Below are 72,089 nucleotides of genomic sequence, written 5' to 3' on the forward strand. Positions count from 1 at the left end.
AGGTCGAGGGAAGGTGTTAGGCACCCTCAACCCTTTCCTATGGCTTTGAATCTAATGGTCAAGTTTTATGGCTAACATAAAGAAAGGTAATGGCAAGATTTGAACCTGAATAGAATTTAGGGGAATGGGACTCGCCTTGGTTATCCAAGTGCCTACGTATCTCCTTAGGGAGAATCAGAGTCTACGTAGTTCGGGCACAGGGTTGTACGCCTTTGAATTTGATATGATATGGTTTGGAGGCTTTTTGAATGGCCTATCATAGTTTTGAAATGTTGTGGTTTGCAAGGCATTTTGAATAGCCTGATTGAAAAGGATGAAAATCCGTAGTATCGTGGTTTAGTGTGTTTTGAATTGTTTTAGATTTGGGCGTACAACCCTGGTTTTAATATGTTACCGTTAGTTGCGATGATCAATAGGTTTGATCATTATAGTTAACGGATTGAATAGTGTATTGCTGGTTGCTCTGACCGATAGGTTCGATCGTCACGGACAGCAAATAAATTTATTTTAATATTGTAATTAAAATTATTTATCTTTTTATTATTTTATTGCTTTATTTGGATATTTGATCAATACGACATAGAGAGTCGACCAATTCGAAGGCGGGATGAAATAGATATTCACCCGTCATTTATCCGTTAAAAGGGGGGGTTAGAATTGACGTTTTTTATTATTGGATTTGATTAATTAAATTAATCGATTGTTAATCATTGCGACCAATAGGTTTAGTCGGAACGAATAACAAATTAAATCCTAAAACTTTGGCCAAGTGGCCAGTGGGATTGGGCAATTCCTAATATGTTGATCCTCTCTAGGGTTTTTTATGATTTTTAATAATTAAAATTATCAAATAAATTAAATCGACCTAATCGAAATTATCAGGAGAAAATCCTAAACCCTAGCTAAAAGCTAACCCTAATTTATACTAACCCTAAAATAAATTAATTAAACTAACTACAAGTAATTATTGTTTAATCTAAATAATAAAATAAATAAAACAATTTTTATAAATAATAATGAAATAAACAATAAAACCTGGGTTCTAATTGTATATGGTGGGCCCTTGAAGTTCCATGGTGTGCACCTCCATGTTACTGCGTTGGATCTTGTATTGACTTGATCTGATGGCAGGAATTGCGAAGATTCACCATAGGCACGTATACGCGCGTAACATTGGATCTGCAAGGGGAAATTAAGACAAAATAATGAAGGGAGTGGGGATCGAACCCACGCACGCCCCCTACCTCGAATACTTCTCTTACCATTCCAACCAAATGGTTATTTTGTTTGTGATACGCGTTGAAAACAAAATATAAAAAAAACTGAAGTCTATAAGAAAGCGAGCGCGGGAACTTTAAACTGCCCAATAATGCAAGGACACATCATCATCTTCTTCCTAGAAAACCTGCAATATTTCTTTTACACCGGGTTTTATAGATTAGGTATAAAACGTATACTTATTACACCTATCTCTTACTAAGCCCTTCATACACGCATGAAAATCAAAACTAGAACCATGGTTGGTTCCGTCTTAACGACACGAAATCGCTGGTACCTGTTTTAAGGTATGATTTTGGCTCAATTGAGAAGCCCTAAAACGTGAGTTATGAGCCCTAATATGGCGAACCACACTATACACACGCAGCGAACGAATTAGCTGCCCAGAAAGATCCAGAATATCATAACAAACAAGGATATATGCTCAATGCATGATTATAATTCGTGTATTGTGTGAATCGACTCAAAAAATTAAACGACAAACCGGGGGTTCTGAATGATGATTTTAAGCGCTCTGATCGTGAGTGATGATTGGAATCGTTTCAGAACACTCCTAGGGACATGTTAGAATCCTACAAACTTCTTTAATCGCCCTCCCACCTTGAATTAACTTTTCAATTTTTTCTTTAAATTTCAGAGTTCAGTTATGGCCTTTGGAGGCCGAAAAAACCCCCCTCTTTTTGGTCTGCCTTTCTTCCTTATGTATAGGGATCCCAATTAGGTTAACATATTTGGATTGAATCAAGTATTTCCATCCATAAGATTTGATTGAAAATCACCTTTAAAACCTTCTAAAATTAATCTCAATTCAATCTCTTCTTACCAATTCCCTTTTCCACGAATTTACCTTACATATATGGCATTTATGTGCTTAGAGTGGATTGGAGAATAAGCAAAAAACAAATCTTTTATTTTTTCTTCCAAATATTTGATTAAATTAATCTTTTTAATGAATAAAAATTCACTAAAAATATAATAAAAATCAAATAATCATGGGCTTGAGTTTGGAGCTTCTTAATACTCTTATGAGCAAGTTTGGATTGTAAAAGAATAGGCCCATTTGGAAAAAATCCAAGTTCAGCCCTTATTTGCTTCACATTTTCCCTCCAAAATCGACCAACTTTGACGAAGCATATCTCCCTCAATTTTTAAGATATGAGAGAGTTCTAGGACTTTCTAGAAACCTCAAGATGTCCTCTATAAGCCACTATGGAACATATTTTTCATTTGGAGATTTTATCTTGATGATATTCCCTTTGACAAAAAAACTGCTTTCGATTGACCTTTAAAAAGGACCTATAATCTTTTTGACCATATCTCCCAAATGAAGCATTTCTGGCCTTGGCTTGTGAGAGACAAAGTTGTATAGAATCAAATTTCCTTCAAAGTAGGCTTTGGGGTGGGGAATTTCTGATACTCCATATGAAAGTTATGACCAGTCAAAGTTGCGTTGACTTTCTCCTATAAAAAAACCCTAATTTGAACCTTTAAATGTGTTCATCTCTGGGTTTTTATTAATGGATCATGATCAACCTTTGATCAATTGATGGATATAGCCTTGAATACTTGATGTCAACCAAAAGTCTTGAAGTTTGACTGTATTTTGACTATAGTTGACTTTTAGGTCAACATAGTCGACTATTGATCGTCTGAGCCATTGTGTGAATAATCCTTGAAATTGAAGCTTGAAATTTGACGTGGAGATGCTTTGAAACATATGAAACACCTTGAGATCCATTTGAGGCCTCAGAGATTCAAAATCCTTTGATAAACTGCAAACCCTAATTTTGAGACCCTCGATTAGGAGACTGTTGCTTGAATAAACCCTTGAACCTTGAGCCATTGAAGATGAACAGAGAAAGGAAAATTTTGGGATATGACAGCGGGGTTATGGAATTTAGAAGCATAAGCGCTCTTATGGGCCGCTAAGCGGACCCTGTTTCACAAAACTTGTCCAAACTTTGAAATGATGTATCTTTTGATTCGTGACTCCTTCTCGTATGCTGTTTGAACCTTCGTGATGCTCCAATTGATGTCTATCCATGGTATATGCTTTGAATACCCTTGGAAATCTTTATGAATCCTTTCCTTGAATTGAATTGCTTTATGTTGTGAATGTTGTTGTGAAGTGAAATATTGTTGTATGATGTGTGCAACATAGCGACGTGATTGTGAAGTGATGCATTCTCATGAATGACGATGATTTGTTGTTGTTGAAGTTCGACATTATATTAATAATGTTTGATGGTGATTTAGACGATGTTGTGATGTGTCGTATATGTTGTGTTTGTGTGGATGTTACATTCATTGAGTCACATCCATTTGCATAAAGCGACGGTGGCCTTAATGACAAAAACGACGGTGGCCTTTGTCATACCCCAAATTTGTCCTACCCTTATTTATCTGGCTTATAAATTCATATACATACATCATTTAGGTCATGGCCCAATTCATGCATTCATATCATGGGTACTGTTCCAAAAAGGAGCTCCTGGCACAAAGAACTTCTGATTAAATATACAGATCTGAGGTCTGGTCCTGTGACATTATCCTTATGAGGGTTTTCCTGGATCAGGGTTTTCTCACCCTCAACTCATAGCATTGGTTAGAAAGTAGAAGCCTGTTGTTCATCTGATTATCCTGAGTTAGGGTTTCTTGACCAAAGTCAACACAGTTGACTTTCTTGTCAACACACTGATCAATAGTTGATTTTATGAAAGGAGATGGTATGATGACCGTGTGGAGGCGTTCAGTTGATTTCCATTGGTTAGAAGCTGATTAATTGGGAATTTCATTAAGATCGGAGAAAAATCAGAACAGTTGACTTTTGGGTCAAAATCAGGTCAATCACTCAAATACTGACTTTTTGTGGAAAATCGGTCAAGAAAAGTCAAAAAATGGATAAAATCGGGAGCTTGACAAAAATTGCCAAAAATAGAAAAATATCAAAAAAGGAAAGTTTTATACTTAGAAAAATTTTTGGTTCTTAAAAAGTCTAATGAACAGCTCACTTCATCACCAATTTACACGTGGCAAATGGCATTTTTTGGAGAAATTTCCAACATTAATGTTGTTCCTCTCATGGAGAATAACAACTTTGTAGTTGGACACTTTTTCATTTGAAGCCTGGATCAAGAGTTATTAAGGTTTGAAGTGGAAGATTTCCATCTGAATCGAGTCATGAAGCTGGACACATTTCTGGTCATACGTGACACATTTCATCGAGCATGTGGCGTGCTAACTTTGAAGCCAATTATATGGAAATTCAGGGACCTCACAAATGTAAACTTGGCATCAGGCTCTTCCTCTCCATGCCCTCTCCCCATTGATACCAAGATTACGGAAACTAGACGTGTATGGAGAGAGTTATAAAGCTTAAAAGTGGTGACCATGCAAAAACGTCTCGTAGCATAAAGCTGAGTCAGAATCCCAAGTCACACGCATGCATTTGATCAAACACATGGTGTGCTGACTTTGAAGCCAATCTTATAGCTCTACAAATTTCCATTGAGATCAATCTTGATGCCAAACTATTCCTTGCCATGCCTCCTATCCAACAAGATAATGGACATTAATTTTGGTGGCACGGCCAATGAGATACAAGGCTCTAAAGTGCTACCTTTGCAAAGTTCCATTTGGGCAAGGACATGGGCCAGATCCGGTTACACGCACGCGAGCCCTTGGCAGTCACAGTCCACCTCGTTTCAGTCATGTTTTCCCATACTTCCAAGCATTATCCTAAGAACTTCCAAACATGAAACTTCCTCCACCTCATCCCTTCTCCTCATAGAACTTGAAAGTGAAGCAATTGATGAGTCATGGTGAGAGCTATGTGTACACAAAGTAAGCATCATGGGTGATTTATAGCATGAGGCAACGACAAAATCTTGCAGCCAGGCATACACCAGTCAGCACCACAGTTCCATGTTTAGCCATGCATAAGGAAAGGCACGTGAAATGCAAGGTAAAATCTTACTACAAGACACCAAAACGTGCACACTAAGTTTGGAAAATAATCCACTACATGTTCACCACACCATACATTCCCATACTCCCACCTATATAATCCACAAAACTCTTCATAACACACACTCATTTTTCTTTTCTCAGTTTACACACTTCATTTTTCTTTCTCATTCTCAAAAAGCTCTCTCTCCTCACTCTCTTTTTTCCCTCGATTCTCTCTCTCTCTCTCTCTCTCTCTCTCTCTCTCTCTCTCTCTCTTCCATGAACTCACCTTCAAAGCTTGTTACAATTTGTAACAAACTTTAACAAACTCATAACAACCACTAACCAACTTCACCTTCATCTTCTTCCTCAACCCTTCACCATCACCATCACAAACCTTCATCCGTAACAACTCTGAACCACCACTCTCCTCCACCTCTAACCTCTACCTTCAAACACCATCTTCATCTCCTTCATCATCTATCAACAACAGCGTCCTCACCATAACTAACCACCACCACCTTCAAACCTTCCCTCACAATCATCATCACCTTCTCCAAAATCAACTTCAAACCGATCAAAGAAACTTGTAGGTTCATCACCTTTGTTCAGTTGGTGATTCAGTGGTATTCACAAGAGGATTCGGTTCATAACCACAAGGAAACCGTTGCAAACGTAACGAGACTCGAGAAATCAGTTACAACAAGTCTGAAGATAAATCACAGAAAGTTAGTTCCGGCGTTTATTTCGCATTGAAGGTCGCAAGTAATTCATTGTTTCCTCTGCGCCATGATTGTTAAAGCCATAGTAGAGTTCTTTTGAAGCTCGCGGTTCGCCAACGTGTAAGTTCTCTTGATTCTTTCTCAGCATCGTAGCTAATAACTGTTCTTGAACTTGGAACGTATGATTGAGTATTGTTGTGCTGTTTATGACTGTTCTTGTGGAATCCCGGTGACACTAGGTATTTGTATAATGCTTCAGTTAGATCTTTAAGATGCTTTAATGGAGAAACTAAGATCATAATCATGCTCAGCACGAAATTTCGAGTGGGACGGTGGCCCTTGGTTTCGTTTCTGGGCGTGATGAGTTTTGCGCCACCGTGGGGCTCATCGGAGAAGACGACCGGAGTTCGTCTCCGGCGTCTGTGTGAGAGTCAAGGGTTTATCCCGTTTTGGCTTGCGTGGCGCTCAATTATTGGACCTCTTTCCATAGGTTTTGGGGGCTTTTGTCCTTATTCATATCATTAGTAGGTGACGTGTTAAGGCCCGATTGGATGAAACATTCTTTTGTCCGTATCTCACTTAAAAGATTCCCAACCAGTTGATGAATGTGTTAATATTTCCATGTCCCGTTTTATTAAATGAATACTATAGTCTAACATAATATTCCACATGATAATAAAAGTGAAATAAAATGAAATAAAAAATGGAAGTGAATAAGTGAGAGTGTTGGGCCTCACACGCTCTGGGCCTAGAACTTTTTTTGAATCACACCCCTTCATTGCTGGTGTACACGTTTGTAATGTGGATTGGGCCTGAGCGCCCCTGCCATCCGTACCCCCTTGATTGCAGGCCCAGTTTGCTACACAACATAACTTTAGTTCATTTCCCAACTGCTTTTACACCCCCCTGCAGTGTAGATTAGATCTCCATTTTAATCTTTGTTTTCCTTTTATTTTTAGCTCATAATTCCGATTTTAGATAAAATAAAATGCATAAAATCAAGGGTTAATGAACTTTTTGGTCCCTCTAAATATTGCAGATCTCGTTTTTAGTCCCTTTAAAATTTTTCTTTAAGAAATCGTCCCTACAAAATTTTTCATCTAAACTATTGGTCCCTAACGTCAAATTTGCTAGAGATTAGCTACGACTTTAGCCACCGATTAGCTACAAAATTTGACGTTAGGGACCAATAGTTCAGAAGAAAAATTTTGAAGGGACGATTTCTTGAAGGAAAATTTTGGAGGGACTAAAAACGAAATTTGAAATATTTAAAGGGACGAAAAAGTTCATTAACCCTAAAATCAATGTGTAGCTAGTTTAGATATTGTGAATAATTGTCATGATTTTTGTTAATTTTTCTTAATTGTTTTAGTCCTTTTAATTGAACTATTTCTTTGCACTTCCTTGTAAATAATTCTTTAATAAACTTAGGAATTAATTTTAGTCCCGATTTTTTTCATAGACTTAATTGATGTATGTGTGTTTGTGAATATCATTTACTTGTTGTAGTTCTCAACGTTATTTGCCATATTGATTTTCTTTTACCTATTCCATGTATAGTTTTTTCCTTTAATGAAGTGTATAGTTCTTTTATTATTTTGATTCCCTTGTATAGACAACTTAGATTAGAATTTAGAAATAGTTCCCTTCTTTCATTCTTTTTTCTTTTCAACTTTTAAAATACTTAATAAATACCGACAAGGATCATACCGCTATTATTTTTCATAGTAGGAAAGAAATGATTGGGGCGTAGGCCCCGATGTATGTTCTTTTCTACTTAGCGGAAAAGAAATGATTGAGGTGTGAGGCCTCGGTGTATTTCTTAACCGCTATTTAGAGAAACGATTGTGGCGTAGGCCTCGACATACATTCTCTAAATATTCATAAAAAACTTCTTTTTGTATTTCTTTTCTACTTAGCGGAAAAGAAATGATTGAGGTGTGAGTTCTCGGTGTATTTCTTAGTCGCTATTTAGAGAAACGATTGAGGTGTAGGCCTTGATGTGCGTTCTCTAAATACTCAAGAAACAAAAACTCTTTTGGTATGATCTAAGTCACAAATAAATTCCCTTAAAAAACACCAACCAAAAACACTTAAAACACTAATAAATGGTCAGATTTAAAACAAGGTAAGGAAGTGATGCGAGGCCTTGTAGTGGGTTTTGTCACCATGGAATTACCCTAAAAGACACAAACCAATCTCTCTTTTTTTCTTTCTAAGGGCAATGTTATTTCCGCTCGAACGCATCGTAGGTCGATCCCTTATGCAAGAGCGCGAACATTAACTCCGCCCAACTAAAAAACACAAAAACAAACAGGAAATCTTGAGCCGAGCTACGGTAACTCTGATTCCTGAAAAGGATACGTAGGCAGCGGGGTAGGGCCCGTGCGAGTACAATTCTTTATTTTCCCTACATTGTGCATTCATTCGCATATTGACATAGACATAGTATACACCCATTAGATAGAAACAAACATAGGTGGATACCATCGAGTACGATGGGCGTGAGGGGTGCTAGTACCTTCCCCTTGCGTAACCGACTCCCGTACCTAGATTCTCTGGTCGCAAGACCTTGTTCCTTCCTTTGCTAGGTTTCCTGATATTCCTTTCCCTTATGGGATAAATATATTGGTGGCGACTCTGTTCATTTTTCGCGAGCGTGCGACAGCCTTAATGGCAAATAGCGATGGTGTTCCCAATGGCAAAATTGAGACGGTGGGAGTTTTACTCCAAATGGTACCACAGGCATTTGCATAAGTCGAGTCACATGTGAATTTCATTTGATTCTTATTTGTGTGGTGTCGTTTTTTTTACCTCCCCGTTTCACTTGGGAGGACGGCACGCTAAACCCTTCACGCGAAATTTGGAAGGAGAGAAGCGCCCTTGTGGGATGAATTTTATTTTAGTTCTTCCTACGATAGCACACAGACTTTTTAATTATCCTACGAGGAGGAAGGGGAAAAAGATCTCAAATAAACCTTAGGAGTTTTCTAGGTGTGGGGATTCACCTAGACTAGAAATTTTGTAGTCCGGGAGGTCGGTTATACATAGGGAAGGTTTTAAGCTCCCTACATATCCGTAGTACTCTACGGGAACCTTCTCTGTGTCTATGTGTTTGTGTTTGTTTCTAATTGATTGGGAAAGTTTCTCCTTTGTGTTAGAAGAGAGAATTGAATTGAAATGAAAGACAGATGGACTGATTGTTTTTGGTTTTTGATTAGCTCGCTGAGATTCCTTGTGAATCTCATGCCTGTAAGAACAAGCATACACTCACAAATGAGTTTTTGATTCATGGCAAACATCACAAGCAATCAAATACAAGAGCACAAGTGAATGACTCAAAGAAAATGGAGTTTTGACCAACTTTGCATCTGACAGGTCGACCTAGTTCACAATCAGGTCGACCCAAACTGAAGCAAAATTAGCATACTTCTGTTAGGTCGACCCAGAGCTTCAGCAGGTCGACTCAAAGTGAAGCAAAAACAACATGTCTCTGTTAGGTCGACTCACCCTCCATCCTAGGTCGACCTAAATTGAGAAAAATCTCAAGAATGCAATCTAACTGTCTTTAGTTCGACCTAACCGACCAACAGGTCGACTCAACTGGAAGTAATTGCAACTTTGCCAAATCTAACTCTGTTAGGTCGACCTAACCAACAAAGTAGGTCGACCTATCTGCTCAAAAACTGCCAAATTGAATGTTGGCTCTGCATCAACACACCAGCTCCCATATATATTGTTTGCTGTCAATTATTGAAGTTCTAAACACCAACAACGGAAAGATACACAAAGGCTTCTCATCTTCGATCATCGACACAACTCCAACACAACTACACACAATCATTTTTGCATTGAGGGTTTGCGTTCAAGATCGATAACATCCATGGAACGGAATTGAAGATTCCTAGTGGGTGAAGATTTGTGGGGTTTTTGGTGAATAAAATCTGCGGATTTTGTCCTCCAAGATTGGTGAATTTTGGGGGTTTTATCAAGAGGCTTTATCAAAGATTCAGCAGAGTGTGAAGATTGAAGAACAAGGGTTCAAGGAATTCAATACACTGCAACAAGGAAGTCAAAGTGAAGCTCTTGGAAGACCTTGATCTGGCTCAAGATTAAGGGGGAAGAAGATTCAAAGGATCAACATAATTGGTTTATCGTTTATCGCTTTGTTATCTTTTTTGTATAAACTGTTTTCAATAATAATGAAAGACATCCCAATTCCCGTTTGGAATTGGGGGCAGATGTAGTCGTAGCGAGGACGATCGACGAACTGCCTAAACAAATATCGTGTTGTTATCGCTTTTGTCTTTTCATTTACGTTCTGTTCGTACTTGGTTATAATTGCAAATTGATCAACGATTCAAGTGTTAAAATTGTGTATTAAGAACCTTCGTAAACATCACAATTCACCACATATTGAATCACAATCAATTTGGATATTATCACCAAGTGTTTGTGCTTTTGCTTCATCCATTATCAAAGCATTGCAAACAAAGTTTATCAAATCAGAAGTTAATCGTTTTTCATTAGAGCAACAAATTGATTCTATAATCTATCCTTTCATTGTTAATCCCAATTATCTTGTGGTTTTATCACATATACAACCTTTTCAATAGCGGTTCGGAATAGACGCGAGTCGATCCTGAATCGCTTTCGCTTAAGTTTGAAATAATTCCGAAAAACTCTGAGAGATCTATTCACCCCCCTCTAGATCCTTAAGCCTAGCGTCTAACAATGCCTACATATCCCTAATGGAAGTCAGAGCTTTTTGTAGTTCGGGGAACTAATTAGAGAAGTGAATTGATATTTTTGGTGCCTTGCTTGAAGCTCAAGGTTGAAGCTTGAATTAAATCTCTGTTTACAGGAGAGAGACATGAAGTCATCTTTACAGAGAGGTATTTCTACTATTCCACCACAAACATTTAAAGTGATAGAAAAGCTGAGTCTGTTTCATAAGAGAGGGACCTTACTTGGTTGTGTGCAAGTATGCCAGTCGTGTGTCTCTTGAATGAAAGAAAGATTCTCGACCAAATTAGGGAAAGTTGTACAAGTCTGGGGATGTGCCAGAGCATGCCTTTCAGAGTCCTAAATGGGAGAATGTTTGAAATTGAAATGTTTGTTTGTTTGTTTGTTTGAATGTGGTCAAATAGGAGAAATATCTCTCTATAGAGATAAGTCAGGTCTATCTACTGTATAAAAGATTTGAATTTGACTGGCTTGTATGAGGCCCAAGCTTGAGGCTTAAAAGGTTTTTATTGACTTTGGGAGATGACTTCACTGGGAATTTGACTTTGACTAAGGAAATTTGTGTTCTGTATGAAGCCCAGAATTGTGGCTGACTCTAGCTGGAGAGTGTTTATTTTGTTTTTGATGAAGGGTTTATTTTAGTGTTCTGTACAAAGCCCAGAATTGTGGCTGACTCTAGCTAGGGAGACTCTATTTTGTGCCTTGTACAAAGACCAAGGTTGTGGCTGACTACTGAGGAAACAGAGTTTGGAGACTATGGATGACTCTATTTTGTGCCTTGTACGAAGCCCAAGGTTGTGGCTAACTTGCTAGGGAAAAAACTCAAAGGATATGAATCTTTTGACAGAGAAAAGGATGTTTATCTGCCTTGTACAAAGCCCAAGGTTGTGGCTGACTTAGTGGGGAAAAGATCCTAAAGATTAGGAATCTTTGACACAGGAAATGATGTTTATCTGCTTTGTACAAAGCCCAAGGTTGTGGCTGTTTAATGGTGAAGGACTCACTGTGGAGACTCTATTATCTGCCTTGTACAAAGTCCAAGGTTCTGGCTGATTCTGGATAGGGGAATACCTGTGAGTAGGGTTTTTGACTCTAATGGGAGTATCTACCTTGTACAAAGCCCAAGGTTGAGGCTGACTCTTAATGGGGAAAAGATCTACCAGTGTGGGATCTTTTGACTTAAAGGAGAATATCTGCCTTGTACAAAGCCCAAGGTTGTGGCTGACTCTAGTGAGGATTACTCTGTTGTTTAGAGATTAAAGATTGACCCTTCTGGGGATTGTGCTCTTTGTTAAGCAGGGGTTGATGAATGAAAGACCCAGGTTTGAAGGTTGATCTTACTGGGGAATTTGTTTGAGTGATTGAGATTGACCCAGGGTTTACTCTACTGGGGAGTTTTGAAGGTTTGAATAAAAAAAATGATTTGGAAGCTAACCCTTTCCAGGGAATTTGGATTTGAAGGATTGATTTTGGAGGCTGACCATTTCCAGGGGTTTTTGTAAAATGGAGGAATTGATGGAGGCTGACCCTTTCTAGGGGTTTTGACTTTGAATGATTGGGTAGCACTCCATTGATATGAAAGGATGAAAGGATTGATTTAGACTTCTTGTTTAAAGCCCAAGATTAAGGCTGACTCTGGCTGAGGATATTTCAGATGGAGAACCTAGACTCTACTAAGGAGAAGACTCACTGGAGATTGAGAATAAAGGTGAAAGAGACTGTCCATGTCTCTCATTCCAAAAGGTGAACTCAATACTGAGATTGAGACATTCTTAGCTTGTTTAAAGTCTGGTTTAAAGAATAGAAGAATCTCACCAGGGTAGGCTAAAAGGTGACTAAAGACATGTTCCTATGTTTATAAGAAACCTGATGGGTCCTTGTATACAAGATCAAGAGAAATCTGGGAATATGCTTTTAAGAAGCCTGTGGGTCCTTGTATTGTAGGCCCAAGAGGAGGCTAATCGAGGGTCATAGAGGATCCTTGTTATAGCACAAGAGAAAGCTATGTGGTTTTGAACTTATTTGGCTCTAAGCAAATGAGTAAGAGGTTTCACTGAGAATAATTCCTCTTGGGTGGATGTGCCTTATTTTTGTTCTAAGGCTTTTTCAAGATGTTTCACCGGGAATAATTCATCTTGAGGTTTGAACTAAAGATCTCTAATTAGGAAAGAGCCTTCACCGGGAAGACATTCTCAATCCTAGGCCATAGTCCTATAATATATATATATATATAGTTTATTTGTCCTAAGGTTGTTCTCAGACGGAGTTCTAAGCAATATATATATATATATACACATTATATATTTGACAGTAATTTAAATGAAAGCTTGTAAATTGAAAGCTATTAAGCCTAACCTGGATGAAGAGGAGGCCTTTGAAGGATGTATGTACAAAGCTTTACCATCAGCTTGGCTGTTTATTGGTAACAGTTGAATGTTTATTGAAAACAGTTTTGTAATGTTTTTGTTTTGAAAATAGAAGAAGTGAAGATGGACACTAGGTCACATAGGTATCTGAAGATTTTCACCGGGAATAATGCCCTTCAAATACCAGAAGAATGTTTTGAAAACAGATGAGAAGATTTTGTAAAGAAATACAGTTTTGAAAAACAAACTATGAAAAAAAAAGGTGTTGGATCTTACACTCTATTAGAGGCCCATTGAAATTGATTCACTGTTTATGAAAAACAGTTGAAGAGATTTGAAATGATACAAGGTTTTGTTGTCTGAAAACCTTGATCGTCTATTTAATCCAAGTTTGAAAACAGTTTGAAATATTGACGAAAAGTCAACTTAATTAGGGTAAAGACAAAGTCTATACCTAATTAAGACCTAAATGATTAGGGTTTTATCACAAAAATATTTACAAGAGATTAGGTTTTGAAAATCAAGTGAAAACTATATTTTAAGTATTTTAAAATACATTAAAAATATGTTATTTTAAACTTAATAAAAATATATCAGATAAATAATATTTTTTGTGACTTTTGGTTTGTTCATAAAATAGATATATTAAATGAAGGGTGTGTGAAAAATCAAGAGGAAATGATTTAATTTGATTGGTTAATTATTTGTGTGAAGTTGTGAAGAAATTAAGTGATAAAAGTAGTAAAAAAATTATTTTGTCTCCACCAAGGTTTGAACTGACGCCCTTGAAGCCAGTACTCAAAACACACACCAATCAGCCAACGCGCGCTTGGTGTCATAATGGTGATCCCATTGCAATACATATGTTGTTAAGTGCATAGAGCAGAAAAATAAAATAAAATCAAAAGGTCTGGGGCGAGGGGGATTCGAACCCCAGACCTTGGGCACGCGCAACACACAAACTCACTTTACCAACTGGGCTATAATGATGTATTCGTTATATGAACGCTTTGTAATAAATATATATTAAACTCATCCATGAATGTTTGAAAATGGCGCGCCAAGCACCATCTTCGTCTTCAACCTCAAGCTCATGGAATTTGAAATTCCAGCTCTCTAATTTCTTAACCAAAATGGATGATGTAAACATCAATCTTGCTCTAAATTCTCTCACGATTTCAAATATGTAACTAACATAAGCTATGATTTACTACAACTACTGAATTATCTAAAATACGTGAAGAACCCTAAAAATTGAAAATGAAATTAAATGGCTATACTGAAGAATAAATGAATGATGATAGAGGGTTTTTAATCCTCTGATGATGCTGAGTGAAATGGAGGTCGATGGCTATGGTGGAGAGCTTCTGACTATGTATGGATGATCACAAAAGCTTCCTGGTGACTCAGTGGTGCTAACTGAATACTTATTGCAACTTGAATGCTTCAGAATTGCCCTACTCGACACCTTTTATTTAAGCTTCAAGTGAACATGGAGATTAGTGATTCTGTGGTTACAGATATGCTGCAGGCATCTGAATAGCTTCACTACACCCTAATGAAGGTGTTTGAATGCTTGGACTTGCTTGACACCCTCTGAATTGTTCTACAGACCTCCAACTGACTTTGCTCCAAATTTAAATTGAAGATGGTGTTCTTGCACAAGTGTTCTAGGTGCTTGGATCACTTCTAATGGACCCCCTTGAGATGTTTGAACACTTAGTCCCAAAGGAAAAGCTCTGGTTTGAAGAACCCGAGTCTTCTTGCCAAAGAACCTTTGAAAAACCTAAGTGTGAGAGGAAGAAGGAGAAAGCAAGAATTGGAGTTGCTTTGGTGTGTCTAATACTGAGGAGGGCACTTGTATTTATAGGCAAAGATCTTTGTACAGATTGAAGAGAGTGAGCTTGTTTAGTGAGGTAGTTTTGGTTTCTTGGCCATGAAGAAATTCAAAACTATCCAAAAAGCAATTATGGCATTTTCGAGCAAGCTCCCTAGCCATTGATATTTTCTGATCTTGGGGGACATTTCTGATGCAGAGGAGAGTTCCAAATGGTTGGGAAGAGATTCCTTTGGTGATTCACCACTTGGTCATAAATTTCCCAAAAGTAATCATTACATAATCACATGTTCTTGTTTTGGGAATATTCTTCAATCCTTATGCAATGATGAAAATGAATGCATGGCATCTTTACTGATGTGTTATGTGACATGTAGCATCAATTGGTAAAGGCATTTGCCCTACTTTGATCAACCATATCTCTTAGCTCATGATGAATTGGAATATGGTTAAACATAATTTGGAAAGCCCTTAACATGTACTTCAATTCATTAGTTTGGTGTTTGTTCAAAATCCTTAGGGAAATTAGTGAAAAAGTCCCATGAAGTTTGAAGAAAACTAGGGTTTCTTTACTAGTTTCATGAAGGCAATCACTTTGAAGCTCCATATCTCTTCAATGGTTGATTTCTAGCCAAAAAATTATATGTGACAAAGTTGTTCATTGGATCAAAATATACAACTTTGATGTTGGAGGTTTTTTTCAGTTTGTACTTGAAATTTTGAGATATTTCCTTCCAAAGTTTTGAAAAAAAGACCTTTAAACACTTAGAAAAATTTCTAAGTATGAAAAGTCAATCTTTGACTTTTTGATTCTTGATTTTTCTTGGTCAAATGACTTCAATATTGATCCTTAAAAGTCATGGTTTGATCCAAAACCCTAAAAGTCAAAGGTGATCTTGTGTAGTTGACTTTTTCCAAATGAAGTGAAATCTTGGACTTTTGTGATGAATCAAGTTCTCTTCCTCAAATGAATGATATGAATGGAACTTATTGAGGTAATATAAGTTATTGAACCATGTTTTGAGTTGTGGAGCCATGTCCTAATTAAAAGTCCACTGTCCAGATGAATTAGGTCAAAAACCCTAATTTGTAGGTCAGATGAAATTGATGACTGTGGATCTTGAATTGAGGTACAATTCCCATTGGATATTGTCATGGGGACCATTTGAGGATGATTGAACACTTTGAGTGATGCCCTGGAGCTTTTTAGGTTTTCCTAGATGTGGTCCTTGATTTCAGTCCTTGATGGGCTCAAAACCCTAGTCTGGTGACCTGAGCAAACCTGAGTCCCGATGACTGGTGTCTAATCAACATGGGTGAATAAATGAATCATTTGAGTCCCATGATTGTATTAGAGGTCATTTTCTTATTGATTGATCCTTTTCCTGAGCTTCTTTGTTCTTGAACACCCTCGATTGAGTACCAGGTAAACAAGTGACTGCTCTGGGTAATTGTCTTGAGTTGGTGAAATGTCTGGAGGTGTGACATCTCAGGGGGGGTCAAAATTAGGGTATGACAATTTGATTATGTTATTTTGATTTGATGAATATATGTTTGTTGTGATGTGTTGACTTGATGATAAGATGTTTGTCGTGATATGTGTTGGAATCTTACTTGTGAACTACATATATTGTCATGGTTGATTGTTGACATTGTTGCCGTTTCATAAGTTGATTATGTGATTTGAATTGTTGAGGAGATGATATGTTTGTTGTGACGTGATGATAGTGCAATTGTGAATTTGAATATGTTGTCTTAATTGATTAATGACATTGTTGCCGTTGTGAAAGTTGTATTATATTGGTAAGTTGTTTTGCGATGAAAATTGTTGTAAGATGTTATGTAATGCGAAGTGGTGAAATTATGTATGATCTATATCTCCTATATTATTTATCATGCTTTCCTTTATATTGTAAGATATCTCACCCCTTTGCTGATATTTCCCCTACCATGGGAAATGGGCAGGTACTCAAGTTTAGCTGTGGACGTTCGAGGTTATTTATGTGAAGTCTTTAAGTTGCTTTATGGCAAGTCGAGTTGATGTCCATTGCTCTGATACCTAGCACTCGGGGGGGGATTAGTCGTTATCGTTTGATTGTTGTATTTTAAGTTGAATCGAAAGATGTTTATTAGTTGGAAGTTGTGAATCAAGTTATGTTTCCGAATGCTATGTATCATTATTAAATGCAATATAAGTATGTTTGTTTGGTTAAGTCGAATTGTGACATCCCATCTTTGATGAATATTTTAAAATGCACTATGATTTTTGCTTATAATTGCAGGGAAGAATTGGGGTGTTACAATAGTGGTATTAGAGCAGGTCGGTCTGTCCGGCCAATGTTGTCTTATGTTGTTTGTTCCTGTGTACGCGACGAGTGTGTGAAACACTGTCGGTACTTGTTGTTCTTCTGATAAGTTGTCTGCATGATTTGTTTTAAAGCTAAGTGGGGGATAAGCCATGCTTCTCGGATATGTTTTAGTTGTAGGATGTTAGTATGCTACTGTTGGCGACAGTGCAAGTGTTGAGGGAGTTTGTTGTTTCCCGAATCGAAGGTGACTTGGATTTAAGATTTTGGTTGCTAGTTAAGTTGGAATCTCTTGAGGAAGAAAGTGAGCAGGAATTGTTGATGTTTACTTCTCGAAGGATGAGGAGCAACATAGCGGTTGTTGGTATGCAAGTATGGTGCAAGTTCCTGACGTGTCTGAAGGTAACTGTAAGTAATGAGAATAAATTCTAGAAGATGGAATTTAGAAAGTGCGATGTTCCAGTGCTGCTGATGGATTGTGAAGTTGTTGGTTGAGAAACCTTGAGTAAGATGTCGATGTTGGATCAATGATTAAGTAAGGTATTGTTGTAGACCTTGCGGAAGATTGTTGTAAGTGATTGAGGCAGTAGTAGAAGCTGTTGAAGCTGTTGAAACATTTTGAAGCGTGAGTAAGAATTGGAAATGCGAAGAGATGAGCATGATTTCAATAATAAGAAGGGTGGATAATGGTGTACATGAATTTTGTTCTGATGTATCGTTGGAGGTGTTTAAGAAAGTAGCTGCAAGACGTCGGTGTTAGTTTTTTCGGATGATTTTGAAAGATTAGTGAATTATGGAACTATAGTTCTTCTGGTGACATGAGTACAAGTTGGAAGAGGAAATTATTAATGTTGGTAATGATGGTTTATACTCCATTATGGTTGTCGGGTATCTATTGACAAATTGAGGACTTGATCACCCTTAATCTCTTGTTGATAGTAGACGAAATCGTGATTGGATGGTGTAGACGTGTCTTGCTAGCTTGATAGTGCGTAAAGTGATTAATGTTATTTCGTGAAGATAGTTGCTCTCTGGTTGGTGTGAATTAACGGAAAAGTATCCATGAATAGTTGAGAGGTAATGAACAAGTCGGAGGAGTTGGTTTATAGGCGAGATAGCATCGCAAAGTGAAGGATTGGGAATGTCGAGTAAACAATGATTTTGTGATGGATGTTTAAGGAAGTATAAACTAGTTGACAAAAACATTTAACGTGGACGGTGACTTAAGATGGATTATCAGAGTTGCGTAGTGGATGTGTAAGGTGGCGCAGTTACTATGCGTGTGTGTTTGTTAGAGGTGAAGGACTAAGAATCAGAAGCCTAGAGAAGGATATCTCTTGATCTGCATGTTTGATTTGGTGGGTTGTGAGATGAGAACGAAGTGGCGGAGATATGGTATTTTCCCGTGAATACTTGTCGAGTTTATATGGATGATCTAAGGGTTGCTAGTTGATGGTGAAGTTGGGTGTATTCGTCGCGTAATCTTGTTAAGTTGACGTTATAGTGATTTGGTTTCTGTTGTCATGATATTGTTGTTGGGCACTGTAAGTAAGAAGTGATATTTCGTACTATGACTGAGTTGAGTATGCTGGCTATGTTGATGTCACTATAAGAGTGATACAACAAGGCAGAGAGAGAGTTATTGGTGTTTGTTGAAGATTGACATGTATAATTATGGGAATGAAAGTACCTACATGTTCTGATGTTGAGAATGTTGTTAATACGATAATAGTATGGCGTTGAACACCCAAGTATAAGAGGGTCAAGAGTGTTACTACCTTAAGAGTCATATGTCAAGGTATTGTTGAGCAGTGATGACTCAGTTGCTAAGTTGATGAAGTGAGATTGTATCTCCACGAATAAGCATGTTAAAGTTGTTACTACCTTAAGTGTTGATAATACGAGAGATTCCTGAGGTGGTTGGTAAGTTTTTAACAGGTATATCGTAGAGATGTCGACTATTTGACACTGGATTGAGGTAATGTTGAGTTGTCGTGATAGTCAAAGTGTTGTCAAACGTGATTGAGGATCAGAGAGTTGCAAGCAAAGTTAAGGATGCTTACGTCAGATAGATTTTTGAGGACGAAAATATTCTAAGTAGGGGAGAGTTGTAACGCCCCGAATTTAATTAATTATTTAATTAAATTGATCAAGGATTTATTCGGTGGAATTAGTCGAAGTTGGGATTTATCGGTATTATTCAAAAGGCGTAATTGGATTAATGTATTGATTTGTGCAGTAAAGTTATGGTCGGAGTAGTCAGAGGATTATGAATTCGCGAGTCAGTATATTTAAGTTATGGATCGATGGTAGATGTGGAATATTATTGGAAATAATATTCGGTTATGTTGTGCGGTTATTTATTTATGTGTGTTATTTAGCTTAATTGAGTAATTAGAGGAGTATTATGAATTGGGCCAAGTGGAAGGAATATAACACAATGGGTGGGTTATGGGTTAAGTCCATTAGTGAGAATGAGTAGTAAGTGTAGATGTTTTTCATGTTGGCTACATTTGTGGTAAAACATACCTAAGTGTTTAATGTCTTGACTGATTTCATGAAATGTTTTATATTGTGCTATGCAGGTTGCATATGTGTTAAGCTAATACAAGTTCTATTAGTGAATGTCATGACCGATGTCATGACATCCTTGTCTGACAGCAGGAGCTGTTATATTTTATTAATTGTGTTTCCTGATTTCTCTCAATCTACAATTTAGGAAACCTTTTATGGTGTGCGGAATATTTCGTCCAGAAGATTTCGTTGACAACACATTTTGTAACAACTAGATGGCGTGAAAATTAGGTTAACTTGGTTAACCCTAATTTGTTTCTAAAAAAGCCCAAGGCCCAAGAGCTGCATATAAGAAGACTGCAATCCTAATTTGGAACGCAGACAGAGTAAATTGTTAATTGTGAAGAACCATAGTTCTGTAGCTGTCTCTTGTACTCCAAGCAATTGTCTCTTGATAATTGCATTGGAATAGGTTGTGTTTGTCAATTGTCACTCTAAGCTTTTAAGCACGAGTGTGTGTCTCTTGATTGAAGCTTTTAAGTAGATCAAGGTGTGTTTTTGAAGTGTGTATTCTCTCTGAATTTGTTTAATGTTTATTTGTAATCACTGCTGTGATTGAGGGGGAGTGAGTGGAGATACTCAGGTCTAGGAATAGATTGGAATTACATTGGGTAGGTTTTAAGTGAGGAGTTGTAAACAGGGGAGTTTAACTCCGAATTAATTCAGCTTATATTGGATTCCCTCCCTGGCTTGGTAGCCCCCAGAGTAGGTTGTTTGAACCGAACTGGGTAAACAATTCTGTATGTTCTTTATTGTTTTTATGCGTTTCTGTGTTAATGTTTTGTGTTTTGTAATTGTGGATGTCATAACATCCAGCATGAGTTACTAGAATTTTCAATTGGCATCAGAGCAGGCACCCTGCCTGTGTACATCTGGGTGAGATCTAGGGACAACAAAATTCTGGTACTATGGAGAAGGAATTGTTAGTGTTTAGGAATAGACCACCCATCCTGGATAGCTCGAACTATGACTACTGGAAACCTCGTATGGTAGCAGTCATAAAGTCTATGGACAGCAAGGCCTGGAGAGCTGTGGAAAGCGGATGGAAACATCCTGAGAAGGTTTTGGAAGATGGAACCACTATTCTAATTTCTGAAGCACAATGGAACAAAACTGAAGAAGAGCTAGCGTTGGAAAATTCCAAGGCCCTAAATGCCTTGTTCAATAGAATTGACAAGAACATATTCAGGCTTGTGCAACACTGTGAACTAGCTAAAAAGGTGTGCGATATTCTCAAAACATCTCATGAAGGCACATCCAAGGTAAAGATGTCTAAACTTCAAATGCTTACCACTAAATTTGAAAATCTCAAGATGAAAGAGGATGAAACCATTTATGAATTTTACATGAATATCCTTGAGATCGCAAATAACTCAGGAGCCTTAGGAGAAAAAATGTCTGAAGAAAAACTGGTAAGAAAGATCCTCAGATCAATGCCTAAGAGATTTGATATGAAGGTAACTGCCATAGAAGTAGCCCAAGACATCAGCAACATGAAGCTGGACGAACTCATTGGCTCTCTACAAACCTTTGAGTTAAGTATTTGTGAGTCTGTTAAAATGAAAAACAAAAGCATAGCTTTTGTTTCCAACACAGAAGATAATTCAAGAGAAAGCAATGGTGGTAGTGATAAAAAATTATCAGAAGCCATAGCCATGCTTGGTAAACAATTCAACAAACTTATTAAAAGAGTTGATAAGAAGTACAGACCCAATGTCAAGAACACTTCCAATGACATCAGCCAGACCTATGATCCAAGCAGAAGACTCAAAGCCGAGGAGAAGCCCAATCAAGGGAAAGGGGTTCAGTGTCATGGATGTGAAGGATTTGGACACATAAGAGCTGAATGTCCTACCTACCATAAGGAGCAAAAGAAAGGAATATCTGTCACTTGGTCTGATGAAGACTCTGAGTCTGAAGAAGAAACTGCAAAATGTTGAGAAAAAATCCTTTTTGATGTTTTGAAGATAACAAATTCTTGTGTAAATATAATTAAGATTATGATCTTATTTGTTATTTGACGTGTGCTCTTTAGTGGAAATAAATAAGACAGGTTCATTCATTCTCACTCAAGATATTATACTATGATCCTTAAAAGAATAACATTATGAAAAGTCCAGAGTTACTCTTAACATTTCCAAGAATAAATCTCAGAACAAGTCAAGAGTCACTCTCAGCATTACCAAGAATAAATCTCAGAACAAGTCAAGAGTTACTCTCTCAGAGTTACTAAGAGTAATTCTCAGCATCTGTCCCAGAGTTACCGTCCCAGAGTTACTCTTCCAGAGTTACCGTCCCAGAGTTACTCTCTCAGAATTACTGTCCCAGAGTTTCTGTCCCAGAGTTACTCTCCAAGAGTTACCGTCCCAGAGTTACCGTCCCAGAGTTTCTGTCCCAGAGTTACTTTCTCCCAGAGTTACCATCCCAGAGTTACCGTCCCAAAGTTACTCTCTCAGAATTACTGTCCCAGAGTTTCTGCCCCAGAGTTACTCTCCCAGAATTACTTTCTCAGAATTAGTCCTTGAAGAATGGGTCAAAGGTCATAATTATCAGATGCCAGCATTACTCAGAATAAAGACCAAGTCTTTCCAGCATAAGACTAAGTCCTGCCAGAATAAGACAAAGCTCCCAGCATTACTCAAGTAATTCTCAGTACTTCTCATACAAATATTTCAAGGGTTATTATGGTACTTGCACTCAAGCTTTGGCTCTATAAATAGAAGACACATTCTATTTTCACACTACCGATTTGTTGAAGCACACAAAGAAAGCCAACATTATCATTCACTCTACAAATTACTTTCAATACTCACTACCAAATAGTGAACACATAAATTTTAGAGTTATCATTCTAAATCTCAGTTCATATACTCACTGCCATATAGAGAGTATCTAGAAACTTATTGTAAGCATCCTGAGATCACAAAGTATATCACAACAAAGATATACAAAACCAATTATTGTGTAAGCTGTCTATAAGCTATACCATTCAGAAGTGTAAGCCTGGCGAGGCTAAGAATACATAGAAGAAAAAGTTGTTGTAAGAAGATTCAATAAAGGATAATCTCACAAGGTGTGGGGACTGGACTAACCACATTGGTGAACCAGGATAAATCTCTTGTGTGATCTCTCTTAAACTCTACTCTATTTATTTATTATATACTGTTAATCACATTGTTACACACACTACACTAAATATTATATGATATTTACTCTAACCATTCTTCTCCAAGGATTCCTTGAGAGGTTGTGTTTTTTATTAAAGTAAAGCTAGATTTTAAAAGGGTCACAATTCAACCCCCCCCCTTCTCGTGACATTTCTATTTACTTCAATTGGTATCAGAGCACTGACTCTAAGTTTAAGCACTTAACCGTGTAAGAGGAAAAGATCCAGGAAGAAATGTCAAAACCAACAAAGTGTGTACATGTAGTTGGAACCTCAAGTAGATCATCATTTTCGAATGAAATGGTTAAGAATAAAAAACACTCCCAAAGAAATAGAAAGACAGAGCATCAACGTTACACTCAACATGTTGAGGATGAAGGCGAGTTAGTGAGTTCAAAAGAAATTCAACAAATGCATAAAAGACCATCCTCAAAATTAGAAAAGAAAGAAGCCAACATGTGTCTAATGACAAACTCATATATCGAAGAGGTAGATGTTTCTCAATCTTGCTCTTTATGTAAACATCTTGAAATAGAGTTTGATAATCTTTTAAATGACTCAAACACTTTGTCTAAAATATGTTTATCTCTAAAAAATCAACTTTATGAGATAAATAAAGAAAAAGAAAATTTGCAAATTAAGAATGATGAGTATCTTAAAATCAATCAAAATATGCAACTGACTCAGTGTAACAATTCTGAACAACATAAGATCCTCAATGAGAGGATAAGTGAGGTTCATCCTCAAAGTCTTTGTGAAACTCAAAAAGAGAACAATTCTTTGAAAACAAAAGTTGAAGAACTAACAAATGATCTTACTAGCTTTGTGAAATCCACTGAGACATTTCAAAAAATTATGGGATCTCAAGTTGGAATATTTGACAAAGCTGGAATAGGTTTTAGAACCTCACAAAAACAAAAGCTTTATGCAAAATTTTTTGTACCTAAAAAGGAAGATTTAAAGTTCAAAAAGAGATGCTCTTACGGTAAAAAAATTGGACATGTTGTGTTAGATTGCTATCATAAGAAAAAAGTTGGAAATTTCAAAAAGGGATGTTCTCATTGTGGCAAGCCTAACCATCATGAATCAAAGTGTTATTATAAATCTTTTGACAAAATTAAGAAAAGATGTTCTTTTTGTAACAATCATGGTCATCATGAATCAAAGTGTTATAGTAAGAAAATATTTCATAAAGGCATTAACCATCAAGGACCCAAATCATTATGGGTACCAAAATCACTACTAACTTGTGATACAGGAATATCTTCTGGAAAACAAGAAAAAGCTTTGGTACTTGGACAGTGGCTGCTCAAGACATATGACTGGAGATAGAAAATGCTTCTTATCATTCAAAGAAAAAGATGGTGGATTAGTAACTTTTGAAAACAATGTCAAATCCAAAATCAAAGGTATTGGTATCATTGGTAAGATTTATTCTATTAAGATTGAGGATGTTCAATACGTGGAAGATTTGAAATATAATTTGCTAAGTATAAGTCAACTATGTGATAGTGGCTTTGAAGTTATTTTCAAACCTAACATGTGTGAAGTAAAACAATCATCCTCGGGAAAAACCATTTTCTTTGGATCAAGAAAGAAAAATTTGTATTTATTAGACTTAGATGAACTCTCAATTAATTCATGTTTTATATCCATTGAAAAAGAAAGATGGATCTGGCATAGACGAGTTGGTCATATAAGTATGAAGATTATTTCCAAATTATTCATTCTTGATCTAGTTAAAGGTCTTCCTAAAATCAATTTTGATAAAGAAAAATTATGTGAAGTTTGCATCAAAGAAAAACAAGTAAAGAGTAGTTTTCAATCCGAAAATACAATTTTTACAAATAAACCTCTTGAACTTCTTCATATTGATATTTTTGGTCCTATCAAAACTACAAGTCTTAATGGAAATAAATATGGTCTTGTAATAGTTGATGATTTCTCTAGGTTTACTTGGGTTTTATTTCTAAAACAAAAAGATGATTCTTTGGATGCATTTAAAATTTTTTGCAAAAGGGTTCAACGTGAAAAAAGTTTATATATTATTTCTGTAAGAAGTGATCATGGGAAAGAATTTGAAAATTCATCCTTTAAATCTTTCTTTGATCAAAATGGAATCACTCATAATTTTTCTTCCCCAAGAAGTTCTAAACAAAATGGAATTGTTGAAGGAAAAAATAGATCTTTGCAAGAAATGGCTAGAATTTTTTTATTTGAATCAAATATTGAAAAACAATTTTGGGCCGAAGCCATTAACACTGCTTGCTATATTTTGAATCATGTTTCAATTAGAGATATCTTGAATAAAACTCCATATGAACTTTGGAAAAATAGAAAACCAAACATATCATACTTTCATATTTTTGGATGCAATTGTTATATTTTTAAAAATAAAGAAAGTATGAAGAAGTTTGACTCAAAATCAATCAAAGGTATATTTTTAGGATATTCTACATCCTCCAAAAAATATAGGGTATACAATCTCAAAAATCAAAGTGTAGAAGAAAATGTGCATGTTATTTTTGATGAATTTAATGACTTTGATGATAAAAGAAAGGAAAATGATGATGAAGATGAACAACACTACAATTTTGATATAAACAAAAATAGTGAGGTTATACAAACTCCATCCTCTCAAGATCCTCCAAAGAGTTGGAAAATTATCAAATATCATCCTCAAGATCAAATTATTGGAAATATTTATGATGGAGTCAGAACAAGACAATCCTTTAAAGAAGATTCAAACAACATGATCATTATCTCTCGGTAAGCTAAAATTAACAAATGAGCCTGAGGACAATATAAAATACAACTTGAAGATGTTTTCACCATTGATACTAAGAGTAAGAAACATCACTAAAAAAAGGTACATGTTATTTCTATGTCTTATTTATATGCATTTAGCTCAGATTTTTCGATGATTCCTCTCTTTCTCCATGATATTGCATATATTGCCCATTTCCTTTTTCATGTATTTCCCCATACTTTTTGCATGATGACAAAAGGGGGAGAATGACTATGGGAGAAATTATTTAAAATCAAAATATATAAAAATCATCAATTTTTTATGCCTAAATTGAGGGGGAGCACAATCTATTTATTGATGCATAAATTGAGGGGGAGCACAAAATTTCTCCAATTTGAAAAATCAAAATCTTAATTACAAGAAGTTTGTCATCATCAAAAAGGGGGAGATTGTTGAGGAAAAATCCTTTTTGATGTTTTGAAGATAACAAATTCTTGTGTAAATATAATTAAGATTAGGATCTTATTTGTTATTTGACGTGTGCTCTTTAGTGGAAATAAATAAGACAGGTTCATTCATTCTCACTCAAGATATTATACTATGATCCTTAAAAGAATAACATTATGAAAAGTCAAGAGTTACTCTTAACATTACCAAGAATAAATCTCAGAACAAGTCAAGAGTTACTCTCAGCATTACCAAGAATAAATCTCAGAACAAGTCAAGAGTTACTCTCTCAGAGTTACTAAGAGTAATTCTCAGCATCTGTCCCAGAGTTACCGTCCCAGAGTTACTCTTCCAGAGTTACCGTCCCAGAGTTACTCTCTCAGAATTACTGTCCCAGAGTTTCTGTCCCAGAGTTACTCTCCAAGAGTTACCGTCCCAGAGTTACCGTCCCAGAGTTTCTGTCCCAGAGTTACTTTCTCCCAGAGTTACCGTCCCAGAGTTACTCTCTCAGAATTACTGTCCCAGAGTTTCTGCCCCAGAGTTACTCTCCCAGAATTACTTTCTCTGAATTAGTCCTTGAAGAATGGGTCAAAGGTCAGAATTACCAGATGCCAGCATTACTCAGAATAAAGACCAAGTCTTGCCAGCATAAGACTAAGTCCTTCCAGAATAAGACAAAGCTCCCAGCATTACTCAAGTAATTCTCAGTACTTCTCATACAAATATTTCAAGGGTTATTATGGTACTTGCACTCAAGCTTTGGCTCTATAAATAGAAGACACATTCTATTTTCACACTACCGATTTGTTGAAGCATACAAAGAAAGCCAACATTATCATTCACTCTACAAATTACTTTCAATACTCACTACCAAATAGTGAACACATAAATTTTAGAGTTATCATTCTAAATCTCAGTTCATATACTCACTGCCATATAGAGAGTATCTAGAAACTTATTGTAAACATCCTGAGATCACAAAGTATATCACAACAAAGATATACAAAACCAATTATTGTGTAAGCTGTCTGTAAGCTATACCATTCAGAAGTGTAAGCCTGGTGAGGCTAAGAATACATAGAAGAAAAAGTTGTTGTAAGAAGATTCAATAAAGGATAATCTCACAAGGTGTGGGGACTGGACTAACCACATTGGTGAACCAGGATAAATCTCTTGTGTGATCTCTCTTAAACTCTACTCTATTTATTTATTATATACTGTTAATCACATTGTTACACACACTACACTAAATATTATATGATATTTACTCTAACCATTCTTCTCCAAGGATTCCTTGAGAGGTTGTGTTTTTTATTAAAGTAAAGCTAGATTTTAAAAGGGTCACAATTCGACCCCCCTCTTCTCGTGACATTTCTATTTACTTCACAAAACATGTCACAGTTCCAACAAGAGTCTATGCATCTGATGATGATTCCAATGATGATGAGCTAACCTTTGATGAACTTGCTGCCTCATACAAGAAGTTGTGTATCAAGAATGCTGAAGTCTGCAAACAAGTGGAGAAGCAAGGGATAATCATAAGAGAGTTAGAAACTGAGAAGAATAGACATATTGCAACCATAGACTCTCTCAGTAGTGAAGTAAGCATGTTGAACTACAAACTTGATCAAATGACCAAATCCTTCAAAATGCTGAATAATGGAACTGATACTCTAGAGGAAATTCTGGAGTCTGGACAAAGAACAGGAGATATGTTCGGGGTAGGATTTGTGGCTAAAGAGGAATTCACCTCTGGGTTCAGGAGAGCAAAGCCCGAAACTTGTGTGACTAACCGGATGTCAGCACCAATGTCACAACATCAAGGAAACAGAAGAAGGAGCCATTCAAAGAAGAAATTCCAAAAATGAAGGTGTCATCACTATGGAAGATTTGGTCACATAAAGCTATTCTGCTTCAGACTAGTTGAATATCCAAATCAAATTCATCAAGCCAAACCTAAATATTATACCTGTAACAGAAAGCAACGATGGGTGGCTAAGAATGTTACCCTAGTAGCATACACTTCTCTAAGAATGCCTGCCAAAGAAGACTGATACCTTGAAAGTGGTTGCTCAAATCATATGATTGGGAGAAAGAACTCACTAGTAGACCTCAAACTTGAGGGAACCAACTATGTGACTCTTGGTGATGGAGAAATAAGAGAAGTCAAAGGTGTTGGCAAGACAGAAGGTCAAGGTGTTCCTAATCTAAATAATGTTTTACTTGTACAAGGACTAACTGCAAATCTTATAAGCATCAACCAACTATGTGATGAAGGATTCAATTTCAGGTTCACTAAAGAGGAGTTTATTGTCACTAATGGAGAAAATGAAGAAGTCATGAAGGGATTTAGGTCTAAATATAATTGCTACCTATGGAAGCCTAACACCCCAAACTACCCCTCTGACTACTCCATGATCAGAGAGGAAATAAAAGTTGATTGCCAAGAATCTGATGAATCTGATGAAGAATCATATGTGGGAGAGCTCACCATAAGTGAACTAGCTGCTGGTTTTACTGAGACCTGTCTAATGAATGAAAAATTGTGTGCAAAAGTACGGGAGTACAGGATTATCAATAGATTCCTGCTAGAAGAAAGAGTAAGCCTTATGCTAGACATTGCTGATCGGGAAAGAAAACTAGAAGAGACAAGATTCAACATTAAAGCACCCAAGAAGACAAATGATTCTGAAAGTCTATCTGAACATAATGTCACAGAGAATGTTGCAACATCTTCCAAAGATATTATGAAGATGAAGGGCATGCTAGGTATTTACCACTAAATTAAATTATAGCAATTAACATATTTGGGGGAATACATTTTGGGCTTTTTAAATATCCATGATTTGAAACTTCCCTCACTCATTCTGTATATAAAGCTCCCTCGCACTCCTATTCTTATACAAATGGCAAACATCCCTATTGGTCATTCTCGCTACTTATTAAGGTTGAACTACTCTGATTCTTCTCACAAGCGTGACACAAGTTCTGTCTCAAAGAGTTTCAGAATGTCTCAGCAATCGTGTGATGCATCTCCCTTATCTGACTCGGCAACACCAGACGAGTCCTCTAACCCTAATAGGGTTCTGAATGTTGTACCTTTAAGGACGATTAGCAGTGACGAAGTAAATGCCACAAAGCCTAAAATGGCACATGCAAGACGGCCCAAGGAGGGTATTCGAAAAAAGGGCACCAAACCTTCTTCATCTAATACTAGAGAGGCACTTACTAAAGAAGGAACCAGATATGTCGATAACTCAATTGCCAAGATTGTTACACGCATTCTGAAGGAAAATCATCAAGTGCCTAAGATATCTGTCCCTCTTCAAACCATAATGCCTAATCCTCTCAAGAACACCAGTAAGGCTGAAGTTGCTCACACTTATGGTTGTGACCTAGCTGAAGAGGAGATCATTAAGAATGGACAAGGAGGTGCTGAGAATACCAATGTTACTGAGGATGTCAATGACATCAAAGAGAATGAGCACACTAAGGTCAATACTGAAACAGGTACCAATGTGGTAGACTTAGATGAGTATTCTGACAACGAGTTGCTTGCCTCTTTGAATCCAAGTGTAGCCAACAGGATGATGACTAGAAGAAAAGGCAAAACTATTTCCCAAAGTTCCCTGAAAAGAATGCAGAATCAAAGAGCACTGTCAAAGACCCTATCAAGAAGAAGAGTACTTCAGTTGGTCCTATCAAAAGCAGAGCTGTGGCTAAGAGTGCAGGGGTTGGTCCCTCAAAGTCTTGGAGCAAGGTTGTTCCAAAGAAAAGAAAGGAGAGGGAAATTGTTGAATCTGAGTCTGATGTTGAAGTGGATGTCCTTAACATTCCATCAAGGAAGAAGCCTATAACAGGCAAGCTTACTGCAAGTATTCCTGAAGTGCCTATTGATAATGTGTCATTCCACTATGCCTCTAGTGCCAGCAGGTGGAAATATGTGCTCCAAAAGAGACCGGCTGTTGAAAGAGAGTAGGCTCCAAATGCACTTGAGAACAAGGAAATCTTAGAGATGATTCAGGAAGCTGGACTATTAAAGACTGTGTGCAATCTTCCCAAATGTTATGAGAGACTGGTCAAAGAATTTGTGGTGAACCTATATGAAGATTGTGGAAACAGCAAGAGTCCGGACTTCAGAAAGGTGTTTGTGAGAGGTAAGTGTGTTTCGTTCTCTCCTTATGTGATTAATAACTTCTTGGCAAGAACAGATGAAGCTCAACCCGAGCTTGAAGTGACAGACAACAAGGTTTGTCAAGTGATCACAACCAAGCAAGTAAAAAGCTGGCCCTTAAAAGAGAAACTAACTGCAAGTAAGCTGAGCATCAAGTATGCAATGCTTCACAAGATAGGAGCAGCTAATTGGGTACCAACGAATCACAAGTCCACTATCTCAACTGTTCTTAGCAGATTTCTGTATGCTGTAGGAACAAAAACAAAGTTTGACTATGGAACATATATTTTCGACCAAACTATGAAGCATGCTGGAAGCTTCAGTGTTAAGGGTCCAATTGCCTTTCCATCCCTCCTGTGTGGCATAATTCTGACTCAGTATCCCAACATTCTCAATGAGCATGATGTAGTATGCAAAAGAGAAAATCCCTTGGCTTTCCACTATAAATTGTTTCAGGGTACGCATGTTCCAGACATTGTCATGACATCGGCTGCAACATCCAAGTCTGGAGCATCATCCAGCAAAGCAGAAGTCATAGCAATGTTAAAAGAAACCTACAAAGAGTTGGAAGCTAGGAAGATATCCCTTGAAAAGATGATAAGTACTCTGGAAATGGATGAGAATAAAGAATTTGTAGATGCTGTAGATATGGCAGATGAAGATGAAAAAGAGAAGGAAGTAGAACCAGAAGAAGAAGTCGAAGAAGAGAGTGCCAGTCCTGATGATGGCTCTGAGAATGGAAGTTATGCAGACACCTCTAATGGGTCTGACTCTGTGCAGTAAATGCAGCTGAAGTTTTCATTTTGTTTTTCATTTAGTTTTGTTTGCATTTTATTCGATTTAGTTCAGTTTAAGTTTTGTTAGTACCTATTTTGATTTTGGGGAGAAGACAGTTGTTTGCTTTGGCAACTTTTGTGGCCAAACGGGGGGAGAAGTAGTATTGTCACCCCAGAACAACAAGTATGTGGTGTTTGTGTGATCAATAATTCTGATGTGCTTATTTTGTGTTGATCTGTTTGTGCTTGTGCTGCTCTTGTGGTGAGGTTGGTTTAGCTATGTGAGCACTGTGTGCATACTGGTGGTGTATGTTGTCTGTACTATATTAACTCTGATTGTGTCTTGTTTGATCTGTTTCTACTACAAGTGTTTCTCTGATATGGTGTGACAGGTTGTTTTAGCCAAAAATTTGCCAAAGGGGGAGATTGTAGATGTTTTTCATGTTGGCTGCATTTGTGGTAAAACATACATGAGTGTTTAATGTCTTGACTGATGTCGTGACATGTTTTATATTATGCTATGCAGGTTGCATATGTGTTAAGCTAATATAGGTTCTGTTTGTGAATGTAATGACCGATGTCATGACATCCTTGTCTGATAGCAGGAGCTGTTATATTTTATTAATTGTGTTTCATGATTTCTCTCAATCTACAATTTAGGAAACCTTTTACTGTGTGCTGAATATTTCGTCCAGAAGATTTCGCTGACAGCACATTTTGTAACAACCAGATGGCGTGTAAATTAGGTTAACTTGGTTAACCCTAATTTGTTTCTAAAAAAGCCCAAGGCCCATGAGCTGCATATAAGAAGACTGCAATCCTAAGTTGGAACACAGACAAAGTAAGTTGTTAATTGTGAAGAACCATAGTTCTGTAGCTGTCTCTTGTACTCCAAGCAATTGTCTCTTAATGATTGCATTGGAATAGGTTGTGTTTGTTAATTGTCACACTAAGCTTTTAAGCACGAGTGTGTGTCTCTTGATTAAAGCTTTTAAGCAGATCAAGGTGTGTTTTTGAAGTGTGTCTTCTCTCTGAATTTGTTTAATGTTTATTTGTAATCAATGCTGTGATTGAGGGGGAGTGAGTGGAGATACTCAGGTCTAGGAATAGATTGGAATTACATTGGGTAGGTTTTAAGTGAGGAGATTTAAACAGGGGAGTTTAACTCCGAATTAATTCTGCTTATATTGGATTCCCTCCCTGGCTTGGTAGCCCCCAGAGTAGGTTGTTTGAACCGAACTAGGTAAACAATTTTGTGTGTTCTTTATTGTTTTTATGCGTTTCTATTTTAACGTTTTGTGATGTGTAATTGTGGATGTCATAACATCCAGCGTGAGTTACTAGAATTTTCAGTAAGAGTTAGGGTTTTAGAGATTAAACCTCATAACTCATTTTGTGGAAAAGAGGAGAAAGAAGAGAAAGAAGGGAAGAAAGAAGAAAGCTATGGCATGAAGAGAGGAATGACTCCATTGAAGATGAGGCTTTTGCTAAGGTAAGTGTGGGGTTCTTACTCTCTAAGGGTTGGGATGATGATGGGTATGGTAGAGATTAGGTTTCATAATTGAAATCCATGAATGTGATGTTGATGAATGTTGAAATTAATGAATGATTTGCTGAGCTTTTGATGAGTTGTTAGAGGTTTATGTGAGTGAGTAAGATTGTGATTGGTGTATCACCTTTAATCCTTCAACTTCATAGTTTAAGAAATGTTAGGGTTTATGTTAGATTTCATGAAATTGGTGGTCTAAGAATATCTTGGTATGATTTGATGATGATAAATGATGTATACTGATCATATATGCTTTGATTTGTTGATTGGAAGTGATTTTGGGTGGAGATATAGCATTTTCGTAGGTATGTTTGGTGCTGTATTTTTCTGTATAATCGCGCGGCCGCTAAGCGGATCCTATATATAATAAATAAAAAATGAACATTCGACATACTGGGAGAAAGACTGTTGATGACATTTATTTCGATTTTATATAGAGGAGTCTTAATGTTAGGAATCCATGTGTTCCATCGTTTGTACAAAATCTCATAATACTCAAAGTATCTGCATTATTGAGAAAGATTCACTGAGAAATATACGTGTAAACACCATCTTTTATTCGAATTGCAATTTACTTTATACTTCCGGAGTTTATTAACTTTTTGCCATTTACTTTCTATCGCTTTTACTGCATTTCTTTACAAGCTTTGCAAAGTTACTTTAAGTTTAACTTAGATTAAGACAAACAATACTAAGAGTTATGAATGTTGTCGAAGTGTTCTTAATTTTAAAAACATAGTATAAAATAAAATCACATATCTTATGATCAATCTAGTCGATCCTGTGAGTAACCAAAACAACATTTTGTACCCTGTATTTATGTGACTACAAGACCAAAACAACATATGTTCAAAGGGGCTCAAAATGTGTTCAAAATGACTACATATTTACATCGGGTACACAAGACTACTCAAACATGTTCATAGTGACTCAAAAACTATACATATTTATTTTTTACAACAAAACTCAAACATATCAAATTGTTCAACCAGCAAACCATAAATTAGAATGACTCATAAAACTAGGGGTGTAATCGAATCGGTTTGGATTGACTTTTGGTAATAAAAAGTCCGAACCGATGATATTTCCATCGGTTTGGTTTGGTTCATTTTCAACATTTTTCAAAATTGAAACCGAACCAAACTAACCGGTTTGGTTCTATTGGTTCGGTTCATCGGTTTGGCGGTTCCTAAAAACTAAAATCGAGAACCAAACCAAACCATATCGGTTTTTATTAGTTTGGTTCGGTTTTAGAAACAAACCAATAACAATCGATTTTATTTCGATTTTGTTTGATTTAGATTGTCGGTTTAATTGGATTTTTCTGATCCGCTTACACGAAAATAAGTTACTTTACAAGACAAATGTCATATATAAACTAATTAAGGGCTGAAATTGCATGGATGAAACTAAATAAGTCAATCATTATATGTTTTCTACGCATCATTTTCACAAAAAATTGGTGCAGTGAGCATGGATGAAAAGATGTTGTCAACAAAGTATGAGATTCAGAAATTCACCGGAGTGAATGATTTCAGTCTATGGCGCTTGAAGATGCAAGTCCTTCTTGTTCAACATGGTTTGTTAGAAGCATTAAAAGGATTGGAAAAGATGGATGCTGCCCTAACAACGAAGGATAACACGACGATGATAGAGAAAGCCTATAGCACCATCATACTGAGCCTTGGTGATACAGTTCTCTAGAAGGTTTCAAAGGAGAAAATTGCAGCTAGTGTGTGATAAGAAGTCTACCACCTCATTTTTCTTTAAATCAAAACTACAAAATTTTAACAACCAATAATCAACTAGAATTTCTCCATACTTTTAAGAGAGGTTTCACGACTTCAATAAGTTAACAGAATAACAACAACATTAAACATTTTTCTTGACATAACAACAACAAATAAATAAATAAAATTGTTAAACCTTCCATTTCAACAGCAACAACATTAAACTTTTTACTTAGCATAGAAACAACAACTAACATTGCTAAGTTACATGCGTGGAGAAAACATTTACGTACCATAAACGTGATGAAGAAGACAAAGAAATGAGTTTCGTTTGAGTTTTATTGCTTCGTTTGAGTTTCCTTTATTTGAGTTTCGTTCAAGATTTGTTTTTTCTTGCTTCATTACTTTCCTTGCTTCGTTCAAGTTAGAGAAGAGAAGATGCAGTTTTGCAACTCATTTATGAAATAAATGGTGTTTTCAAGTTTTGTTTATAGAAGTAATGATGTTTTCGAGTTTAGTTTAGTGGAGAAATACAATTTCGTTTATAGAAGATGAAGTTTCGAGGGAGAAGATGAAGTTTCGTCTAGGGCTCCATGAGTTTTGATTATGCAAAAGTGAATGAAATGATTTACTTTCTGCTCTGGAAATGAGCTAGAACAAAGTTTTCCTATCGGTCAGAAAGATAATTGAGGAAAAATGTTAAACAAGAAAAGTCTTTCCATCGATTGTAAGGTTCAACCGAGAGGATACCTGAAAATATTTCCTTCAGTGACTTACCCAACCGAGGGGATGGATGGTTTAAGTCTATTTGATGGAAATTGAAGCGTATCTCTTAAAGAATTTTTTTATTGGTTACTTGCTCAATTGAGAGGATAAATATTTTTTTTAATTTTAAAAAATAGGCATATATCAGATAGATTTCTCATTGACTGCTTACCCAGCTGAAAGAATATGTAGTTTTTTTTTATAAAAATGATAAAATTAAAAAAATATAGTTGATAGGAATTGAAACGCATCCTCAAAGAACTTTTCCTATTGATGCAATTTCTAACCGAGCGAATAGTTTACACCACCCATTAGTTTCACCTCGACTTAATATTCAAATGGGGTGAAAACATATTGAAAAATCTATATTTTATGCACCATCCACCTGAATTTTAAGATTATTTAATTAAGATTCCCTTAGTTTTGTTGTCATCTTCACAAAATCTCGACTTAATATTCAAATGAGATGAAAACATATTGAAAAATCTATATTTTATACACCATCCACCTGAATTTTAAGATTATTTAATTGATATTCCCTTAGTTTTGTTGTCATCTTCGCAAAATCTCGACTTAATATTCAAATGAGGTGAAAGCATATTGAAAAATCTATATTTTATGCACCATCCACCTGAATTTTAAGATTATTTAATTGAGATTCCCTTAGTTTTGTTGTCATCTTCGCAAAATCTCGACTTAATATTCAAATGAGGTGAAAACATATTGAAAAATCTATATTTTATGCACCATCCACTTGAATTTTAAGATTATTTAATTTAGATTCCCTTAGTTTTGTTGTCATCTTCGCAAAATCTCGACTTAATATTCAAATGAGGTGAAAACATATTGAAAAATTTATATTTTATGCACCATCCAGCTGAATTTTAAAATTATTTAATTGAGATTTTTCTAATATGTAAGCAATAACAAAGTTCTATTCTTGCTTTATTTTTCTAATTTTCTTAATTTATTGGGTCTTTTGGTTTGATTCTTATTATCATTGTATCAATTGAGCTTTGAAAATATATTTTGACAAACTATTGTTTAATTTAGAAAATATTATTCTTCTATTTCAAATTATAAAAAACAATTACTTTTTTTGAATTCATTCAATAATTAATATATTGCAACAAAAAAATTGATATATTTTGTGGATGTGGTTTTTATTTAAAAAAGGAGAAATATTTTGCATGTGTTTTTTTGAGTGATCATTTTTATATATAATATACTACTTTTGTAAATATATTCACTAATGTCATAATTTTCTAGATTATAATGTATTTAGATTTGTGAACTTAAATATGAAGACGGTAATAAAGATGACAAATTAAATCAAGCAATTTAGCTCGAGTGATAACCTCTCGGCATAAACTCTAGATTACTAGTGTCCTATTTCCCTAACAACCAGAGTACATAAAGATAAAAAATAAAGATGACAATATAAAATAAAATTAATTTTTAACGATTTACAGTTAAAAGTGTGATATTTATCCATCTTAAACATTTACATTTAAAATTCAATTTAATAGAATAATTTGAATAACAGAAGTAAAATTATGTAATCTAAAAATAATAAATATCAATTACTAAATAAATATAATATAACACAAATAATTTAATTAAAGAACTTAAAATTTTGTTAAACCTTAAAAATATCACTGCACTATTATTATGTTGCTAAATACATTATCCATTTCATTCAAAACATACACATGAAGGAAAAGAAAAGCAAAAGCAAACTCCAATTCTATTGCACATGATATAGAATCCTAATACTGACAGGTGTAAAAGTGTGAGATTCCTATCTAGGAATCATTAATTGTCTCAAAGTGAGCAAGCCTATTGTCTGATAATCTTGTAGCATAAGCAGATTTCTTGTATTCAAACCATGTAAACTCTCTATATAATAATCTTTCATTTCCTTTTATGAGACAAGGCAAAGGTGCAATTTTGTCACTCAAAGATGGACCACAGAAATATATCATAGAGAGTCTAGATTTGAAACCATTTGTTAAAACTCTGTGCTTCACACTTTTGAATAGTCCATTAGTCATAACCTGTATTTGGTTTTGTGGATAAAAAATGTGTCAGAATCACAAGGCAAAAAAAGGTGGCATGCATTATAAATACATACATACCCCATTTCAATGTAATACTATTAAAACTTGTTGACATGACAAGACTAGAAAAGTTTTCATCACATGGGGAGATTTTCCTTAATAAATAACAAGAGTGTTGAATTGGAAAGAGTACAATGATAAAATGAACAGAATTTATTCAAAAAGCTACTAACTCTCCTGAAAAGTAAGAGTTTATCTTTATCCACATGTCAACATTTCATATCTTATCTAAATGAATAGGAAAAACTTATTATAAATAAATACTAGTATTTCATTTTTGGTCAATGGGATTAAATGTGTATAACTAAATAAAACACTCCCTCTTATAATAAGGGGTAAATACTATCATAAAAATGAACATTTATTTTATATAAAATAAACCTGTAAAATAATATTATATAAACTAAATATTTTTTATTTGATAATTTAATCAATGAATATTACATTTAAAGACTGAGATCATATTAAAAATATTTTTTTGAAATTCAAAACATTAAGATTATACTAGTAATTTTTAATAAATATTATAATTTTTTAAATTGTCTTGTAATTATATTTGATTTTTTTATTTTATAAATTAATTTAGAGTTTATCCTCTAGTATTTATTATTATAAAAGTTTATTTTTAAAATAATCAATAATCTAAAATTATATATAAATCAAATATATTAATTATTTATTAAATTTTAAAAAAATTATACTTTCTAAAATTTACTTTTTATATTTATAACACATTATTTATTTAATATATTTAAGACATTTTCTTGTAAATAAGACCAAAGTAGAAGTAATAAGGATTGAAAGAGAATATATTTAGACTAATATACTTTGATTACTTGTATTATAAGAAAAGAGTGAGTGGTGAGTATTTTACCTGAAGAGAATCACCAACATTAACAAAGAAGGAATTGTGATCAGAAGGCACTGAAATCCAACTCTTATCTTTAAGGCAAATTTGAAAACCACAAGTGTTGTTTGATCTCAACAATGAAATGATTTGTGGATCTGTATGTTCACCAAAACCAATCACATTTTCACCATCATTTTCATTATTATTCAACCTTGACTCAGGACATGGAGGGTAATGGTTAAGCCTGAATATGCAATCACTGTCCTTATCATTTACAAGCTTGCTCAACACATTCTTTTCTTCAATGTTCAATCCTTCTGCCATCAGGTCAAGAATCTCACATCCCAGCTTTTTCACACTTGACATGTAATCACTCAACAAACAACTGCAACAACAACAACAAAATCATAAATTTAATGCTCTTTCTATCTATAAGAAAAAATTTACTTTTTTTAATTCTCGAATATTTAATGTATCTGGTTTATATATTGTCCAGATACATTGGTAGAAGAAAAAACATACCGAAGCTTCTCGGAGTCTTTACCGAAAGCAGGGGAGAGTTTGAAGGAATTGAAATCTTGATTATTTGACAGAAGAAGATATTCAACCCAACCAATATCACCGTTTTGTCCAATTTTCTTGTTTCCATACCCAAATGGATTAGCTGGTCCTGCTTTTTCCTTTTGATCAAAGCCCATGGAAAAGAACTTAACAGCTTCAGATTCCAATAAAGAAATAGATTCCATAGAGACACCATGGTTGACAACCTTAAAGAATCCAAACTCTTCACAGGCTTTGACTATGATGTTCTTTGCATCAGGTTTGGAGAGATCCACTATAGGGATTTCAGGTATGAATGTGGTTTGTTTCAAGTTTCTTAGACATGGATATTGCTCTCTTGTTGTTTTTGACAACACAACCATTTTGAATGAATGAAAGAGAACAGAGTTACTTTTGAGTTATGAGCAGAGGATGGTTGAGGAAAGAGGTTTGGGTTAGTTCTCTATTTATATATTTGAAAAAGTGAAGTTGTGGGGGGTGATGTTAATGTTATTATTAGAGGAAGAAAGAAGCTTGGATTACTCTACTTCTAATCTCGGAATAAACTTATTTTAGAAGCAATAGAATTCTAATATTAGTATGAGTTTTTATCATGTGTACAACCTTAGTCAAAATGAGTACAACTTTACATATTCATTATTAATGGAAGATTTGTTTTTCACCAATAAAAACATTGCACTTTCCTTTTTGACCATCAACTTCAACTCTTACATTAGTGTGGCATGCCGAACAATATCACAAGCACTCATTGCAATACTATTCTACTTAGAAGTTGTTATGACTCACAAACAACCATCCTTACTTAGATAAGTTTCAGTTGGTATGTAATTTCTCTTTTTCTTGAGTTTTCTGCTTGATTTTTATAAGTGAGTTCGAGTATCTCTAGTGCTCTTTTCAATGAAGCTTGCTTATAAAAAAAAATTTGAGGAGAGCAGGTGCACACGGTAATCAAAGTTGTAAAGTTGGATCCTACTAAAAAAGTTTATCATTTTCGTGAGATGGTTATTGATTTATATAAGATATCACACGCTCTTTGTCCATAAGACCAATTGACTACTCATTAAGAATCATGTCTCATTGAGTGAGACCGATCACTTATGGCTATTAATATGACTTGAATGCTCTGCTTGCGTGTTTTAAAATGCACCAATTCGAAGTAAGATATGTTGACCTTGGGCCGATCTGCTTGACTTGATCTATTAAGTTAAACTACTTTGTTCCTGCCTCATGGACTTGCTTAAAATTGGGGCGGATTCTATTGATTCCTTGTTTGAATCCAGCCTAAATGACTAGATTGTACACAGCCCCTCAAGCATGAGGCATGGATAGGTGAGATGCTTTTAATGAGAGGCTGAAATGTACAAAAAGAAAAATATGAGTAGCCTAAGTTACATTAAAGGAAGGGCTGGCGTCTCTTGAGATTAGTATCAACGAAAAGGATAAGCTAACGAATGAAAGAATGATTAAATACTTTGCTAGTATAACTGGGGGTTGTAGATAGTGAATAAGATGACTAAATTAAGAACACCTTATGTAGACACACTCATCAAAATTTAAAGAGGAGACGATAAAGAAGTCTCAAGGTACTCTCTTTGGGAAGTGAACGTATGGCAAGTAATTTGGACTAACTAATATAAATTCTGGGGTGATTCTTCATTTTCCTTATCTCATTTATTTTCAATTCTTTTTCTAATCACTGCGCGTGTGCTTGAGTTATTTCATATGGATCTCATAGGACTTATGCAAGTTGATAGTCTTGGAGGAAATGTGTATGTCTTTTTCTGTGTCGATGATTATTCCTGATACACTTGGGTTGATTTCATTCGTGAGAAGTCTAATATCTTTGTTGTTTTAAGGGTCTCTATCATCACCTACGACATTAAAAAAGAAAAAAAATTCAAAATCATTTGCACTCGAAGTGATCATGATAGGGAAATTGATGTTAGAACAAGATTTGTTCTGATCAATTATCTTAGTTTTGATGATAACAATAATATGAATTTTGCTTAAGATAATATGGTACTCTAATCCAATGCAATTTCCTTTTCAGGAAATATATAAAGAGTACGCATAATTCAGCGCTCAGAAGCTTTGTCTCAAATGGTTCAGCATGCAACATCAGAACATGGTCTGGCAAGACATCAGAAGATGGTCGAAGCAGAATCAGAACATGGGTCTATGGAAGCATCAGAAGAACAAGAGAACAGAAGCACTGAAGTTCTGATGGTATCACGCTCAGAAGCACTTCAAGGTCAGAAGATCAGAAGATGCTCTGCACCAAGCTGTTTGACTCTGATGATATTCAAACGTTATATTCACAAACATCAGATCAGAAGGAAGTACAAGTGGCAAGCTACGCTGACTGACAAAAGGAACGTTAAAAGCTACTAAAGGCTACGTCAGTAGACACAGCGTGAACAAGACTCGAGGTAGTTGACAAAAGCGTATAACATTAAATGCGATGCTGTACGGAACACGCAAAGCATTAAATGCACTCAACGGTCATCTTCTCCAACGCCTATAAATATGAAGTTCTGATGAGAAGCAAGGTTAACGATTCTTCACCAAAAACAACGAATATCAACTTGCTGAAACGCTGTTCAAATTCAAAGCTCAGAATCTTCATCTTCATCAAAGCTCACTACATTGCTGTTGTAATATATTAGTGAGATTAAGCTTAAACGTTAAGAGAAATATCACAGTTTGTGATTATCGCTTTTAAGAAGCAATTGTAATACTCTTAGAATTGATTACATTAAGTTGTAAGGAACTAGAGTGATCGTGTGGATCAGAATACTCTAGGAAGTCTTAGAGGTTATCTAAGCAGGTTGTAACTAGAGTGATCGTGTGGATCAGTATACTCTAGAAAAGTCTTAGAGGGTATCTAAGCAGTTGTTCCTGGAGTGATCAGTGTGTGATCAGAAGACTCTGGAAGACTTAGTTGCTGACTAAGTGGAGAACCATTGTAATCCGTGCGATTAGTGGATTAAATCCTCAGTTGAGGTAAATCATCTCTGCGGGGGTGGACTGGAGTAGTTTAGTTAACAACGAACCAGGATAAAAATAACTGTGCAATTTATTTTTATCTGTCAAGTTTTTAAAGCTACACTTATTCAAACCCCCCTTTCTAAGTGTTTTTCTATCCTTCAATTGGTATCAGAGCGCCGGTTCTAAGGTGCAAGCACTTAACCGTGTTTAGAAAAGATTCAGGAAGAGAAAAACGCTTCAGTAAAAGATGGTTGATGAAAGTGAAAAGTCTACACCTGCATCTACATCTGGCTCTGCTGAGCAATACAACGGTAACAATGGTTATACTAGACCGCCGGTATTTGATGGTGAAAACTTTGAATACTGGAAAGATAAACTGGAAAGTTACTTTCTTGGTCTAGATGGTGATCTATGGGATCTTCTGATGGATGGTTACAAACATCCAGTAAATGCCAGAGGCGTAAAGCTGACAAGGCAAGAAATGAATGATGATCAGAAGAAGCTTTTCAGGAATCATCATAAATGCAGAACTGTTTTGCTGAATGCTATCTCTCATGCTGAGTATGAGAAGATATCTAACAGGGAAACGGCCTATGACATATATGAGTCCTTGAAAATGACTCATGAAGGAAATGCTCAAGTCAAGGAGACTAAAGCTCTAGCTTTAATCCAGAAGTATGAAGCCTTCAAGATGGAGGATGATGAAGACATTGAAAAGATGTTTTCAAGATTTCAAACTCTTACTGCTGGATTGAGAGTTCTTGACAAGGGATACACCAAGGCTGATCACGTAAAGAAGATCATCAGAAGCTTACCCAGAAGATGGGGTCCTATGGTGACTGCATTCAAGATTGCAAAGAATCTGAATGAAGTTTCTCTGGAAGAGCTTATCAGTGCCTTGAGAAGTCATGAAATAGAGCTGGACGCAAATGAGCCTCAAAAGAAAGGTAAGTCTATTGCATTAAAATCCAATATCAAGAAATGCACTAACGCTTTTCAGGCTAGAGAAGAAGATCCTGAAGAATCAGAATCTGAAGAAGAAGATGAACTGTCTTTGATCTCCAGAAGGCTAAATCAACTCTGGAAGACCAAGCAAAGGAAGTTCAGAGGTTTCAGAAGTTCAAAGAAATTTGAACGTGGAGAATCTTCTGATGACAGAAGATTTGACAAGAAGAAGGTCATGTGCTATGAATGCAATGAGCCTGGACACTTCAAGAATGAATGTCCAAATCTTCAGAAGGAAAATCCCAAGAAGAAGTTTCATAAGAAGAAAGGTCTTATGGCAACCTGGGATGAGTCAGAAGATGATTCAGACTCTGAAGATGAGCAGGCCAACTGTGCGCTGATGGCGACAGAAGATGACGGATCAGAATCTACATCAGAATCAGATTTTGAAGAGGTATTTTCTGAACTTACTAGAGATGAGTTAGTTTCCGGTCTAACTGAACTTCTGGAACTAAAGTCTCAGATTAGTCTCAAATACAAAAAGCTGAAAAAGCTATTTGAATTTGAAACAAAGAAGCTTGAGTTGGAGAATTCTGAATTAAAAGAAAAACTTTTAAAATTATCCAATAATGTTGGATCTCCTTCTGATTCAGAAAAATCCACTCCTAGTCTAAACCATATTCTGAAAGAATATGATTTAAGTTTCAGGAAGTTCTTATCTAGAAGTATTGGCAGAAGTCAGCTAGCTTCTATGATATATGCTGTGTCTGGAAACAAAAGAGTCGGCATTGGTTTTGAGGGTGAAACCCCATACAAACTTGAACCTGTTGATGAAATGAAATTCACATACAAGCCAGTGTATGATCAGTTCAAGTATGGCCACTCCCATGATATTAGGCACACTTCACATGCTCAAAGTTTTCACATAACACACACCAAAAAGCATGTGACACAACCTAGGAAATATCATGAAACTCACATTAAAAATTATCATGCTGTTCCTCCTATTGCTTACAATGTTAAACCCAAGTTCAATCAGAACTTGAGAAAATCTAACAAGAAAGGACCCAAGAAAATGTGGGTACCAAAGAAAAAGACTATTTCTTTTGCAGATTCTCTTGGCGACAAAGAAGATAAAAGTCAACATGACATGTCTCCTGGACTCAAGTTGGTCTCATCACTTGAAGGGAAGAAAGATTGTCTTCCAAGTTATGGTTCTTAAATCTGTTGAAGAAACTATGTTCGTAGGAAATCAGAAAAGAAAGTTTATTAGTCTTGGAACCATCTGTTTTGTTTGTCTCTAAAGCATTGATGTTTCGTTCTTGATTATTCTGAATGCTCTAAATGCTACAGAATATACAATATTGAAACATTGATTGTGGACGAATCAATAAATATCTGGTTTGATGATAAACTTGTTTCTGATGAAACAAAGCAGCTTAAGAATTTCTGCAGATACAGTTTTGTCTTATCAGAAGCTGCAGAACAAAGAAGTGAACCTCCAGAAGCTGTGTATATCAGAAGTAATGGATCAGAAGATCATTCAGATTTATATCAGCACACTTCAGAAGGAGTGTTTCCTGAAGAGAAACTTGATCAGATCAGAAGCAGTGATCTGAATCTGAAGGCGTAAAGTCTATTCTGAAATTTACAGCTGTCATCTATTATCTTATGGTGAACACGTGTCTGTACGGTTTGTACAAAGCGTGCAGTTGAAAAGACGCCGACCTAGGTAACTGTTTTAAATCATTTCATTTACCACGTTCTCTCTCCTTACGTCACTCATCATTTAATAAAATTGATTTCTTTTGATTCTGGAACTGTTCAGTTTATATTTCTTATTATTTTCCTTTTCAAATCCGTCTCTATATATTCTTTTCAAATCATATCTTACATCTTTTTCGCTCCCTTGTCTCTCTCTCTCCTTGCATTCTCTCGTTTGAAAAGTTCTTAGCCGTTTTCTAAAAAAAAACCCTAATCGAAAACCCAGTTCGCTCTTCTTGTTCGTTTTTGTTCATTCTGCATCCATGGCTGCCTTCTCATCCCAAAATGCTGAGTCATCTGTTCCTCATCATCTCCAAGAAGAAACTTTGCAACTCACTCCTGTTGTTGCATGCTCCATTCCTAAAGATGAATTGGAAGTTCTGTGTGAACTCATGGTTGACTTTGACAACATTGAAGAAAACCAATTTCACCTTAAAGAAGACATCATCTTTCAAGGATGGACCTCGTTGTTTGCTGAGTTCGTTGGTCCAGTTTATCCGGATCTTGTCAAGGAGTTCTGGGCACATGCTGTGGTTGCTCCAAAATCTATACTTTCTTTCGTCCATGGAAAGTTTGTTGTTATTACTGAAAACATCCTAAGAATGATGTTTGATCTGAAAAACCCTGAAGGGGTTTATGAGTTTGATCAAAGGGCAGATTTGGGAGATGTTCTATCCACTCTCTATCTAAATGTCAAGAAAACAAAACACGTCAAGGATTTGAAAGATGTCTACAGAATCTGGACAAAGATCCTTCTTGGGTGTTTCTACCATAGGAAAGCAACACATGCCTCGGATTTCATCAGTAATGATCAAAGGTATATTCTTTATTGCATTGCCACTCAGAAGAAGGTTGATGCGATTTACATTATCTTCAACCATATGTGGAAGGCAGTAAAGGATTCCAGAAACGCTTTCAGAAAAGAAAATGGTGGAACAATCATTCCTTTTGGTAGAATTATTACAAACCTTCTGGTGCATTCCAAGATTGTTGAGAGTCTGGAGTTTGAAGGTATTATCAAAGACCTTGCTGTCACCTCTGGAGCCTGTCTGAATGCTTTTTCTTTAAAGAAGATGAAAATAATTGACACTATCCTCAAAGTTCCTCAACCTCTAACTGGAACAAGAATCAGAAGAAAACCAGTACTAGCTGACTTTGAAACCTTCTTCAATAGTGAGGTACCTGAAGTCAGAACTAAGTATCTGAAGTCACAAAAAGAGGATAAGAGTCTTAAAGATCAAGACAAAGGTGCTCCTATTAAAGTGAATCGTAAGAAGGAAGAAAGGACCAAAAGAAAGTTTGATCATCCTGCTGCTACCACCAATAAAGAAGTGGTCCCAGAAGAAGTCATTGCAAAGGTTGCTAAGGCTGTCTCTGCTGATTTTGAGAAGAAAAAGAAGGAAGCTGAGAAAAAGAAGAAGAAGTCAAATAACAATGCTGAGATTGTTGAAGTTGTTGAGAAGAAGAAAATCAGAAAAAGAAAGATGATTCTTCAAGAATCTGATGAAGAAAATCTCTCTCAAGAGGCTGAGAATCAACCAGAAGTTCTGGCATATGTCAGAAGGAAAGAAATCGCTAGCGGCAAAACAAAGATTATTGAAGAGCCGAAGAGTAAGAAGCAGAAGAAGACTGAGGATGTGGCCAAAGCTTTTCTGAGAGGTTCCAAAGGTATATGCATTTCTGAACCTGATTCTGTTCCTGCTGTTTGTTCAGAAGCTGCACCAATAGAGGTTGTCCCTACACCTGAACCAGAAAAAGCCACATCAGAATCACCTGTCTTTGTCCATGTTCTTACACCTCCATCTTCTCCTATAACCATTCCTTCCTCTCCACCTACCATAAATCCTGTTCTGGATATACCACCCCTTCAAACTCTCCTTCCATCTCAACCTTCTCTCAATGCCACTCTTGAACATACTCCCTCCACCTCTCAAAACAATCCTTGTGATTCTCCTCTTCCAACCTCTGCATCACATGAGCAGCTGCTCCGTGATTGCAACTACACTCCCAAGCCTCGTCCGGAAGCTGAAGTGGTAGTGTTAGATTCTGACACTGAAGCAGAATCTTCTTATAGGTTGGATAGAGAACCTCATCCGTACTTCACTTCCAACCCTGCCTTTTCAAAAACCCAAATAAAATTCCGCCCTGTATATCCTATTGGTGTAGTTTTTGAAAACATAAAGAGGAATCTCAGAAGTACCTTTGATACTCTCAGAATTGCTGAAAGTTCTGGATTGAATGATGTTGCTATGCGGAACTTCTGGAGGATCTTTCGCAGAGAATCAGATGCTCTGTTTTTAGAACTTCAGGAAGCCTGTGTAGCTGCTGCCCCACGGCCTCGTGGAATTCTGAGGAATTATGAAGACTTCTGGTTTGCTAGTCTCAAAGGTAGACATCTGTTGGAAGAGAAGCCCTTCTTGGATGAGATGGAACAATTAAGACTGGCTGCTGAAATGGAAGCAAATCCATGCAGGGATATGGTTATTTTTATTCCTGATTATCCTGTTCTGCTCGGAGATTTCAAGACCCTATTTGACTTTCTGAGGGAAAACCCATCTAAGAAAGACCCAAGCTTGGTCATTCCAGAAGTTGTTGACCCACCAGAAGTTGAAGGTCCTTCTGCTCCAAGGAATCTAGCTGCCATTCTTCAGGCACTTGAGAATGGAAACTCGGAAATTCCTGCAGCAGAATATGGAGATGCTTCTATGCAAGAAGCAGATGCTGAAGATCATGTTGCTAAAACTGTTCCTGTTGAGGAAATCCCTGCAAATGATCTATCCATGGAAGCTACAGATCAAGTTGCTATTCCTGTGATTGAAAGCGGTGAAGCTTCTTCTGATGAATCTTCTCGTCTTGCAAGGACTCTGGAAGAAATTCAGAAGAGACAGGATGAGCAAAGCTCACTCAATGCTGAGTATAGCGCTTTCATGGTGAGGCAAGAAGGACACAACAATATGGTTCAAGAGATGCTGACCAAGATCTTGTCAAGACTAGGGCCATCTTAGATTGAGTCTGTGTTGTTTCTTTCTTTTCGTTGCATCTGTCTTTGTGCATCTGATCTTTCTTATCTTCATGTACTTCTGTACCTGCTGTTTGAACTTCAATGAAATCATCTTCTTCCTCCGTGTGTTTCGTTTTGTTTGTCTCTGAATCTTTTTTGCTTTTTGATGATATGACAAAAAGGGGGAGAAATATGTGATAAATGATTTGATTTAATCAGTTACATTCACTAACAAGAACTGCAAGTTCTATATGGTTTAAGTGTTTTGCAGGTATAAAGAAGTGAAGAAAATCTTCAAAGCAAACACAAGAAGCAAAACCATGGAAACTGAAGCAAGCTGAGTGCTATCAAGCTTCAGAGATCAGAAGCAAGAAAGAAGAATGAATCAGAAGCACTGATAATAGAATTTGATCCATATTGGTCTATTTGTTCTGACAAAATTCTATTTGCTCTGATACATTACTTTAGCCTATATGGCTCTGATACATATCATGTGTTCTAATATACATTTTATGTTCTGACTCGTTCATGCTGACTTTTGTCGTTTAGTTTTTGTTCTGTAACATTTCAGGATGTAGAGATGCTCTGATGATGCTCTGGTACATTCAACAATGTTCTGATACAAATCTAGCATGAAGTGATGTTGGTAGAAATTCAAAGCTCTGAAGCTATCCGAGGGAAGCAGAAATCAGAAGCTGCGAATGTTCTAAAGATCCAGAAAACTCAAGTTCTGAAGCTGTCCTAAATGGAAGCAGAAATCAGAAGCTGTGAATGTTCAGAAGATCAAAGAAATTCAAGTTCTGAAGCTGTCCTAGATGGAAGCAGAAGTCAGAAGCTGTGAATGTTCTAAAGATCAAAGAAATTCAAGTTCTGAAGCTGTCCTAGATGGAAGCAGGAATCAGAAGCTGTGAGTGTTCTAGGGATCTAAAGAAATTCTAGTTCTGAAGCTGTCCAATGGAAGCAGAAGTCAGAAGCTATGAATTCTCTAAAGACAGAAGCTTATATGATCGTCTCTACCGAAATAATCAGGGAAGTCTTTTATTAAAGTTCTTCGAGTATTTATTTCAGGGGGAGATTATTTATCTCAGGGGGAGATTGTTAATCTCAGGGGGAGACATATTCATATGCTTATGCTATAGCTGTGTAATTTGTCTTTTGCCGTCTGTTCTTTCTGATCGCAAATTCATATCATTTATATATGTTTTTGTCATCATCAAAAAGGGGGAGATTGTTAGAACAAGATTTGTTCTGATCAATTATCTTAGTTTTGATGATAACAATAATATGAATTTTGCTTAAGAGAATATGGTACTCTAATCCAATGCAATTTCCTTTTCAGGAAATATATAAAGAGTACGCATAATTCAGCGCTCAGAAGCTTTGTCTCAAATGGTTCAGCATGCAACATCAGAACATGGTCTGGCAAGACATCAGAAGATGGTCGAAGCAGAATCAGAACATGGGTCTATGGAAGCATCAGAAGAACAAGAGAACAGAAGCACTGAAGTTCTGATGGTATCACGCTCAGAAGCACTTCAAGGTCAGAAGATCAGAAGATGCTCTGCACCAAGCTGTTTGACTCTGATGATATTCAAACGTTATATTCACAAACATCAGATCAGAAGGAAGTACAAGTGGCAAGCTACGCTGACTGACAAAAGGAACGTTAAAAGCTACTAAAGGCTACGTCAGTAGACACAGCGTGAACAAGGCTCGAGGTAGTTGACAAAAGCGTATAACATTAAATGCGATGCTGTACGGAACACGCAAAGCATTAAATGCACTCAACGATCATCTTCTCCAACGCCTATAAATATGAAGTTCTGATGAGAAGCAAGGTTAACGATTCTTCACCAAAAACAACGAATATCAACTTGCTGAAACGCTGTTCAAATTCAAAGCTCAGAATCTTCATCTTCATCAAAGCTCACTACATTGCTGTTGTAATATATTAGTGAGATTAAGCTTAAACGTTAAGAGAAATATCACAGTTTGTGATTATCGCTTTTAAGAAGCAATTGTAATACTCTTAGAATTGATTACATTAAGTTGTAAGGAACTAGAGTGATCGTGTGGATCAGAATACTCTAGGAAGTCTTAGAGGTTATCTAAGCAGGTTGTAACTAGAGTGATCGTGTGGATCAGTATACTCTAGAAAAGTCTTAGAGGGTATCTAAGCAGTTGTTCCTGGAGTGATCAGTGTGTGATCAGAAGACTCTGGAAGACTTAGTTGCTGACTAAGTGGAGAACCATTGTAATCCGTGCGATTAGTGGATTAAATCCTCAGTTGAGGTAAATCATCTCTGCGGGGGTGGACTGGAGTAGTTTAGTTAACAACGAACCAGGATAAAAATAACTGTGCAATTTATTTTTATCTGTCAAGTTTTTAAAGCTACACTTATTCAAACCCCCCCTTTCTAAGTGTTTTTCTATCCTTCAATTGAGAATTCAAACTTCTCTACCTTCTACAATACTTAGAAGATTGGTCATAAGTTTCCTGCTCCCATTACACCTCAGTAGAATAATGTTATTGAGAGGAAGAACCATACTCTACAAGAAATGGCTAAATTTATGATTCATGCCAAAAATATTTTATACTATTTTTTAGCAGAAGAAATGAATACTGCTTGTCATATTCACAATCGTGTACCAATTCAATGAGGTAGCAAGACTACTCATTATGAACTTTTGAGGGGGGAATCCCATCATTAAATACTTTCACGTGTTTGGAAGTATTTGTTAGACAAGTGACTCCAAACACAAGAGCGGAGAGGGAATTGTGTTGGTTTGAAAAAGGATGTCTAATTAAAAAAATCTTTGATAAAATAAATTGTTTAAAACAATTTTGTAAATCGAACAAAGAGTAGTAGGCAAAGTAAGTAAAGAAAACATATATCAGAGTGAAGAAAAGATTTAAGTGCAATGAAAATAAATAGATAGAATAAATAAAAAGAGAAAAGGGATAGAGAATTGAACTAGAAATTTATAGAGGTTCGGCTTAACCACATGGCCTACTCCTCTCCATAAGAACTTCTTCTTGAGAGTTTCCATTATAAATATGAGTTTTTCACAATTTATACCCGCGAACCTTCGTACAAACATATTCGAGTTTTATACTCGCTATCCTCCAAATAAAAAATGGAATTTTAAACTAGGCCAGTCTTAAAACCAAGCTCAGCTCACAAACCAAATAGATATTTTGACGGATAATCTCACAAACCAAAGAGAGCTTTTACACTAGGCAAAAATCACGAACAAATAAAGATTTTAACTGATAATCTCATAAACTAAATGAGAGTTTTTATTGGCTAAGCTCACAAACCAAACAAAGACTTCTCAGAAGATATATTAGGCAAGAGATAATTTTCTCTTCACAAAATTACAATAAAATCCCAAATACCGGAACACAAGAAATGCCTCACTAATACTTTTCACCCATAAATCACTAAAACAATTTAATAAAAAAGAAATAAATGGGAAATGAGAGATTAGAGAGTGAGAAATTATATAGAAATATATTTTCTAGTATATTTTGAAAGTGAGGAGAAGTCCTATATTTATAGGTAAAAATATGGCTTTAAAAGGAAAATTATCCATGGGCTTTTAAATGCTCAAATCGATTATGTACTAGGTCTAATAAACTATGTGCTTCACAAAAACGACAATATTAATTCCCAAAAAATAAATCCTACAACGACTAGTGTCTTAATAGATTAGGAGTGTTCTTAATCAATTAAGAAGTTTTGTTCCTTGATTAATCGATTAGCTTAGGGCCTTAATCGATTAGGCAATCTTACAAGCTTCCTAAGTGTTTAGCAACATTATCTATTAATCCCACAAACACCTTGATAGTTCCACTAAATATTTTAAGGTATTTTTATTAAACAGGGAGGTTAAAAACACTATTAGGTAAATTTGTGAATTTGCTTTAGTAATTTAAAAATTACTCTAATATCTTTTACAAAACTCTAATATCTCAAACAAGGACCATGAGAAATTTCACACTTTCTATCTTTCATAAGCTCTTAAGTTTCAATATTCATTGCTTTATTCATCAATGATTTAGAGCTTCATATGGAACTTGACTTCTTTTGTCTAATGATGTTTGATAAGGCTTCTTGGTAGACACATCATCATCCGAGAGACTGTTTGACTAGAGATCATCAAGGATTCCACCAAATATGGGTTAACATTAGATGTTGTCCTTTCCTTTGGCAACTTGATCTCAAAAGCAGAAAAAACTTGATCAATCTTGATCAACAAATAAAGAATTCACCTCATAGTTTCAGCATCATCAAAACCATTAAGATTATCTAATTGCTGAGTCATTGTACCTAGAAGCACATAGATTTACATTCTCCCTTTATTTATTTATTATGACAACGCATCTGTCAGTGGGTGGATAAACAAAGAAACAAAGGTAACATGTTGTAGTGGTTAAAATCCCCTTGACAAGCATAGAAAGTATACCCTACTCCCCATGAGAGTATATTTTCCCCCTTTAGTAAAAGTATGAGTGATGTTTTCCTTTTCTCTAGATGTCTAAATTGCATTTATTTGCATATTTACTTCTGGCAATGCATCTTTACATGCCTTTTTTATTTCAAAAAAGGAGGAGCAGGATATACTCTCTATTTAACCCAAGGGGAGTTTTATCACACCAAATATATTTGTATTATTTTTTACCACCTCCTCTAAGAGATGAGTTGTCATCATCAAAAAGGGGGAGAATATGGAACCTTATTTTGTAAGTGATAAGCGGATAAAGATGCAAACCATGTCTTTAGGGTTTTATTAACTTTACTATCCGATGATGGAAATGAAATGGAATGAAACTAAAGCCCCGTCTCAAGCTACTCGAGAAAGTTTCCACAAAAGAGAAAGCGTCTGACAATGTCTTGAAGTACTGTGGTGCCTCCTAAAGTAGTAGTGAGTGAACAAAGTGTAAAACATAAGGCTTTATCTACCGGCGAGGATTTTCCATACCCCTCCTTAAATACATAGACGAAGACACGACTCCCCACATACTCCGAGAGATACACGAAGGAATCAATGCCCAACACTTAGGAGGGAAATCCCTCGCTCGGAAAGCCCTCCGAGCCGGATACTATTGGCCCACGATGCAAAACGACGCCAAGGAATACGTAAAAAGTGCGACAACTGCCAACGGTTCGCTGACATGCACCTTGCACCCCCCAACGAGCTTAAAACCTTGTCATCTCCCCGGCCATTCGCGTGGTGGGGGATGGATCTCCTCGGCCCGTTCGTGACCGGGAGCAATCAAAACAAGTACCTAATAGTCACGGTCGACTATTTTACCAAATGGATCGAAGCCGAACCATTAGCCAAAATAACATCCCTGAACGTGCTTCGCTTTTACAAAAGAAACATCCTCGCCCGGTTCAGGGTACCCTTGGCCATCATCACTGACAACGGTACCCAGTTCACCGACGGACGTTTTAAAGAGTTCGTCACGAGATTAGGGACCAAACAACATTTTGCATCAGTCGAGCACCCACAAACTAACGGGCAGGCGGAGACCGCCAACAGGGTAATTTTGAGGGGCCTCAAAAGAAGACTGGACGAAATAAAAAGGGGATGGTTAGAAGAGCTACACAGCGTCCTCTGGGCCCATCGCACCACCCCACACTCCACCACCAGGGAGACCCCCTTCCGACTAACGTACGGAACGGAGGCCGTGATCCCCGTCGAGATACATTTGCCCTCGAGACGCATCGAAGAGCCAGTCGAAATAGAGGGCAACGTCGAGGCAATCAGGGAAGAGCTCGACCTGGTCGAGGAAATCTGCTCTAGGGCCGCATTGCGTGAAGCCTCACTCAAGCAAAAAATTGCCCTAAGACATGACGCGAAGGTCATTAAACGGGAATTTAAAGTAGAAAGCCTAGTGCTCAAAAGGAACCACAAAGATCCCCGAGAAGGCAAACTTGCCGCAAATTGGGAAGGCCCTTAACGTGTCCGAGCGAGGATAGAAAACGGGGCATACTACCTAGAGAATTTGCAAGGAGAAGAACTCGCTCGACCTTGGAACGTTGAAAAACTTAAACAATATTACAGTTAAAAACACAGGTACGGCCTGAAACGCGCCGAGCACCTCTAAATGAAACAGTCAGAAGCCTGCTCTCTTAATCGAATAGACTCCTTGTCCTTCGGGGAACCCGAATACCGAGCATCCCCGTCGTAATCATGTACCACGAAGGCAGAATGCCTCGCTCGCGAAGGGACAGTTCACACCATGAGCCTCGGAGCTCAACACAACGAAATCCGAGACTCACCAAACGCCAGGCACATGTCCCCGGCAATCGACCACAGTTCCACACACTGGGCGATCAATACATTATAAGTCGAGCAAACCTTCTTAACATGCAAAATAAACACACAAAAGACAGCAATGGTACTTTATTCATCATTCATGAAGATTTCAAAACAAACATCGAATGAAAAGAAAACGCTTCACTCCTCCCGACGGGCAAATTCCTCCGAATGAAGATACTGATACCAATCTTCATCCCACTCGGTATCGGAGCCATTCGCGTCAACCACGACTCTCACACCAATCGCCCGAGCACGAGCGTCTGAGCTCAAAGAACCATGAGAACGAGAAGCAGATCTGGTCGAAGCCTTCTTCTTCTCCTTCACCTTTTTCACTCCACGTGAACATGAGGTTGAAGATACCTTCTTTCCGTTAGCTCCAACCATTCCTGCGAGAAATGAAGAAAGAGAGGTCCATGAGACCTCCTTTTATAAAGGAAGAAAGGGAACATAAACCTAGGGAAACGAACAAAGCCTTTAATGAATAAAGACGTTGGGAACCGGTAACGCACTTCCCAAAAACTCATAACGCGTGCACACAAGTTCCAAAGAAACTAACAAAAGCGTTAAAAACTAGGTACTTTTAAATAAAGACCGGAAAAAAGCCCGAAAATATGCCCAACTATGGCCATCAAGACCGAGCCGGTAAGTGTACATACAAAATCAAAATGGGGGGGATACCCCCCAGAACAGCATTACAAAATAAAGGCTCGCAGGCCTAACACTTAGACACATAAACTGAAAACCTTCAAGCACCTTCTTCAACAAGGACCTCCTCGGCTTCTTGCATCACTGGCTCCTCCCCGAAGACCGGAGAAACAATCTGGTCGCCCTCCACGCGATGATAAGGCCCGGTATCCTCGGTCACCAACTCCACCCCCGAATTCTTCAATTTGAGCTGGGCCACAGTAGAGTTATAGGTGTCCTCGGCAGCCGCTACACAGTCGCCCCCTAGGACCCTGATATATTAGATCAGATCCGCCCAGGTTAAGAGAGCCCTCTCCTCTTCCGACTCATCCTCCGCAGGAGCCTGAGAACGGTGAAGAGAGGCCTCCCTCACCGAGGAGGACAGCATCGACCCAAACAGAGTCCGGGAGAGCATGGTGTATTGACCTTGTACATCAGCCAAGGCATCCTCCTTCGCACTCAACCGAGCTTTCACAGCCGCCAATTCTTCGCCCTGTTCCTTCAACAGCTGCTCTCGGTCCATCAGGGCGGAAGTCTTCATCTTGACATCCTCCTAGAGCAATCTCACGGCTTCCACAGACAAGGGGGCCGAGCGAGCATAGAGAGTAGCCATCTCCAGAACCCGAACCAAGGCTGAAGCATCCTGCACGAGGAACCTTTGGCGAACAGAGGGCTCCAAGCCCTCAATATGAAGGGATTCAGCACGAGGGATGGTCAAAGAAGGCCCACCTTCGAAGAACCAGGGCTGGAGGAAGCACGAAGGAATGTTGAAGATATCAGCAACCTCCTCCTAGGTAAGGTCCACGGCTTCGGTCCTCTGTCGCTTGCGATGAACCAATGCATGCTGATCCAGTTGCAGACGAAGAGGAGAAGGAAGTACCGTGACCGGCCTCAAAGACTCACCCTGATCCGGAGTCCTAGAAGGGGAACCAGCAACACCAGCAGAAGATGAGGAAGCACCCGAACCCGCAACAGGGGACCTTTGCACAGCTTCCAACCGGGGACCAACACTCTTCTTAACAACCCCCTTCAGTTTGCTCACCTTCCTTAGCATCCGGTCATGACGTGCCCGATCCATTGCTTCTGCAAAGAAAAAGAAAAAACATGAGAGGCCAGCCCATCGGGAAGTCACTATTAAAAAGAAAAAAAGCTATAAGAAGTGATAAAGGCAAATCAAAAAACGGGATAAAGAGCGAAGGGGCAAATACCCAAGTAGGCAAAAGCCCCCTCATCGGTCCCCCCAGCCAAAAGTTCCTTTATGCTGATCACTCCCGGTTCCCTAATAGTTTGACAATCTTCACCAACAACAGGTACCCCCGACCGATCCACTTTGGCAACAGGAGGAAGCCCTTGCACAAACTCCTGGAGAATAGCATAATCTCCCCGAGCATCCTTATCTAAATCGGAGAGCTTGGTAATGTACTGGTCGGTAGGGTACTCAAAATGATCGCGGGACCAAAAGAACCTGAAACGATGCCGACGAGAGGTGACAGGCTCTCCGATGTCGTTAAGCACTGGACGACCATGGACGTCCGAGGTCGGCACGCGGGCAAAGACACTGTCTCGAGCCTCTTGAGACTGAGGACGGATGAAGAAGAAACGAGGTTTAAAGTGCTTCAAAGAATTAGAATAAGATTTAAATATCTTCTTGGACTGCCTCAAAGATACCCAACCAAAGCGACCATCTCGCACCATGCGCTGCACATAGAATATATAAAAGAACAGAGGGATCGTCGCCCCTATCTTCAAATGCGAGCAAACCAGCTCAAATGCTCGGATAAAGGCAATCGAGTTGGGGTGAAGCTGCCCGGGGGCTACCTCCAAATGGTTAAAAATGCCAATCTGGAACTCAGTAAAAGGAGCTCGAAATCCCATCTCCCAGAATACGACCTCATACATCGGAAGCAAGTCAGGAGGGTACACGTCGCAGATGCGATCCCCTTCAGCCGGGATAAGTACCGACCATCCTTCCCCTACATCCGGGACGACATCCGAATCATCTTCCACGAAAAAACTCTCGATATCCAGTGCATCTTGGTGCACCCAAGCCAACCGGGGTACTTCCTTCCGGGCTGGAGGAGTTGAAGACGACGAGCCCGAGACCGTCAGACGAATTTCATCGGCCATATTCACCTAAATACAGGGGAGAACAGTGAATTCGACAATTCAATCAAATCCACCCTTCCACCATCGTCCAGAGTGAAAGGGCACAACAACGGCCCAGAGACCAAATGACCCGCGTCTTTGCCCCCCTCCAGAATTATAAATTCCGAGCGAGATGAGATTCGCGCCCGAGAAAAGGGGAAAAACGCAGGCATATCAGAACGACACTCATCCCTAAGAATAAAGGCTCTCAAACAAATATCACAGTAACAGAAAACTAATCTCATGCGGAGGATTCAACCGCACACTGTCGTGAATGACGGAGAAACCACCTATCTTCACCACTCACCACCATTCTTCACCAAACGTTTTCGTCAGAATCATCTTAAAAATCTATCCTAACCACATACAAACGATTCTAAACAACAATCAAAGCATGAAACACTTAAAACAGAAGTCAAAAACAAACTTACAAGTACGATTCTGACGAAGAAATTGAAGAGTTGGAAGAAAACACCACAATAAATGCTCACGGTCGGCGGCAGAGGGAGAAGAACGAAGCAACAGAATTTGAAAAATTTGGGGAAATGACGGATCCTTGTATTTATAGGCTGCCAAAGGCGTCACGCACGCCGCACGTGCAACACTGTGTAAAATCATGGTCATCATTAACCCTAACTGCCTAGGTACTAGGGTAGCCATCATTTCGCATTAAATGCGACACGCCCCCTTACCAACTTTTCTGAAACGCCACACTTCCCTACACCCGGCATGACCTTTCTTCTCCCCGGAAACTCGAAGACCTAACTTCATCGGATGCTCGGGCCCGGGTCCCCTGAGGAATTCCTCGGATCAACTTCCCTTAAGTCGTCACTCCCTCGACCGGAAGCAACGACTTGGGGGGCTTCTGTTCTGGACCGACCCAATCAATATAATTGGGCCAACCCATCCTTCGGCCCAAGACAATTTAGACCGCGCGTATCCGGATTCGCCCGATCACTCCGGGCATGCTCACGAGACTGCCGACCACGAGGGACCCTCGTGCCCGGTAAACAATCAGTTCACGCGTCACCTAATTATCCTCCCCAGAAGGAGGAGTCCAAGTTGCATACCACATCTTATAAATAGCCCTCTCCACACATAGGGCAAGGTAATCTTTTCTTACCCCCAAAACTCTCTCACTTTGTTGTACCTTGCGGAATACCCACTTACTTTGGCATCGGAGTGCCTTGCAGGTACAACCCCCCTTTTCCCCCTCTCAACCGTTCGAAATTTCAAGCCTACATTGTTGTTGGCCATCTGATCTACTGGGTAAGATCATATATATATATATATATATATATATGTTGTGTTGTTTGGAATATGTGGAGTGAGACTTGTTGACTGGATAGTCATATATGTGATATTGGTATGCTTACATATTATTATGCAATCCTACTATATGATTGTGATTTCTCACCCTTTCTATTTGAATATTGCCTCCACGTGAGTAACGTGCAAGTGATCCGCGGTGAAGGTGTGGATGTGAGTTGAAGAGAGTGATCTTCATTATGCTTTTATCGAGTTAGCGTCTTCTCTAATATGTAACACTAGGGATCTGTAGCGGTGAAATTGGTGAGACTAAAGCCATGGGAAAGACTTAGCTCATTTGTTTTAAATAGAGTCGTCATCGCGCTTTACTGTTTCCAAAAGGAATGGGAGAAAGAGCGAATAAAACCCACATAAGTTTTTAAAATCAAAACTAATAAACTTATCAGAGATTTGGGTAAGGGGGTTTGTTATACAAGGGGAAGGTTTTAAGCATCCCTCATATCCATGTTACTCCATGGGAACCTCTTTGAAAATGTTATTGTTTTTGTGTATATGTATTTTGAAAAATGCATATGTGAACTTGTTTAAAAGAGTGTGGGGATGGGAAAAGAAGTTTTTGAAGTGAGCTCGATAAGACATCGCATCTAAGGCCTACGTACCCCTTTTAAAGAAAAGGGAAGTCAGAGCTTTTGTAGTTCCTCTTAAAAGGAAAAATAAAAGGGGGCCAAAGTGGCCAAATTTTTTTTGGGTGTGAGCTTTAACAATACTCAACAGGTTTTTTAAAAGGTTAAGCTTTAACAATACTAAACAATTTTTTTAAGAAAAGGGACCAAGCTTTAACGATACAAAGTCAATGGACTAAGATTAGTTTCACCGGGAATAATTCTCCTCTTAGTGCCAAGGTTTCAAAACAAAAGGTAGGTTGAGCTTTAACAATACAAAACCAAGGGTGGGTTTAAAAAGGTTGAGCTTTAACAATACAAAACCATTTTTAACAAGTGAAAATCTTTAACAATACTTGAACACAAAATAAAAGAGATTTGGAAAATAGTTTGAGTACCTTGACAATTTTAGTCAATACCATTCTCATTCCTTTGGATTTTTCAACAAACAACTTAAGTAATCAATCAATGGATACCTCAAGTATGTGTTTGATAACATGTGTCACAAAAGACAAACAAGTAAGTATGAGAATCATCAATGAGCAAGGATATTTGTACCTTTGGATGGATTCATATATGAATGAATGATGGATGATGAATATGAAACTCATGCATTGTGGGTTAGATAAACAAAGTATATACAAATGATAATACAATGGATAATAAGTACAAAACACAAGGATGGAAATCAACAAGTAAATGCACGGGTACAAAAGATAATGGTTAAGATAAACAAATAAGTACAAAACACAAGGATTTGAAGTTAACAAGTATATGTACAAGGTAACAAGTTCATGGATAAGCAAAGATCAACATGTTTCTTTTTGGATTAGGGTTTTAAACCTAGGGTTTTGAAATTAGGGTTTTAAACCTAGGGTTTTGAAATTAGGGTTTTAGAAATTAACACCTACATCTAATTAATTTTAATGATTAATTACCAAATTCTAAAAGAGAATTGGTCTAGGGGTACATGAGAAAGTCAAAGACATTTATCCTAACCCTAAACAAATATTCACAAAATTATACAAAGCTACTTTGAAGAAATATTCAAAATAAAATTATTTTTTGATTGATTTTTAATACATAAAAGACATGTTTTTGATTAATTTTTAAATTGAGTAAAAATAAATATTGTTTGGATTTTTAATCATAATATAAAAATACACTACTTAAATAGATATTGTGTAAAATTTCATTGAAAAATAAATCAATTTTCTATTTTAAAATAAATATTGAAATTGGTAAAAAAAAGGGAAATAAGATAAGTGATAAAAAATTGGAAATGGCCTTAGAAGGATTTGAACCCACGCCACTGAAGCCTTCTACACAAAACAATACCATTGGGTCAGCGCGTGTTATTTGTCAAACACACGCTTTGGATTAAATATATAAAAGACAAATTTCTAAATGTATTTGAACTTCATCTTCAACCTTGGTCACTTGGATTTTCCGAAATCGTTCTCAGGATTTAGGCAACCATTGTTAATGATGTAAAGACCAAATATGTTTACAAATCTCATACGAACTCAGTCATGTATCATTCATAAATTTATTTAACTTGTAGCTCATGAATTTTCAAAAAGAACTCAAAAAACCTAAAACTTTAAACTAAAATTAAATGATGAAGACACACAATAAATACCTAAAACCTTAGGGCTTTTGCTCCCTACATGATTCTGAATCAAATGGTATCGAGCTTTGTAGAAGATGATGCTCAAATCAAAGAGTTAGTGTTTAAAGTTCTTACCTCTGAACTGAAAATCGAAAGGTGCTTTAATGGACTTCCAGAGGAGAACTAATGATCTGAAAAGCTTCCTGGTATCCTCCTGAATGTATTCCAACCCTTACCTTGCTCTGAGACTCAAATAATCACCCTATTCGAATCAATGTGCAGAGGTATGGTTTTGAGTTTGATTATAGTGATGGTGATGTTACAGAAGTGTAACAAGAGTTTGGATAGGTTATATGTGATGTATATAAGGTGTCTGAAGTGTTGGAATGGAAAGTGTTGGAGCAAATTGAGACTTTGAAGTTTAAGGTTTCAAGGTATGTGATAATGGAGGTTTAATGGTAATTTTGAGTTTTGGATGGTTTTGAAGATGGTGAATGGGCTAGACAGCTTCTAAATGGTGTTTAGAAGATGTTTGAAAGGCTATTTAACACTCAGAACCACTACAACTCAAAATGCCTCTCAAAATTCAAAGACCCAAAAATTGGGATTTTGGATCATATGGTGACTTGGAGATTTCTTGTGTGTTTTATCAAGGGATTCATACCCTCTATTTATAGGCACAATTTAAGGTTTGTTTAGGGAAAAAACTTAGAGTTTGGAGTTCACATGTGATAATTGTACCACATTGCTTATTCATGAAGTTATGTGAAAATTGGAGTTCCAAGAGCAAGGTACAACTTCAAGCATGCTTCCATGACTTTATTATGAGTATGGAGAGATTGCTTGTGAGGTTTGAAGTGCTTTTGCTTCAAAATAAACATGTTTAGAGGCTCAATGCAAGAGTGGTTGGATTAAAGCCTCTTTTTCAAAATGGAAGTGTGAACTTTATGCTTGAAATGGAATGATTCAATAGTTAATGGCTTAAGTACTTGGATCATAGCTCAAAAGAGAGTGTAAACTTCTGATTATGGTGTGTTAAACAAGTTAGAGTGGCTGTACTTTGAATATTTTTCAGATTTGAATCTAAATTCAAACTTGTTCTTAATGTTCATAACTTCCATTTCAAGTGTTCATGGAGCCTTCTTCACAAAATCATATCTCATAGCTTAAGCCATGGAATTTCATGCTAATGGTCTCTTTGGAAAACCCTTGCTACAAAATTCAAGTCACTTGTTAAAAGTTTTCTCAAACTCTTTTGGGATCATGAAGAAAAATGGCCATAAAGTTAAGAAAAATCTAAGTGAAAACACTTAAAATTTCAAAGTTTTTTGAACATAATCTTCAAAATTCCATATCTCTCAAAATAATCATTTCTGATGAAACCATGAGTAGAGACAAAGTTGTTTATTTGATTAAGATCTACAAATTTCGTGTTGGGAGATTTTTGAGTGTGTAGGTGAAATTTGAAGTTTCCAAAATGAGGTCAAAATCACTTAAAAATCCTAATTTTGACTTTTGTTGACTTTTTGATTCTTGATGAATTTTATTGATTTTCCTTGGTAAAATGTCTTCAATAGTCATATGATGATGATTTGAATCCTTAAAAGTTCATGGTTGACAAATTTTCTTAAAAGTCAAAGGTTGACCTATATTGTTGACTTTTCCAAATGAACTGCAGTTTTATGGATTCCATATGAATTAAAGCCTCCTCTTCAAATGAATGATGTGAATGGATTATAATGTTTATTTGGATGCCCTTGAATCATGTTTTGAGCCTTGGAGCCATGTCTTGATTAAAAGTCAACCCTCCAGTGGAATTAGGTCAAAACCCTAGTTTGGGGCCTCAGGTGATCTTGAAAGTGATTGATCTTGAGTTGGGCCATCTCTGGACTTGAGAGAACCCTTTGAATCTTAGGAGAATTTTTAAATTCCTTGTGGACCTCAAAACCCTAATTTGCTCAATCTCCTCTTGATTAGTCTCATGTCTTAAGACACAAGCAACAAACAACAATTTTTTTGTATTTTTTGTTAACAAATGATATATGCATGATGATGATGATGATGATGATCCTACTATTTTGAATATGGTGGGATCTCAGTGGTAAATAATTGGGGTACAACATGGTCAAATGCTTAGTTGTTTTGTTATGTTTGTTGGAGATTTTATGATATCTCCTAGGATGATAATTATTATGCTACTTTATAGCATGGTTATGTTTTGAATAAGTAAGCAGAAAATTTGTTGATGTTTTTCGCTGTAATAAAAGTGAATTTAAACCATTTGATGGTTATTATTATTATTATTATTATTATTATTATTATTATTATTATTATTATTATTATTCATCTTAAAAAGTTATATGTGTTACATGTGTTGGGTTTAATTGAAAATATATATATGTTGAAGAAGTCTCACATCGCTTATTTTTGTGAAGGTAGAAGGAGTCCAAGGCTATATATAGGATTTGATTTTTTCTTTACAAGATGTACCAGTCAAAAACACTTTAAGCTTGTATTTGACTCTTTATATTTTTTCTTATACACTTGTTTTAGAGTGTTGTGAGGGGTAGTTAAATATTTTCTTCGGAGAGTGCGGGTATATTGGGGCCTTAGGGTGGTTGAGTGTAGTCTATGTGTTGTAACAATTTTCACATAGTGTTTTTCTCTGGTTGTCATTTGACAACGATTGAGCTTTTTTCTCCGGTTTTGGAGTTTCCACGTTAATCTCGTGTGTTATTATTTTGTTCCTCTTTTGATCTATGTTTATTATTTTCCCAACAAGTGGTATTGGAGTCTTGGTTTGGTGGGGTATAAATTTTAGTATAATCTGTGGTTACAGTTTTGTCTGATCTTCCACATCAGAAAAGAAATTTTATACTCTGTGTTGGTTGGGAAAATTTTATTTATTACAGGAAAGGTTTGGGCTGCAATGTCAAGTTTTTCAAGTTCAATGAAGATTGACTTATAGAAATTTGATGGAAGAATCAATTTTGGCATGTGGAAAATTCAAGTCAATGATATTTTGATACAATTAGGATTACACAAGACGTTGAAAGCAAATATTTCCAATATGGAAAACGAGAAGTGGGAGGAACTAGATTTGAGAGATTCGAGTACAATCCGCATGTCTTTGGTTAAGAATATTCTTGCGAATGTTCTTGGTACGTCGCCAGCCAAAGAGCTTTGGGAGAAACTTGAAGGGCTAGATTAAGGAAAGGGTATATTAAATAGGTTGTTGTTGAAAGAACAGTTCCATGCTGTGCGTATGGATGAACATACATAAGTATCTGATCATCTAAGTGTTCTAAATGGTATTGTTTCTGAATTAGAAACTATTTGGAGTTAAGATTGATAATGAAGATAAATATTTAAGCCTTATATGGTCTCTTCCATCTTCCTATGAGCATATTAAACCTGTTTTGATATATGGGAAGGAAACTCTGAGTTATGAAGAAGTTTCTAGTAAAATTATTTCTGAAGAAATAAGATTGAATGGTGAGGATAATACTTCATCAAACTTAGTGTTGGTTGCTAGAGGAAGGCCTTATGTGACAAAAAATAATGAAACGAGTCTGAAAATGTTAGAAATATGGAAAGATTGGACATATAAAGTATAAGTGCCTAATGAGGTAGCGGCAGAGAAGGACTCTGAGTCAAATGCTAGGAATGTCTCTCTCGCTGTGAGAGAGGATGATCTTATTTGAAAATTGAGAAGCGTGTCCTCATGAAAGTTCCGCTGTCATGGAAAAGGACGAGTTATTGCTAGCAGATTAACATATGGGCATTGATGCAAAGTGTGTTGTGAGATTATGTTGATGGTTGAAGAGCTTCCTACCAACATGGAAGTTGCACCATTAAGATTCAACCTGGTTTTCGGTATGTGAAAATTCTTGAAGTGGTTTAATTTTAAGTGAAGTATACTATTCTTTAGGTGGAGTATGATAGTTTTTAATACTATGATTGTCGGTGAAGACAATGTGAAAATTCTTGGAGTGGTGTAACTTCAAGTGACTAAACTTTTTATGATGGAGTATGATTATCGATGAAGACAATGAAATTTAATGTATTATTTTCAATCAAGGTGGAGATTGTTAGGTTTGGTTGAAAATATATATGTTAAAGAAGTCTCACATCGCTTATTTTTATGAAGGAAGAGGGAGTCCAAGGCTATATATAGGAATCAAATTTTTATTTATAAGATGTACCAGTCAAAAGCTCTTTGATCTTGTATATGACTCTTTCTATTTTCTATTATACTCTTGTTTTAGAGTGTTGTGAGGGGTAATTAAATACTTTCTTTGGAGAGTGCGGGTGTATTGGGGCCTTCGGGTGGTTGAGGGTAGTCTCTGTGTTGTAACAATTTTCACAGTGTTTTTCTCTGGTTGTCATTTGACAACGGCCGTGGTTTTTTCTATGGTTAAGGACTTTCCATTTGATCTCTTGTGTTGTTATTTTGTTCCTCTTTTTCTCTATTTTTGTTATTTTCCCAACATGTTCTATGATATGAGCAGGTGTTTGTTGGAAATGTGGCATCCTAACTGTGTGAATATTTTTAAATTACTTTGATTTTATTTATAATTATGTGAGGGAAATTAGGGTGTTACATGTAACACCGGAGGCCGACGAGGGCTGGGAGCGGTTATCGGTGCACGAGGCATGATAATAAGATGCTCCTGGAAGCTTCTAGGAAAAAAATGAGTTCACATAGAAATGAGAGGGATTATGAGGTTGTGCAGGTATGAGACTGCATGGTTGAATAAAGGCTTATAAGGATTGATTGGTACTACCTATACTAATAAGATGCATCTTCTTTTTGGTAGCCTAACAAATAAGAACTTCATAGTGAAGCATGCTTGACTTGGAGTAGTATTTGGATGGGTGACCTTCTGAGAAATTTCTCGAAAAGCGTGTGAATAAGGACAAATCATGCTGAATAGACCCGTGTTGGTTTGTGGGATCAGTCGGTGATCCTGAAAGCAGTCTAGGGCATTACAAAACTGAGTGTAGATCTATATGCTTGTAGGTGCACTCATCTCTAGATGATCTTAGTAGTAGATGATCCTTGGTGGTTTTGATGCTAACAACACCTAATTGTAAGCGGCCTTTAGAGGAGTTATTGGAGATCTATGGTGATGGATACTATCAAAGAAGTTATGTTAAGATTCATGAGATATAATAAATGAAGTCCTAGATGAAGTTCTTAATTAATAATCAATCAAGCAAGGGAGCTTGAAGCTTCAATTTTGTGAAAGATAGAAAGTGTGAAAGTTCACATGGTCCTATGTACGTGTGATCAGTATTTAGTAAAAGTATAAGAGTATCTTATGAGATACTACGTTAACTCTGACACATACTCTAAAATGATTTAGAAGCCTCTCTTCTTTTACAAAATCATGAGAAATTGTTTTATGCAAGTAGCTAGTTGGTTACTAGCTTGAATAATCCTTTATGAGTGTAGCTAACACTAAATAATCGATTAGCACATTAGGGTTAGTAGTTGATCTCTTTCGTAACTCCTTATAATCGTTTGTTAGGTCTTATAATTAATTAGTGACAACTAATTTAAAAACTTTACATATTTGAACTAATAATGGATATGTGACATACATAATCGATCATGAGAATTAAGAAGCACGTGAATCGTTTTCCTTTTTGAGCTATATTTTTCCTATATAAAGGATGTAACGCACGGAAATTTATTTATTCGCTTAATTTAGACGTTTGTGATGTTTATTGAATTTTCGCGTTTTGAAGCGATTTAGTCGATATTAGTTCGGGATAGCGGATCGACATTTAATCGAAAATTTTAATATTTTTAGTATTAGAAATATTAATAAGCTAATATGTAGCGTTTTGGGAATTTTCTGAGTAATTGAGATTAGACCATAAATATTAGTTATTGAGTATTAACCGGTATATTAAATAATCGAATATTTTGTTTTAATAGAATAATAGTGGAATATTATTAGAAGTAGCAATTTGATTTATTTATTTTATGTTGAGGAGAATAATGGGCCTATTTTTATTTAAGTGGGGAGTAGAAAGTTGGTGTTAGTATATTAAGCCCAAATATGTTATTAAATGGAAAATAAGTTTTAGTTGAGTGTCAAAAACCAGAAAAAGAAATAGAGAGAAATTCATCTACTATCTAGCAATCAAAACAATAGTCCTGCATAATTACATTATTGCCCTTCCTTTTTAACTAATTTTCTACTCAAGGGTTAGTTTGGTCATTTCATAAACCAACTATTTTTCTACACTTCCCACATATCCTCACCTTTTCCTTTTCTTCTTTTCATTCAAATTTCAAATTTCCCCCCACATTTCTTTTTCTTACACTTACTTTCTTACATTTCAACTTTCTTATTCATATTTATTTTCTTATTTTTCTTACACTACTCTTATTCTATCTCACTTCTCTCTCCACATTTATTTTTCATTTCATTTCTACTTACTTTTCTCTCTCTTTCTCTCTTGCATTTTTCTCTCCAATATTTTCACTTTTATTTTAATTTTTTCGCTCACAATTTTAATAAATTGAATTAACATAATTATTAAAAAAATTATTTTCAAATGTCAAAATGTTTCATAATTATTAAAAAAATTATTTTCACATGTCAAAATTTCTACTTTTCTCACGGATCACTATGAACAAAATACATATTTTGTTTTAGTTGACATTATACTTATTTGAGACACAAAATTCTTATTTTCAAATGTCAAAATTTTCTATTTTTCTCACGGGGCACTATCAATAAAATAATCATTTTATTTTAATTAATAATTATCTTTATTTGAGACACAAAATTTTTATTTTCAAATATTCAAATTAAATTTAAATTATTATTATTCATTTTATAATTAAATGACTCATTTCAAATTTAGATGTATATTTAAATAAAATCTATATCGTATTAAATAAATTTGTAACAGGACACGATCAGTTAAATTTACGCAAATTTTTTTTTGATAAATATTGCTTTCAATATGCATTTGAATACAAATTTACTATACAAAATTATTTTAACCTATACAAACTCATGAATATCATTAATTTTTTATACAAATTATTTTTTCGCTCACAATTTTAATAAATTGAATTAACATAATTATTAAAAAAATTATTTTCAAATGTCAAAATTATTCATAATTATTAAAAAAATTATTTTCACTTGTCAAAATTTCTACTTTTCTCACGGATCACTATGAACAAAATACATATTTTGTTTTAGTTGACATTATACTTATTTGAGACACAAAATTCTTATTTTCAAATGTCAAAATTTTCTATTTTTCTCACGGGGCACTATCAATTAAATAACCATTTTATTTTAATTAACAATTCTTATTTGTAACGGAACACGATTAGTTAAATTCACACAAAAATTTTTTTGATAAAAATTACTTTCAATATGCATTTGAATACAAATTAGAGAAAATGGATCATGCACTGACAGTGTAAAATATTTTTACACTGTCAACCAATCACCACCATGCATCTAATTAAAACATTCTTTTATTTAAAAAAAACTTTAATGACATGGCACATTCATGACTCCCTATTGAATGACAGTGTAAAACTATTTTACACTGTCAGTGCACTACCTTTTAACTCTACAAATTAACTATACAAAATTATTTTAACCTATACAAACTCATGAATATCTAATTTTTTATATAATTATACTTATCATTCAATATTCTAAATATCTAAACAAACTATATATATAATATCAAATAAATGTACCCGTGCAGCAGCACGGGTAGTTTACTAGTTTGGGAGAAAGAAAGAAAACTAGGGTTTTAGAGGGAAGAAGAAGGTCAAAGGGGAGGTTCCATTCAAGTGCTATTTTTCTCAAATTTCTCCAAGAATCCATTAGAGCTGCACTCAATCCAAGGTAAGGGTGGGGTTCTCTTCCTATAATGGGGCTTATGAAATCTTGTATGTTGGAGATTAGGGATTTAGGTTATTAATTTATTGTGTTGAATCTGTTTCTGGAAATTGAATCTGTTTTCAATTTATTTGAATGGTTCTAAAACTACTATGTGGGTATGATTCTGTTGTTACTAATACCTGAGTATTGAATATACATGAGTGCAGCCTTTATCCATGATGGCCGTCGCAATGCGCCTTGGTTTAAAGCCCATGACGGGATTATAATGTATAATCTGTTAATTTTCTGCGCTGCTGTACATGTATTATAATTAGTTTAAGTAGGTTCACATGGTGCATGTTTCAATTAATTGATTGTTCCATACCATTAACTAATCATATATATTATTAATTAAGCATATATAATGATATATAATGTGGTACAATGAAATGAAACAGGTTTTTGTAATGAAATAAATTAAAAACAGTAGGATAGGACTAATATAGTGTAAAATAGTCCCGTTTGATTGAAATAGCCGAATTAAGCGGTATAATTAGTTGCCCGGAATTTGATGGAAATTTACGTGGTAGTTAAGTTTAATTAGTAGATTAATGTGGTGGTGATATTTTGTCGAAATTGTGATATTAATCGGTCGATTAAATTATTAGTTGAATTAATTTTTTTAAGCCTATTTAATTAGAATAAATTGAACTTAGATTAACCATTCGATTTAGCGGTAAATTACGGTATCTTGTGAGTTTGACCGTGAAGGTGATTGTTGTGAATATCTTTGTGATTCTTTTGCTAATGGTATTTTCCGTTGATTTGATGAGTTGTCAGAATTGTTCCGTTGTTGTACGAAGTTGTTGTACTATGTGTGAAGTGTATTACCCTTAATAATCGGTGATAATTGTGATATGGGTGTGTGCCTTGTGACGAATATTTTGTGAAGTAAATGATGATGATGATGATGTTGTGTGATGTTTGGTTCATCGAGTCTCATACATTTGCATATATATTGTGACGGCCTGGATTGGCAAATTAGTGACGAAGGCTTATGCCTTGTGCCTCTGAATTGGGCAATTGGTGACGGGGGCTGAAGCTCCGATTGGTACCACATGCATATACATGAGTCATGTCCCATATATTTCTATGTGATTCATAGCGTGACGTTTGTGACTTTGTCGTGATTTGTATTTTTGTGACTTATTAAATGATGGGATTATGTGAAGATGTGACTTTGTGACTTAATGATAGAATGACTATATTAATACTTATGAATGTGATCAAACGAATATGTCTAATTTCTAATATATAATTTATCATGCGCTTGATTATATGAATTGATATCTCACCCTTTCTTTGTTTCGCCGTTGCCTTTATATTGGTAACGTGCAGGTGATTCGCATTGAGAGGAGGTTAGCCGAGTTGGTCTTGAGTCGTTGTCGCTCTGATACGTAGCACTCGGGGGGACGAACGCGTCAATTTACTTGCTATTGATTTATTATGTTTTGGCAAATACTTGAGTTGTTTATTTGAGATTGCCACTTTAATTGTGTTAATTGTTGAATTAAGATGCTATGAAATCTTTGAACTAATTGTTGAGTTTCCGTTGCACTTCTATGGAAGTTGTTTTATGTTAAAGACTATCATTCGATGTTGTCGGTTCTCCCATATTTTTTATGAATGCTATGTATCCGCTTTATGCGACGAGGTGATTATGTCTTTGAGAATGAATGTGTGATACCTCAATTGCTTATTTTGTGAATTTTTATACTCTGATTTTACTTAAATTTGGTGGGTAGAATTGGGGTGTTACATTAGTGGTATCAGAGCTGGTCGGTCTTGTCCGGCCAAGTGTCGAGTCGTAGTGTAGACTAACAATTGTGTATTGTTGTTTGTGCTGATTGTTTTTGTGTTGTAGTGAAGCTATGGCTGGGAGGAATGATGCTGCGATAGCTGCTGCTTTGGAAGCGATGGCTCAGGCTATGCAGAACCAACCGAATGTTGACGAGAATGCTGGATCTCGTAGTTTGGCGACTTTCCAAAGGGAGAATCCGCCTGTGTTCAAGGGTACGCATGACCCTGATGGTGCTCTTAAGTGGTTGAAGGAGATCGAGCGAATCTTCCGTGTTATGGATTGCAATCATGCACAGAAGGTTAGATATGGCAATCATATGCTGGCTAAGGAAGCAGATGATTGGTGGCTTGAAACCCGTAGGAGGTTGGAGGCTCATGGTGAGGAGATCACTTGGATTGCGTTTCGCATGGAGTTCTTAAGGAAATACTTTCCTGAGGATGTCCGTGGTAAGAAGGAGATTGAATTCCTTGAGCTGAAACAAGGGAATAAGTCTGTTGTGGAGTACGCTGCTAAGTTTGGTGAGCTGGCTAAGTTTTACCAATATTATGATGGTGCGAATGGTGAGTTTTCCAAGTGTATCAAGTTTGAGAATGGGTTGCGTCCAGAAATCAAGAAAGCGGTCAGTTACTAGAAGATCCGTATTTTTGTTGATTTGGTTGATAGTTGTCGGATTTATGAGGAGGACAACAACGCTCATTATCGTGTTATTAATGAGAGGAGGGGCAAGAATCAACAAAGCCGTGAGAAACCATATGATGCTGGTAAAGGGAAGCAAAGAGTTGCTCATGGTCATAAGACTAGTGGGGGAGATGCTCCTGCTAGGGTTGTATGCTTCAAGTATGGTCGACCTGGTCATAAGAGCGATGTTTGTACTGCTGATGTGAAGAGGTGTTACCGTTGTGGTAAGACGGGACATATGTCATCTGCTTGTAAGCATAAGGATGTTGTTTGCTTTAACTTTGGTGCGGAGGGACATATTGATAGCCAGTGTCAGAAGCCAAAGAAGACAACTGTAGGTGGTAAAGTGTTCGCTTTGTCAGGAACTCAGACATCTAGTGAGGATGGCCTTGTTAGAGGTACTTGTTTCATTAATAGCATTCCTTTAATTACTATTATTGATACCGGTGCCACTCATTGTTTTATTGCTGCTCATTGTGTAAAAAGATTGGGTCTTACTTTGTCTGCTATGAATGGAGAAATGGTTGTCGAACTCCCCGCTAAGGGAACGGTGACTACTTCTCTAATGTGTTTGGATTGTCCTCTGTCAATCTTTGATAGGGACTTTGTTGTTGACTTTGTGTGTTTACCGCTTGTTGGTTTGGATGTGGTTTTGGGTATGAATTGGTTGAAACGCAACTACGTTCATATCAATTGTTTTAACAACACGGTGAGATTTTCTTCTCTTGAAGAAGAAGGAGTTGGTTTGTTGACTGGTAAGCAATTGAAGCAACTGATGCAAGACGAAGCGCAAATGTTCTCATTGATGGCGTCCTTGTCTTTTGAGAATCAAGTTCGAATTGATGAGTTAAAGGTGGTGAGAGAATTTTTTGAAGTGTTTCCTGATGACATCCCTGATGTACCTCCAGAAAGAGGAGTTGAGTTTACGATTGATCTTGTACCTGGTACCAGACCCGTTTCTATGGCACCGTACAGAATGTCTGCATCAGAGTTGTCTGAATTGAAGAAGCAATTAGAGGAATTGCTTGAGAAGAAGTTTGTAAGACCAAGTGTATCGCCGTGGAGAGCACCCGTATTGCTTGTAAAGAAGAAAGATGGAAGTATGAGACTTTGTGTTGATTATCGGCAGTTGAATAAAGTGACGATAAAGAACAAGTATCCACTTCCAAGAATCGATGACTTGATGGATCAGTTAGTGGGTGCTAGTGTGTTTTCTAAGATTGATTTGAGGTCCGGATATCACCAATTTAGAGTAAAAGAAGATGACATTCAGAAGACCGCGTTCAGGATTCGGTATGGACACTACGAGTATTCGGTGATGCCCTTTGGTGTCACTAATGCACCGGGAGTATTCATGGAGTACATGAACCGTATTTTTCATACTTACTTAGATCGGTTTGTGGTGGTATTCATTGATGACATTCTTATCTACTCTAAATCTGAAGAAGAGCATGAAGAGCATCTGAGAATTGTGTTGCAAGTTCTGAAAGAGAAACAGCTGTATGCCAAGTTGTCCAAGTGTGAATTCTGGTTGCATGAAGTTAGTTTCCTTGGTCACGTCATTTCTGGTAGTGGCATTGCCGTGGATCCTTCTAAGGTTGGTGCTGTG

At 36.5% G+C, this 72,089-nt stretch overlaps 3 protein-coding genes across 3 annotated transcripts; 2 read left to right on the plus strand and 1 right to left on the minus strand.

The window, feature by feature from the left end:
- The first annotated feature begins 29,045 nt into the window (after positions 1-29,045).
- Positions 29,046-30,118, plus strand: LOC131634459 (uncharacterized). Its single transcript, XM_058905133.1, has 2 exons — positions 29,046-29,649; positions 29,784-30,118. The coding sequence occupies exons 1-2, from the start codon at positions 29,046-29,048 to the stop codon at positions 30,116-30,118; spliced, it is 939 nt and encodes a 312-aa protein (XP_058761116.1).
- Positions 30,119-30,154: 36 nt separating this feature from the next.
- LOC131634460 (uncharacterized) lies at positions 30,155-31,096 on the plus strand. The gene has a single exon (XM_058905134.1). The coding sequence runs from the start codon at positions 30,155-30,157 to the stop codon at positions 31,094-31,096; it is 942 nt and encodes a 313-aa protein (XP_058761117.1).
- A 5,620-nt stretch (positions 31,097-36,716) lies between these two features.
- Positions 36,717-39,090, minus strand: LOC131634456 (gibberellin 2-beta-dioxygenase 1-like). Its single transcript, XM_058905128.1, has 3 exons — positions 38,626-39,090; positions 38,128-38,488; positions 36,717-37,190 (listed from the first exon to the last, which is right to left on the minus strand). The coding sequence occupies exons 1-3, from the start codon at positions 39,024-39,026 to the stop codon at positions 36,939-36,941; spliced, it is 1,014 nt and encodes a 337-aa protein (XP_058761111.1). The 5' UTR covers positions 39,027-39,090; the 3' UTR covers positions 36,717-36,938.
- Between the last annotated feature and the right edge of the window lie 32,999 nt (positions 39,091-72,089).

This window comes from Vicia villosa, unplaced genomic scaffold (assembly GCF_029867415.1).
Source record: "Vicia villosa cultivar HV-30 ecotype Madison, WI unplaced genomic scaffold, Vvil1.0 ctg.001302F_1_1, whole genome shotgun sequence".
NCBI lineage: Eukaryota > Viridiplantae > Streptophyta > Magnoliopsida > Fabales > Fabaceae > Vicia > Vicia villosa.

Coding starts and splice junctions, on each gene's coding strand:
- LOC131634459 (XM_058905133.1), top strand. CDS start 29,046: ATGGCAAACATCCCTATTGGTCATTCTCGCTACTTATTAAGGTTGAAC. Junction 29,650..29,783: donor TAAGGTCAATACTGAAACAG/GTACCAATGTGG, acceptor AAAAGAATGCAG/AATCAAAGAGCACTGTCAAA.
- LOC131634460 (XM_058905134.1), top strand. CDS start 30,155: ATGATTCAGGAAGCTGGACTATTAAAGACTGTGTGCAATCTTCCCAAA.
- LOC131634456 (XM_058905128.1), bottom strand. CDS start 39,026: ATGGTTGTGTTGTCAAAAACAACAAGAGAGCAATATCCATGTCTAAGA. Junction 38,489..38,625: donor AAAGACTCCGAGAAGCTTCG/GTATGTTTTTTC, acceptor TTGTTGTTGCAG/TTGTTTGTTGAGTGATTACA. Junction 37,191..38,127: donor ATGTTGGTGATTCTCTTCAG/GTAAAATACTCA, acceptor AACCAAATACAG/GTTATGACTAATGGACTATT.